Source organism: Cyprinodon tularosa, unplaced genomic scaffold (genome assembly GCF_016077235.1).
Source record: "Cyprinodon tularosa strain WSP-4 unplaced genomic scaffold, ASM1607723v1 ctg40, whole genome shotgun sequence".
NCBI classification, from domain to species: Eukaryota; Metazoa; Chordata; class Actinopteri; order Cyprinodontiformes; family Cyprinodontidae; genus Cyprinodon; species Cyprinodon tularosa.
The window spans coordinates 3,581,138-3,652,597 of record NW_024039119.1 but is presented as its reverse complement, the minus strand read 5'-3'; the positions used below and the strand labels follow the sequence as shown (position 1 = coordinate 3,652,597).

The 71,460-nt window shown below is 38.7% G+C and overlaps 2 protein-coding genes across 5 annotated transcripts; both read left to right on the top strand.

Annotated features, from left to right (window-relative positions):
* The first annotated feature begins 156 nt into the window (after positions 1–156).
* Positions 157–4,989, top strand: LOC119791812 (ADP-ribosylation factor GTPase-activating protein 1-like). Its single transcript, XM_038298132.1, has 3 exons — positions 157–647; positions 1,405–1,460; positions 4,221–4,989. The coding sequence occupies exons 1-3, from the start codon at positions 510–512 to the stop codon at positions 4,558–4,560; spliced, it is 534 nt and encodes a 177-aa protein (XP_038154060.1). The 5' UTR covers positions 157–509; the 3' UTR covers positions 4,561–4,989.
* Positions 4,990–13,978: 8,989 nt separating this feature from the next.
* elmo2 (engulfment and cell motility 2) lies at positions 13,979–63,381 on the top strand. 4 transcript variants are annotated; one of them, XM_038298122.1, is made up of 22 exons: positions 13,979–14,128; positions 20,751–20,879; positions 22,371–22,411; positions 25,035–25,107; positions 25,193–25,243; positions 26,619–26,788; positions 26,891–26,990; positions 28,251–28,396; positions 35,819–35,897; positions 40,102–40,137; positions 40,485–40,535; positions 43,667–43,789; positions 44,203–44,322; positions 44,440–44,544; positions 44,623–44,731; positions 50,002–50,138; positions 55,655–55,818; positions 58,718–58,830; positions 61,978–62,085; positions 62,174–62,256; positions 62,337–62,414; positions 62,675–63,381. In XM_038298122.1, the coding sequence occupies exons 2-22, from the start codon at positions 20,802–20,804 to the stop codon at positions 62,873–62,875; spliced, it is 2,166 nt and encodes a 721-aa protein (XP_038154050.1). In that variant the 5' UTR covers positions 13,979–14,128; positions 20,751–20,801; the 3' UTR covers positions 62,876–63,381. The 4 variants fall into 4 exon arrangements, with proteins under 4 accessions (XP_038154050.1, XP_038154049.1, XP_038154052.1 ...); XM_038298121.1 differs by having other exon boundaries at positions 28,251–28,402; XM_038298124.1 differs by lacking the exon at positions 40,102–40,137.
* The last annotated feature ends 8,079 nt before the right edge of the window (positions 63,382–71,460 follow it).

Genomic DNA, 71,460 nt, shown 5'->3' with positions numbered 1-71,460 from the left:
CACATTAAATTTATAAAAAAAATGATTAAAAAGACGACATATAATCTGTTAAAACAAACTATACATTAAATTTGAAACTATAAAATGTAGCAAAATACAAATATTGAAAAAACAGGAAAAAAATTGCTCTCAAAACCTTTTTTCTTTTATTTATTAAAACATTAAAAAAATGTAATTTCTTCATTGCTATTTATTTAAATTTCCATTTACAAATCAATTGATTTGTACCATCCGATGACGACGGTTCATATGCTTAGCTTTTATTTCATAAGGCTTCATATTTAATGCCATCATTTGATGAAGATTTTCTAGAAAAGTGTTAACTGTTGGGTTTAATTCTTCCCATTAGGTGGCTGAGAGCCACTTTACTAATATGCTTTTGTTTTCTAATGTAGAGCTGGCATTGCTGATATAAGCTCTCTGTAGTTCTGCCTTTTTTAAACAGTTTCTTGCTTTTGCCTTCTTCCTTGGTGGCGCTATTAACCAAACCAATCACTTCTCTCTTCCAAATGTCACTGATTAATGTGCGTTTCATTGAACAGTGCTTCTGTTTTTCAAAGTGTTTAATTCTAATTTGGCTCATCCAGGTCAAAGATGGCAAATTGATAGATGAGATGGCAGTCAGCATCACTGGGCTGGCAAACAAGGTAGGATGGGCAGACATCTGCCTCGCTGTATGGCTGTAAAACCCGCCTCCTGATGGCCCACGCCCAGCAAGTCTTTGTAGTGATGTTAGAGACAGGAGGCCGGTTTTACAGTCACCATATAAGCCTGAACAATTCTAATTAAATGTGGTATTTTTTTTTATTGCTGCCATGTATATTCTGGTGGTGAGTACACTGTAGAAAATAACTTGATCCTGTTATGTTTGAAAATATTTGAAAAAATTAAATATAAAAAACTTTAAATGCTAAACTACAGAAGAGGATTTGGGCCACTGGAAAAAAAAAAGTTACCTGATTTAAAATATTATTTCAGTTTAATATGGGAAAAAAGTCAGAATTCTGACTTTAATGTCAAAATTCTTTTTTCTCAGAATTCTGAGTGAATTCTGACAGCTAACAAACATGTTAGCATCAAGCCATAGCCATGTCTGTTTTAGAGACTAAACTGGCTCTCTTGTTTTTTATCACCTTTGCTCTTCCATTAATGAATAGCATCACCGGGGACCCGCTGAAAAGTCCGAATTCTGAGATTGAAGCCAGAATTCGGAATTTTTCCCCATATTAAACTGAAATAATATTTAGAAATCAATTAACTTTTTTATTTTTTAGGTGGCCCTAATCCTCTTCCATAATAAACAGTTTTAATAATAACTTGAATGTTTTTTTTTATTCCATTAATATTAATTTTCTTTAACATCCTTGTCGTGTTGTTTAAAAAGTTGTTCTTTCATTCTTTCAGGTTCAGGGAGCCGGCGCAAAACTGACAAACCTGTTTACTGGAAAACCGCAAGATGGGTAATTAACTGCAGTTTTCTTTACTCTTTATAAAGGTCAATATTAATCAGTTAAAATATATCAAAGAAGTACATTTATTTTAAATGACAAAAGTATAACTGATTAATTACAGTGATGTGTTCATGTTGAAGTGAGTTCAGTATAATGCTGAGTGAAGAACATGAAGAAATGCTCTTTAGGAGCAACAGAAGCGACAGATCTGCGCCGTCGCTCCTCCTCTGTGTTGGAGGCTCGCTGACACTCCGCCCATATTGCGGCCCCTCAGCCAATCAGAGCTTAATTCTCTGTTGTAAAAATTAGGGCCACCACACAGAAGGGAAGAGACAGTTGCCAGAAGTAGGAACTTTTTCACACAAAGTTTACAGTAGAGTCCTGCAACAAGGTCATGAAAAAACTGAATCCCTCAAGGGTAGAGGTAGTGAAACATCTACATATTTAATAATAAAGATGAGATAATTGAACTTTATTGATCTCACATTGGAGAAATTTACCTCTACTTTTACCCCATCCCATTGGGGAGCAGTCTGTCATTGTGGGGCACTCAGGGAGCAATCAGGGTTTAAGGGTCTTGCTCAGAGAGCCAGAGTGACAGTCTGTGGGAATGGGGCTCGAACTCAGAACCTCAGGATTCTAAGCTCTATGCCCTAACCACTAGGCTGCCACTCCAGCGAAGTGGAATCACAATAAAATCACAATATTTTATTGTGATTCCAATAGGGATGGAACGGTTTATGAAAACTGTCCGAACCGTTCGGTTCGGGTGTGTTGCGTTCGGTTCATGCGTTGCTCCATTTCCTCATAGGGGAAGCGTTTACACTCCAGAGCAGAAGGTGGCGGTACTGCGACCAAAGCCAACCACCAGTAGTAAACAAGAAGAAGAAGAAGAAGCAAGCAGCATAGCCGGGTGTAGCAGAAAAAATTCAGTTGTTGTGGAGAATTGTGTGGGTATGGCGAGTGGGAAAGAACAGGAGTTGGAAGACGCGCCAGCAGCACTTTATAGGTCTGCTGTATGGGACCACTTTGCATTTAGAGTGACCTACGATGACGGCGGAAAGAAAGTTGTGGATAAAAGTGCAACAGTGTGCAAGCATTGTGTAACATGTTTTGTTTATGCTAACAGCAACACGGCCAACATGTCATGCTAACCCTGAAATCCCACATACTCCGTCAGCAACCCCCGCTCCACCCCGCTGCGCTCCAGACGGCTGCACAAAGCAAAGCCTACAGCCTCCGCTGTGGCTCCCGTCCGCTCCGCTCTGAGTTCCTTGGAGATCGTAGAGGGCATGCGCCAGATGATTAAATTCAAAGCAGCAAAACATGCGGAAATGATCCATGGTTTCCGCGAATCATTAAAAATAATTACAATTCATACATTTTTGGGGATTTTTTCATTAATTTCATGAATTTTTATGGGATTTCGTTGTAACAATCAACATATACCGAACCGAACCGAAAACCGTGACCACGAAACCGTGAACCGAACCGTGAATTTTGTAAACCGTTCCACCACTAGATTCTAAAGTAGTCACAATTTAGATTTTTGCTAAAATAGTTCAGCCTTAGTAAAAATCTTTCTCTGACCCAGAAGGATTTGGCTCATAAAAAGTTTCCTTGATTGAGTCGTAGTAATTTTGGATGGAAAGTAGGGCTGAAATAATTAATCTATTACTGAAATAATCGTCTTTCTATCTCCCATATTTCTAATCTGACGGTTACACTGAGCTGCTTAGACTCAGTCGAGTTGTTTGTCCTTATCGCAGTTCGGTTCAGTTCAATATTTTTTTTTGACTGACTGTTATCCTTTTAACGTTTTAAAGTATTGCAATACTAAGCCTATACTTTAATCATAAAGTATGTGTAGCTGTGATAAGGCTGAAAAATTAATCAGATTAATCGATTATTGACATAATTGTCAACTAATTTAGTAATCGATTAATCGTTAACTGGAGTGTAGACTCTAAAACATGCTTTTTGCTGAATGAGCAACCTACCTTGAGCAGCAATTGTACCAAATTTGTAAAAAAAAAAAAAAAAATGTAAAAATTTTGCATTAAAATAAAAATAAAAAAAACATTTTTTCTTCTGTGAATCTGCTCTATCCAGAGTTCCTCAAGTGGAAAAGTTTTAGTTTCACCTGGTTTAATTTAGGAAAAAAATGTTTTCTTTAAGGAACCTTTTCCTATCCGATTCTTAATCGATTTACAAAATCGTTGCAGAGACTCTAAAACCTTCCTTTAGCTGACAGTAATTCTAATTATATATATAATTATACCAAGATTGTAAAAAGAAATATATGAACATTATGTCTGTCAAGATGCTCTATCCAGAACTCCAGTGGAAAAGTTTTAGTTTTAGCTGGTTTAACTTTGCATAATGTCTTCTTTAAGGAACCTTTTGTTATCTGATAACTCATCGAAAAAATAATTGACAGATTAATCCATCTGCTAAATAATCATTAGTGCAGCCCTAACGGAGAGTAACCAATTACTCCTCACATACCAATATCACCTTATATTAGATTACTTTTTAATGAAAAATGGGTACTAACACCGTTACTCCCAACGCTGACAGTAATGATAGTTTCTATCACTTTTATGTTATATTTTTACTAAATTTCATTTTCCTCATCTGTAATTATCAATTTTAAGACTGCGTTGTGCAACAGAGGCAACATCTTTCCTGATTTATAAAATGACCAACTTTACTCCTCAAAACGGGAATTTTAAACATAATTTAAAGTTAGTTTCTTTCTGTGCTCAGCTCTGGAGGAGAGAGCTACCAGAACATGGACGCCACTGAGGGCTATCAGGGCAGCTCCAGCCAACCTGTGTCGAGGGATTTCTGGGAAACCTTTGGCAGCAACAGCTCCCTAAAAGAGAAGAAATCTCCCAGCAGTGACAGCTGGACCATGGCAGATAACTCTGCCAAAAAGAGCTCTGACAGTTGGGACAATTGGGGCTCCGAAGGAGCCTCCAACAACAAGCACAGCACAGAGGAGAGCTGGGAGGCCTGGGACAACAACTGGGAGAATCCGGATGGTAAGACGAAGAAGAGTCCTTCGAAGCCTGCAGAGGAAGCCTGGGATAACGCAGGCTGGTGAAACAAACATCACCTTAACTTTTGTTTTTTTGTTTTTTTTTTCCATCCTCTCCATCTTCTCCGGTTGCTCATCTCATTTTGCTCTTTCTGGAAGAGAGTTGGTTTCACTTAATGTCTATTTATGCATTCTGTATTAATTATAATTTACCCAGGAAAGAAATTATGAAAATTCAGAGATGAATAAATGAACACCTAAAGGAACTGTTTACTTCCAGAGCTCTATTTTAGTAGAAACTGGCCCCATCACAACCTCATCTGTTCATTGTAGATAAAATCATCACCCCCTGTAAGAATTACCCTCAGAATATAGATGTAAAGTAAAATAAAGTGCTGTGCCAACAACCATAGTTTGGCAAGGATGTTGTTATTCAACTCTGAAATTAATGCATGGAAGAAAAAATATGTTACTGTAAATATATCATAAAACTAACATTATTTTTCTTCTGTTTTGTAAACTTTAAACCAACTGATGCCCAATTAGACCTACAGTCATGCTGAGTGACGGCGAAGAGGCCACCATTTAAAGCCTTTGTTTCTCCAGCAGGAAACGATAAAAAAGGATTATTTTAAAATGAAGATGATCCAAACTAGTGTTGCTAGGTCACAAGAAAGATCTGAATCACACAGGTTTTAATATTTAAAATGGTTTCAAATGGGTGAATATTTTTTTTTTTTATTTCCTCGTTTATATCTCCCGATTCAACATAGCCTTTAGCTTGGTGAATCCATCGTTTCACAGCAGACAAATTATTCCTATTCTTATTTTTATAGTAACTGCGACTACACTTCAGTTAAAATTCTGATTTGGATCATTTATTTTTCTCGTCTTTTAAAGCTATGAAGTTGGGATTGGCATTTTAGTTTCGCCGGCACACACTCAGCTTTGCATTTTCCTATTTGTTCCAGATGGTTGACATTATATGGCAGCATCTTCTCATCTCTACCGCTGCTCTACACAAACCTTCACTATCTAGTAATCAAGTCTCATTGTTCATAATAACTTTTTTAAAATGAAGATTTTTGCATTGCAGGGAATCACTCTCAGTACTTTACATGTTGTGTTTCAATAACTGGAATAAATGTAGACTTCATTTTCCCTACAGTGGTGTCAAAGAAGCCAATCTGTGAGCCTTAGAGGGATCCACGATTAGTTATAAGACTTTAATATTAATTTTTTTTTAAATACAATACAGCAAAAACACTGTGAGCTCTTTAATTTGAATTAATTAAAAAAAAAATATTGTCACATGAACGTCGCCTTGTGGTTTATGCATTTAGCATTAGCTCCTTTTAGCCAAAACAGGCGTTACTAATCCAGATGGAGAGCTATATCACAAAGCGCTCCGGTTTCTTAAGGGCAGATTAGACTTCTGCAATGCACACATCAAATGTCACTTAGGTCTGGTTGCAAACTAGTTTTACTGGTATGCTTCTGCACCGTCAGTCTGGAATTTCTAGGGACGCACAGCAGTTTCCTGCCAAAGCGCAATTATTACCGATAATCGAGAACTTCGGCGGATTTGTTTCGGTAAAGACCGTAGCATCATTCTATAATTTGTCTGAGGCATCGTACCAGTGGTGATATTCTGAACCTCCTCGATGAACTTTTTGTCGTAGTTGTACATTGTGGTTTTTAAAAATGGCGCGCCCCAGCACCAAATCGACAAGGATGACTACACAGACAGCCGGAAAGGCATACCAAGGACCAATCACAGCTGCTTTCTGTCTGAGCACTTCCGCTTGAGGTCTGCGTGGGTTTGCAACCGTCCGACTCCTAGTCAGGATTTTTTTAAGGTGTGCTACTACAAAGCAGAACCTTTGCATGGGGGGCGTGGTCGCGCACAGAGACAGATTTGACGAGCGCAGAGGCTATTCGTCAGAAGCATAAATTGGCCTTAACTGAGCCTTCTATCTTTAACAGCGGTTAGCATCAGTACCAAACCACGTTCTCAGACTTATTAGATTAGATTTTGATTTCATGTTAGCCTCTGCTAATGGTGTTTGCTTTAACTAACATAGTAAACGGTTACAAATAGTGTAGCACCGATGCCGATTCCCGATACCTGGCTGTGCAGTATCGGCCGATACCGATACCATCTGTTTGAAATTGATGTGTGTGTATATATGAAGAACTGCAGACTACTTGGATGTAAAATAATTGCCATCATGGCTTTGTCAAGCTGCTGCCTACCTTTGTGAAGCAGGAAAAATACTAATACAAAGTGAATCCAGTAGAACTTTTTATTGCCTACCTGGAATGGGTAACAATAGTTGAATAAACTTTTGGCTCTCAAAATGGTATCAGTGCCCTATTTGTTGGTACTCGCCGATACCGATGCCACCATTTTAGTGCTGGATCGGGGCCCCGCCAGATACTGGTATCGGTATCAGTGCAACTGCATTGGATTGTTTCACCAGATATCTCGTGTATGACGGCTTGTGGAAACTTTGAGGCAGCAATGCAGCGTTTCATTGTCCAATTTGGCCTAAAACTTTATATGATCAAAAACAATGTTAGCCTTCCTGTGTTTACGCTTTAGGTTCCAGTCCATTAAGAACCAACGGCGTCATTTACCCAACATGCATTGCACAGGTGAAAAAATGGCGACCTCTGTGGGTGAAAATATTAGAGGATATATAATTTTTGAAGTAACTGTGAAATTTTCTTTATCACAAACGGCAATTTTCAACTTAATAGGAAAACTATTGTATATTTAGGCCAACATGTTCAACTAGTCATGGATCCCTTTATATCTGCTGTAACAACTCAGGAGGCATTCCTTTATTTCATCTCACATACAGAAATTAAATCCAGGTCATGTTTGAAGTATTATTATTAATACTAATTAATGATTCAATTCAGTTGATTTCATTGACTCAAAGGCAATCCCTCACATTAAGCATGCTTGTAGTGACAGTGGAGAGGAAAAACTCCCTTTTAACAGGAAGAAACCTCCAGCAGAACCAGGCTCAATGTGAGCGGCCATCTGCTGAGGCCGACTGGGGGTTTTCATAATTTCCTTATTATTACTTATATCCTTGGATTATCATTAGTCTTCAATACTTGTGAGTTACTTCTATGGCGTTTTTCGTTAATTCACGTGGCACCAGGACTCACCTATCATAGCTGTACCTGCATCATAAAAATAATTTCCAATGTGGGGAAAGAACTTTTTATTCCCTCCTGATGGTTTGCATCAGTTAAAACTCCCACTGGGGAAATCTCCTTGGAGACCGCATCAATGGGCCCAAAGATTTGCTTTTAATATTAAAAGAAAAATATTCATTCCTACCTCTAAGAAGTCCTTTGTTTACCGTTTAATTTTGTTTTTTGGAAGAAATTTTTCTTCTAGTCACTCGGCTTTGTTTTGATGGTGGATTTTTAGCCGTTTATTTTTTTGTTGTTGTGTTTTAAGAGTTGACAGTATGACGGCTAACCCCAGTCTCAAGTATTCATGTGTTTTCGGTGTCAGCTCTACGCTGTTTTAAATGGTAACGTCCGTCTCGCTGAAACGTCGCAGTGGTGTTTACGTACAGTCAAGTGTGAAAGCCTTAAACAGCCTTGGCAACTTTCTGCTGATAATGACGAGTGTTTGCTTGTGTGTGTCTGTCTCTGATGCCTTGAGTTGTACATTTTACTTTATTACTGACACATTCTGAAGATTCGAATACTTCTGTTTGGATTCCCCCCCTTTATTTTTATGCTGGATTAAGGCAACAAAAAAATGTGAGGATCTAACTTGGTGCAGAAACATGTCTTCTTTCTTTTTTTTGAGCAGTTAAACCAGCAAATGTCGTCTTTAGCTCATTTCTTTTCCTATAAACAATGCAGAAGGTTTCAAAATAACATGTATTTAACTACTTTTTGTATAAACTAAGGATTTTTATTTTAAATTTATTTCCACCTTAAGGTAATTTTTTATTTATAGAGTTTCTGTAAACTTTATTTGATCTGTTTCTGTGCAGCATTTGAGATCGGGTATGTCTGTTTAGCTGTGAAAACTGATCATGTAAAAAAAAAAAAAAAAAAACTATTTTTGATGTCATGCATGATACTTAAAGTGGATATGTAAACATGAAGTTGTTTCCTCAGTGAGTTAAGTGCAGTTGTCTGCTTGTTCCACCAGCAGCATTCCTCTAAGGTGAGCCTCTGTTTCCCATCATTGTAGGACTGTGGATATTTTTCTGTACACATGGTTCAGTATAAAATAAAACCGTGTTGTGATGAACGGTCATTCCTTTTCTTTTGATTGGCTGTAGCTAATTACAGCTATATAAATGCTACATCAGTCTGTCGATATACATCTCTAACTTTCAAGAGTAAAGAGCTACTTAATATGTGCAGCGTTATGGTTAATAATTTAATCAAAACCTGAGGTTCTTAAAGTGGACGTCACGAGGCAAACCCAGTTGTGATCCCTGGGGTATATGGCTAAAACATATAAAATAAGAATTTCCCATAAAATTCATAGAATGAATATTTAGCTAATTTAGAAAAATGTAAAATGCACAATATAATAAAGTGTCCAAGGATTAAATTAAAGGCATTTAAAATGATGAATATTTAAAAATAAGTTCAACTACTTTATAGGAAAAAAAATGAATATAGAGTGGATTAATTACATGTATTTTTTTTAAGGCTTTCTCTAAAGGATTTGCTTTATTTTTATGGTCACATGAGATATACGAGAAACCTCTGGCCTAATCCTGCTTTACTTATGCTTGCTGTTTTTGTTTATTTTCCTTAACAAACCCATAGCATTTGGAGAACAGCTAGATTTATACTGAGATTAAAAAAACACTGGTGGAATGCTTTAGGTTGTGCTAGAGACTGAATCCAATGGATTTTATTAGGAGGATCAGATTAAGAAGGACAAAGTAATGTGTATGTGCCACACTTTTCAGATTCTACTAGGCAAAACAAAAAAAATTTATAGAAAAAATATTTTCTTTTATTTATGGGATACAATTACAACTTCAAAGGTTCCTATTTACATCTTTTTCCTTAAATAGCTTATTGGTTGTTGGTCAAAATGTGCTTTAAAGGAGAACACCAGTTTTTTTTTTTTTTTTTTTTAAACCATGTGCTGTATGTTCAGAAAAGAAGCTAAAGGCGGAGAAAAAGCTAAAGAATGGGAAAATGTAAATTTCAACCAAAGTGGCTGGAAAACGAGGAATTTAGGACATGGCTGCAGCCTGTCGACGGTAAAGATGAAGGATTTTGCCTTGTACATATGAGAGTCATGGGTATTTGTTTGTGGCATTAAAATTCTTTGTAAGAGCATTAAATTTGAGTTCCTCATTCCTGTATAAACCCTGAGATACTTGCAGCAAAGAATTTAAATTCTGTAAGACAATAAATATATTGTTGGTAAAATTTTACTCAAAAGTAAAATTGAAAGTGCAAAAATGTTACCGAAAAATTCAAATTACTTGAGCACAGTTTAACTGTAAATAAAAGTTCATTTTTATTAATTGCAGGAAGAAAAAAGAAAAGAAACTTCTGGCCCTACTACAAAGAAAATTGGGAGATATTGGCTTTAAATTGTTATTAATTAGCAGTTGTTTTAAAAAGGAAAGAAAATAAATTCCTTAAAGAAAAATTGTTTTGCAATGGCAATAGTTATATGGTAAATGGAATGTACTTAAGAAATTCTATCTTCCATTAATAAACACATTCACGTGCCAAGTTGTACTTTAGGTCTTTATATCTGCTCCTTGGTTTAATGCAGAGCTGCGTACTTTGAAGCAAAATGCTAGGAAACTGGAGAGAAAATATCGCTCCACAGGCCTGCGAGAGTCCTTCCTAGTCTGGAAAAATGGTTTACTGCTGTATAAGAGGACCCTTTGTAAAGCAAGAGCAGCATACTTCTCCTCATTAATAGAGGAGAATAAGAATAATCCTAGATTTCTTTTTAATACAGTTGCCAAACTCACCCAGAGCCATAGCTCTGTTGAACCGTCCATTCCACCTGCTCTTAGCAGCAATGATTTTATGGGATTCTTTATAAATAAGATTGATCTTATTAAAAATAAGATCATAAGCACTCCTCTATCCGCGATTGTACCTGAGGTAGTCATGGAATCTGAACCGGGTTTAGACTGCTTTGATCCAGTTGAACTCTCTGAATTAGCAAAATTATTGTCTTCATCTAAGCCTTCAACTTGTATGTTAGATCCAGTTCCAACCAGGTTATTTAAGGAGGTATTCCCTTTGATCTCCTCCTCCATTTTAGATGTGATTAATCTATCTCTGTTACAGGGATATGTACCTAAAGCTTTTAAGATTGCTGTAATTAAACCTCTGCTTAAGAAACCGTCTCTTGACCCAGATGACTTGGTCAATTATAGACCTATATCCAATCTTCCTTTCTTATCCAAAATTCTTGAGAAAGTAGTTGCCAAACAAGTTTGCGATCACTTCCACCATAATGAACTTTTTGAAGAGTTTCAGTCTGGCTTTAGAGCTCATCATAGCACTGAAACAGCTCTGGTGAAAGTCACTAATGATATTCTCATGGCCTCAGATAATGGACTTGTATCTGTGCTCGTCCTGTTGGATCTTAGTGCTGCATTTGATACAGTTGACCATAATATTCTTTTAGAAAGACTTGAATATTTTGTTGGAATTAAAGGAACAGCACTAGACTGGTTTAAATCTTATCTATCTGATCGAATTCAGTTTGTTCATGTTAATGATAGATCTTCAACACGCTCAAAGGTTACCTGTGGAGTACCACAGGGATCCGTGCTAGGACCAATTCTCTTTACTTTATACATGCTCCCAATTGGTAGAATTATTAGACAGCATGGGATTAATTTCCACTGTTATGCTGATGATACCCAGCTATATCTGTCTATAAATCCAGATGAAGCTAACCCATTACATAGATTACAGGCATGTCTTGAAGACATAAAAACCTGGATGACTCTTAACTTTCTGCTTCTGAATGCAGACAAAACAGAAGTTATAGTCTTTGGACCAGAGTCTCTGAAAAAGAAACTGATTAGCCAGTCACTTCATTTGGATGGGATTAAACTGATTTCAGATAATAAAGTAAAAAATCTTGGTGTTATTTTTGATCAGGACCTGTCATTTAAATCCCATATCAAAGAGGTTTCTAGAATTTCCTTCTTTCATCTGAGGAACATTGCAAAAATTAGAAATATCCTGTCCAGGGGTGATGCTGAGAAACTAGTCCATGCATTTGTTACTTCAAGGCTGGACTATTGTAATTCTTTACTATCAGGAAGTCCACAAACTGTAGTTAAAAGCCTTCAGCTGATCCAAAATGCTGCAGCCAGAGTTCTAATGAAAATAAAAAAGAGAGATCATATCTCTCCTATCCTGGCTTCTCTTCATTGGCTTCCTGTTAAATCAAGAATAGAATTTAAAATCCTCCTTCTCACATATAAAGCCTTAAATGGCCAAGCTCCATCTTATATCAGAGATCTGATTGTTCCTTATGTTCCTAACAGAGCACTTCGCTCTCAATCTGCAGGTTTACTAGTGGTTCCTAGAATTTCTAAAAGTAGAATGGGAGGCAGATCTTTTAGTTATCAGGCTCCTCTCCTGTGGAACCAACTACCAGTTTTAGTCCGTGAGGCAGACACCCTGTCTACTTTTAAGGCTAGGCTTAAAACTTTCATTTTTGATAAAGCTTATAGTTAGGGTGGCTCAGGTTATCCTGAGCTATCTCTATAGTTATGCTGCTATAGGCTTAGACTTTTGGAGGACATAGGGACCCCCATTTCATCATTCTGCTTCATTCTCTCTCTGTTCTCCTATTCTGCAGAATCTGTTAGTTCAATCTCTAACCTTCTGCTCTCTCTGCTTTTCCTCAGAGTAGCTTTGCCTCGTCTGTTCCTGTTTGGCTGTGACGTCATCCTGGAAAAAAAACATCAGCTGTGCTGCTTCTATCAACACCCTTGTTAATAGATGTTGGAGATCGGCCTGTTTTCCAGTGTGGTCCTGTTTCTCTGACCGTGACTGAGTGGATGTGCTCTCTTCGTCCTCTGGCATGGGAGCTGCCTTGGAGCTCGTCTGCCTGGCTGTGTGTTTCCTGGACGGGGCCGCCTTTTACAGCTGCTTTTTGTATCTCTGCTTCTGTCTCCTTGAACCCCAGTCGGCCTCAGCAGATGGCCGCTCACACTGAGCCTGGTTCTGCTGGAGGTTTCTTCCTGTTAAAAGGGAGTTTTTCCTCTCCACTGTCGCTACAAGCATGCTTAGTGTGGGGGATTGTATTTGAGTCAATGAGTCAATGCAATCAACTGGTTTTCCTTAGATAGAAAACTTTGTATCAATTTGACTGTATGATCTGGTTGAACTGTAAAGTGCCTTGAGATGACATGTGTTGTGAATTTGGCGCTATATAAATAAACTGAATTGAATTGAATTGAATTTATATCTGACATTTTGAATTGAAAAAGCTTCCCGGATGGGAAGCGAATCATCTTCACTCGGAAACAAAGTCCAGTGGATTTTTTATTTTCTTTTTTTAGAATGACTATGACCTGTATGACTGAGAACCTTCCCCAGCATAATGCAATTTGAAAATAATTAAAATTAAAAATTTAGAAACTGAATTTGAAACAGATAAAATGATAAAATCTGTAAAATTTCAATTTAAAAATTTAAAACCTGTAAAACAACTTTTTGAATAAATAAAATGTGAAAACTAATCAATCTGTATAAATAAAGGTTACTTACAAAATGTTTTTTTGAATAAAACTTTTTTGAAATCCTATAATTACTGAATGTATTTTTTAAGGTTTAATGTGCACAATTTTTTTTTTTCCCTTAAGCTTGTGCTCTTTGCTTGCAACAATAAATCCCATTCTGAAGCCCCTCAGCTCTATGGAAGAGGATTAGGGCCACTGAAAGAAACAAACCAAAAGTTAACCGATTTTTACATTTTATTTCATTTTGATATGGGAAAAAAGTCAGAAATCTGACTTTAATCTTAGAATTCTGACTTTTTCTCAGAATCTCAGAATTCTGACTAGACATGTCTATTTTAGAGATTAGTTCTCTTGTTTTAATCCCCCTCTGCTCTTCCATTAATGAAATAGCATCACTGGGGACCCCTCAGGCATGTAAAAAATGTCGTCTAATGACGTCATTTTCTCAGAATTCTGAGATTAAAGTCAGAATCCTGAGAAAAAAGTCAGCATTCTGAGATTATAGTCATAATTCTGAGATTAAAATCAGAATTCTAAGAAAAAAGTCATAATTCTGAGAAAAAAGTCATAATTCTGAGATATTATTCAGAATTCTGACTTATATCTCAGAATTATGACTTTTTTGTCCCACGTTAAACTGAAATACTATTTAAAAATCAGTTAACTTTTTTATTTCCGCAGTGGCCCTAATCCTCTTCCTTACAGCTGTGTGACTAGGAGCCTCTCTTCGAAGGGAAAGATGTAGACCTGAGAGGGTCTGCCTCATTTCCAGACGGTGACATTCTCATCGTGTCCCGCCCACAAGGCTTGGAATCGTGTCTCCTTTTCACAAGTCTCGCTGGGGACGGAGGGAATAACAGCGGGACCATAGATGGCCCGGACACGGGGTGAGTAGCACGGATGAATGAAATTAGCCCGTTTGTTCGGTTTGATTAAACCCAGAGGGAGAGAGAGGGATGATCTGCATCCGTGACAGAGCTGCATCTTGTCAGCAATGGAGGAGCCGACAGGCTAAAATGGATGACTGTAGAAACACGAGCCTCCTTTTCAGGAATAATGATGATCGGCAGCATCAGTTTCCCACAGATAGAGCCAGTATCTGAGTCTGAATCCTCCACAGCGAAGAGAAATGTAATTAATTTCACTATAGAGCACAAGTAAAGCTGTGCTTCACCAGGCTGTGGCTCTTAGCGGCTCATCGATCCAGTCCGTCCGGTTAGATCACCTGTAATCAGCGCCAGATAGGCTATTCCCAGAACTTTGTCACAGCAGGATTTCTAAGCAAAGCTAAAATATTTCCTTTGAATGCCACTTTCAATTGAGGGAGTTTGGAGATTTAGGACGAGGAATTTGTTGACTACAGCAGCTTTCGATTCACCATTATTATAGTAAGTGGATAATAAACTCAATCTACCTCTTAAGAGTAGTGATCTTGTAGAAAACATTTTGGCCAGAGGGGGCGCAGCTGCTACGCGTTTAACTTCTCTAAGTTTACAAATTCACCCCCGCAGATTGACCTGAAGCTCTGAGGGGACCCTCTGCTCCCCTCAACCACATTTCTTGTTAAAGGACTGCTAAAATGGCGACAGAAACATCCGGGCCGCCGTGAAAAGCAGCTGGTGGGGGACAGAGAGCGGGTCCTCTGAGTTGAGGCCGCACTGTTCAGATTTCCTCCTTAGTCCGGAGCTCCTGGGCGACTGTTGCTAAGATACCGAGACGGCGCGTGCTGCCAAATTAGCAGGGAAAAGAAAACAAACATGGCGGCGGTTCTGAATTATTAGTTGTGACTGATCAGGGATTGGAAAGCAGATTCCTTACTTAATTTAAAAAAGAATAATTTAATGAATTTTTTAAATTTTATTTTAATTTTTTTTTTCATATTTATTTATAATTTTGTAGCTTTTTCAATAATAAATAATAAAAAATGTCTTGACTTTGTGGATTTTTATCTTCATGGCAGTAAACAATAACATAGCTGTTGTATTTACTCGCCTATAAATTCACCCAGTTTTTCTCTGTAGATTCTAAGAAATTTCAGATCATCAAACAAAACTCAATATGAGCTACAATTCAAATAAAAAGGTTGTTTTGAAATTATAATTGTGTTTATTAGAAAATAAATCAATCCCAATTATTCTCTCTATGAAAAGATGACTGAAACTAAAGGAATTAACTGTGATCAGCCATATTTACTTGTTTAACCAGCCATGCTTATAGTTTCATTACTGCATAAGCCTTATAAAGCCACTAATTAGGTTATTATAATCTGTCTGACATCATGACATCAATCTGAAAAAATATCAACAAAAGGATAAAAATGAAGAAATCTGTGTTTCTCAAAGCATCAAAGTGTATTTTCCAATATAACATACATACAGAACGGAGTTAACACTCCTGAAGACTCTTTACTCTGGTGGCTTCAGCCCCCATTTATGGCGTGGCATGTTGGAGCAGCTTATTTGCAGCAGAGAGGAAGCAGTTGGATAAGCTCATTAGGAAGCCATGCTCTGTCCCCTGAAAGTGTGCAGGTGGTGGGAGACAGACCCACTGTAAGGTAAATGACATCAGTGTTGGATGATATCTCCCACCCCATGCATCAAGCTCTTGCAGAGCTGGAGAACTTATTCAGCAAAAACTATTGGATCCTAGATGCACCAAAGAACGCTTCTGCAGATCCCCCTGTCACTACCCGATCCGTCTTGGGAGCACGCTCTGTTCCGCACATGCCTGAACAGCTTCCAGGGTAGCCAGTACTTCATTTTTCATCGTTTTTTATTCTTTTTCAGGGGCGGGGGGTTCCTTTTGAAATATATTTTATTTGTGTAAATATTGCATATTGTAAAAACGAAAAAAAAAGAAGCAATACATCAAAAAACGCATAAATAGCCTTTCGAATGTTACTGTGACTGCTTTCAGAGTATCAATTTCTTCCAGAAAAGTCTTCAACATTTTCTATATGATGTAGTTTAGCCTTCTTTAGTGTTTTAAGTATATAAATAAGTATTTTCAAAACCGTTATTACATCATTTTCAGTGACTAGGATCTTATTATTCTGTTCGAGCATGAGCAGTATGGATCGGGGAGTGACGCCCCCTCCATCTGTTGTTTGATGCTCATCTTTTGGTCACTTGAGTTTTCTTTTAAAAACAGACATAAAAAAATAGAAAAAAGAAAAAACATGGTTTTAAAATAGAAAAAAATACATTTAAAGAAAGAGTGCTTCTCGTCTTCAGTGTCAAAAATGATCAGCAGCATTTTGAAAATTATTTATTTTCGATTTGTTAAAGCAATTAGTATGCACACCCCCCCACCCCCAGAGCCAGTGAAGGCATATTATGTCATAAAGTGGAAGCAAATGTGTAAAAAGTGGTTAAAGCTGAAACATAGGATCCCATCCATATTTTGTTGCTGAAGGTCAACTCATATGTCTGTACAAAAAAGAATAAAAAACATTTGATCTTGATGAAATAAGGTTATGTGCACCAAGTGACTTAACTAAAACTGTGTTTTTATTGTCCTTTTTTGAGCCTAATTAGAATCCCAGCACCAGGTGCAATGAGCCGACAGATGTGGCGCCATCCGGTGGTACAACCAAAAACTAGGAAAAAGCTAGATGTTGACAATGGAGGCAGCTGCTTAATAGAGCCCAACTGTCCTGCAATGCCTTGTGGTAAAACAACAGTTCAGCATGACTGAAAACCAACTGATATAAATTAAATAAACTGGCAATAAAAAGCAACTGTAAGTTCCAGTGAATCCTCCACAGAGCCTCCTCTTGAAATTAGACTGTAGAGACTAGAAAAACCTTTGCTTTGGGTTTAGTATAGTAATGAGTGTCAAGGGAATGTTTTCAGGATGACTTGGATAATAGCGCGTTGTGACAAACACCAGATGCAGCACTGGGACTTGATCAACAGCCGATACCGCACCGTGACGTCACAAACCAGTAGGTGCCAGTAGTGTTTCTTTGACAAACATTGATGCCTCCAGTAAAGAACATTCAAATGAAAACTACTGTTAAAGGAAAATTCCGGTTTTTAACACTTTTAGCCCATTTTCTGTAGTGTCCAGGATGAAATCGAATGATCGACACCAAAATTTTGACAATTGGTCCTGTCTCTGCTATTTGGCTCATGCAGAATCCCCCCCTGGCTGCTTCAGAATGGCTTCCATAGTGCATGTCCGATAATGTCCTTAAAACAACCTTAAACGTTCTTTTTTTAAAATATGCTACTCACCTGGTCGTCAGCGCTGTTCAATGACGTTCCAAAAAAAGTTTTGTGAAGAAAAACCGTTCCTGTCTTGTTTTATTTAGCATTTTGTAAATCCCAGAACTATTTTTTCCGATACATCACAACCGCTTATAAACTTCCGCTTCCCGTTCGAATCTGAAGCGTTGCACACTCCAGACCACTAGTTGGCGACGGTATCCTCTACCGCCAAACTCAAAGTCCAATATGTCCTCCTCAAGAATCCACCTTTCGTATTCCATTTTCAGAGTTTTTTAAAGTGTTTAACAGAGACGTTAGCACCTCGACGTCAGAGTACACAGAGTGAAGCGAAAAGACTACAACTAAGCGTAAACAGGCCCCATTTCCGTTTCCGGTGGCGGAGGGATATTGACTATTCCAACAGAACTCAATGGGATTTACAAAATGCTAAATAAAACACTACAGGAACGTTTTTTCTTTACGAAACTTTTTTTGGAACGTCATTGAACAGCGCTGACGACCCGGTGAGTAGCATATTTTAAAAAAAGAACGTTTAAGGTTGTTTTAAGGACATTATCGGACATGCACTATGGAAGCCATTCTGAAGCAGCCAGGGGGGGATTCTGCATGAGCCAAATAGCAGAGACAGGACCAATTGTCAAAATTTTGGGTGTCGATCATTCGATTTCATCCTGGACACTACAGAAAATGGGCTAAAAGTGTTAAAAACCGGAATTTTCCTTTAATTAAAAACACTTTTATTGAACAGTATGTAATAATTTCATATTTAAAATACTTTCAGAAGTTTGAATTCTGAATATGACCGGACTTTTCCTTTAAGTTACTAATTCAGACATATGTTTCTATGCCGCATTATCAGATCCTATATTGTACTAAAGGCTGTTAGATTCACTGTGTTATAGAATAATCCTAAAGCCTTGCTAAAATCGCTCAGTTTAAAAAGGCCAAACTGGGAAGTTTTAGTTCATATGTGGGTTTTTTTCACAGATTTCTTGAGTCCCCAGACTAGTAAGCTGCATCTGTCACCAAGGTTATATTTAGGCTTAGAGATTTTATGTAATTTTCAAAGTACAGTAAATGTCATCTTGCACTTGTATTTTGACATTAATGAATATTTGGTGTTTTAGAATACGAAATTGATGCCATTGATGCAGTTGAATGTGGGATTGTAATCTGAATTTAAGTGAGATTTTTGAATCTGCTGCTATGATTTAAAGCAGTTGTGCTGCATATCACCCTGTGTTCATTTGTTAAGCTTTGTTGTGACAGAAAACACTTCAGCAGTCCCATGGCTCGGAGATATGCAGATCAAAGCATTCAAGCGTTCTTATTATTCACATCTTGACGGCTTGCATTTATTATCCCAACTTCCCAGGATGTTTTTCATTATGCTGGTAATAACGCTGGATTCACAAAAGAGTAAAGTCATTTTTTTCTTTATTTCCAAATGAATCATAAGAGAAACTCCTCAGTCAGTTCATTCAGTGGAAACCATCAGGTAAGGATATTTATAGCACAGACCAGGCTGGTGGTGCAGTGCTCAGTCATACTGCATCACTGAGAAATATCTGGAGAAGGGAATTATCTTTTTTTTGTTTGTTTTAATCCAGCAGCGATGACATTTCTCATCAAACGAGGAGCTGAAAGCCACGAAAATAGTTTTCTATTAAATCAGCAGAGCTGGTTTAGGGAACAGATGTTTTCTTCTCTCTTTTCATAGTTTTCAAATCATCCAACGAGCCTGTCATCTTCCATTTTCTGTGCTGACCTTCTCTCTCAGTACGTCAGGATAGATAGAAGCTTCGTATTTGTGGCCTGATGTGCTTTTTTCTCTTTTGTCACAAAAGTGTGTGGCAGATTGGAAAACAGTTTTTAGTTAGCTGTAATTAAATTTTACAGCTGGAAACGGTTTACTTCTATTTAGTGATGAAACAATTAATCGTGATTAATTGATTATTGAAATAATCATCAACTGATTTAGTAATCGATTCATCTTTAACTGGACTCTAAAACGTGGTTTTAGCTGACATGGCAAGCCACCTTGAGCAGTAATTATACCAAGATTGTGAAAAAAAATATTAATATTTTTCATTTAAAATAACAAAAACATTTTCATCTGTCAATATCCTCTATCCAGAACGTCTGAAGTGGAAAAGTTTTAGTTTCACCTGGTTTAATTTCATAAAAAGTCTTCTTTAAAGAAATAGTACACCCAAAACATGATTAGCCTTCATTTTCTACTCACCCCCATGCTGAACAACACTCTGGAGCACTTTTTTGATATCTCAAATGCATCTGGAGATCTGGGAGGCTTCTTGCTGTCTGCTGACATTCAAATAATGGAGGTCTATGGCGCCCGAGGCAGAAAGGTCCATAAAAGTCCACAAAAAACGTGTCAATATTCCTCCATACTGCTCGTCCAATGTATTCCAAGTGTCCTGAGTGGGTAGCGTCCATAATTTACTCGAAACGAAGTCATTTAGAATGTTTTTAGAGCATAAACAGTAGTGTATAGGTAGTGTATAGGTTCAGCATAAAAAAAAAATCCTGTCTTAAAATCTGTGTTTTTTTTCCCGTTATCTTCTGCAGGCCAGTTAGTTATACGTCAGCCTGAACACCTAAATTAAGCCAATCATATATCAACGGTCATCTGTCAATTAAATTTTTTCTGGTCATAGCAGCTTGATTCATAAGATGCAGCTAATATACGCAACGGCTGAAATAAGAATAATATCCTTTCCCATTGAGTTCCGTCCCAGTGTTCACGGGGATGGACGTCTGTGTCTTCAGCAGGCGTAGAGCTAACAGAACTGGCAGCGTTGCGAGGCAAGGGCTCAAACATGTACGGCTGGAAGCCTTCTACACCAAACCAAGCTTCTGCCGCCCTGGTGTCCTCTTCCACAACATCTTCGTCCCCGCTTTCCTTTTCTAAATAATAAAATGGACGAAGGAGGAGACTCACCCATGACCTGCCATGATGGCAATTATTTTACATCAAAGTAGTTTGCAGTTCTTCATATATACACACATCTATTTGAAACAGATGGTATCGGTATCGGCCAATACTGCGCAGCCAAGTATCGGGGCCAAAAAAATGGCATCGGCGCAACACTAGTTTCTATATATCCAGTATTTAGGCTAAAATGAATAGTTAGTATATTATTGGGTGAATAGAAGATATTAATCAGTGAGAACTTTATCTGCATGTCTCTGTTTACTGAGTCATTTATAAACTGCTGCTAATTATCTTCAAATCTCTGTTGGTTCCGATCAACAGAGGTTCTTTTTTCTTTTTTCCTGTAGGGTGGAATGACCAGAGCAGACAGCTATGCCGCCACCAGCAGACATCGTGAAGGTTGCGATTGAGTGGCCCGGTGCTAATGCTCAGCTAATAGAGATGGACCAGGTCGGTATTAGAGAGAAACATCTGCATATGGAGTTTTATTTTAGGTATTTAAAGGGGATAAATCATAAAAAAAAAATGTTTTGGCCCTCAATTGCATTTTGTTGCGTCGTTTGTGTCGGATTAGATTTCTCTCTGTGTTCAGTTTGACTCATATTTCCATCTGTTCTTGAACCTAAAATTATAAAGTTACGATATTTGCTGCGGAACTGCTAAACTTCTTAGTAAGAAAAAAGGTTATGAAAGTAACTTGCCATTTTTTTTTACTGATTTTATTAAAACTATTTTTATTATTTTTTGTTATTTAGAAATTTTTTTAGTTATATGAAGGTAGATTTTTTCTTTATTATTCAATTTAAAGCTACAGTGTGTAATAATTACAGGGATATACAGTCAGAAATGTAATATATTATACATAACTATGTTATTTATCATCATCTACGAGCTCAGCCTCTTAACCTTAATATTTGCGTTGCCTTAGAATTCGTTATTTATAATTACATAGGAGCGGGTCTCGCAGCCATGGAGGCAGACATCTTTGCGCTACGGCAGCGCAGAGCCAACAAACTAGCGGTTGCGAGATCGCCCATTACGCTCGAAAGTAAAATTATCTATGTAAACAAACCTCATCACTTGAGAAGGTAGGTGATGCGGACGTCGTGGAAGACATTTTGTCCTGTAACGCTCGCCGTACTGTTGGGGGGGAGAAGCGGTGGGGGGGAGATGTTCATATTGCTGCAGTCTGACCGCTAGATGTCGCTAAAAGTTACACACTGTAGCTTTAAAAAAAGGTTGCTTCAATCAAAAATGATATTTTAATTAAAATACCTTCACTTCAATTAAAAAAAACGTTTCAATCAAAGAAAAGCAGTGTTCAAATGTATTTGTTGATTCTCGACTATATCTTTGCATTCAAATACCTTTTTTCATTGAAGTAAAGGTGTTTCTAATTGAAAATATATTTCTTGACTGAAGCAACCTTTTTTTTATTGAATAATAAAGAAACAACTCTACCTTAATATAGTTCTGTTTTTCAGATTCAGTTTTACAAATTGCATTCCCTAATTTTGTTTTTAACAGGTTGATTGGGGGGAGGGGGGGTAGAGAATGGGATCAGTGAAACGTAATTTGAAGAGAATGCAAATGCTAAAATTCAGTCTGAAATAATACAATTTCAGAAAATGAAAAACAAACAAACAAACAAAAAATATCAACTAACAATATTCCCTACATAATAAAAGGCCTCGTTCTATTATTTTAAAGGCCAGTTCTATTATTTTAATAGCAAAAAGGAAGAATCCAAATGCAAATTACACATTTAAGTTACCAAAAGATTTATGGAGCAAATTTGACTGCAAAAACACAGTTTCTAAATGTGAAAAAAATGTGTCTCTGTTTCACATTTAATTGGAAGAAGTTTTTGGGTCTCGGACAGATTCTTCTGTTTCAGGCATTTGCTGTCTGGATTTTGATATTCTTGTCTTGTTTTTGCAGAAGAGGCCCCTATCCTCCATAATACGGGAAGTATGTGATGGGTAAGGAGTATATCCTGTTGTTTCTTTTATTGTACATTACTTTAGATTAAATTCCTCTGTAACTTTAAGATAAACAAAAAAAAATGGATCAGTGCTGACATTTTCCCAATTAGATCGGGGAAACCAACAAATTGTTGGGTTTTCTTTTACTTTGTACAATCTACTGTAGCTTTTTGCTAAAGCTGTTTTCGTCATGCTAACTAAAAATGATGGTCAATGTAATGCTAAAAGTGGCTTGAGATCCACTTTTCTTTGCAGGGAAAAAAAGGCCAAAAGCCCTGACTATTAGTTTGGGCAAACTTCTCTTCTAAATAACAACAGTTAGTTTGAATGTGTGTTTTTTTTGTATTTGAAACATTTATTGTTGAAGAAAAAAAATCTCTCTGATTTACACAGATTTTTTATTTTTTTTTAAGATTATATATCAATTATATCTCAGATCAACATAAAGTCGATCATAATTATCAATTCAGAGAAAAATGATACTTTGATTATTCTTGTATTTTCATCAAATGCATCATCAGTCTACCCATCAGGGCTGACAGTCTTCCTGTCCAAGCTGATGAAATAAATCTCCAGAGCATGATGCTGCCACCGCCATGCTTCCCTGTGGAGATGGTGTGTTCAGGGTGACGTGTAAACGATGGCTTTTTTCAAGCATAAATAACATTTTTGGTCAGAGAAGATTCTTTTAGCTATTTTTTTCTAAAACCCCAGCGTGTATTTTGGCAAACCTTGTCAGGACTTTTTGTTTTTGTGCACTAGTGGCCTTTATTTTGAAGGTCATCTTGATGGGAAATTTGGGGGAGGGAGAGGGGGTCGCTTTCTCTGCCCTTTCTCTCCTCTGCAACCCAAAACAGGATTTGTTTTATAGCTTTCTTTTAAAATAGCATTTTTATGTGTATTTTTTGCTATTATCATGCAAAGTTTACACTGTTATGCTACGTTCACACCTAAAGCAGCAGAGGCAGCAGAAGCAGCTAGTTTATAAGCGAAGTCAATGGTTGACGCGCATCTTGGTGCAGCAAAAGGTCCCGCAGCGTATTTTGAGCAGCAGGAGCAGCACGTCATGAGCTTCTTAGCATCCGAGCTGCTATTGCAGCTTCTGCTGGAGTTGCAAAAATAGAATTTTACTGCTCGACGGACTACATCAACCAATCAGAGAAGCTGATCTGGGAGCTGGCTGGGAGACGGACACAGCACTGCTGATGCAGATCGCTATGATCACTCCTCTGTAACAGTTTATTAACACCTAAGTTAACTTAAAACGTCAAAATCTGCTGGCAAAACATGTTTGCTTCTATTATTCTGGTGCCCGCAGTTTGGATTACGTACGTGAAAAACACTAACACCTACTTCTAGCCGCCGTGAACAGTAGTCAAAATGCGAAGAGGCGACTGGGCCAGAGGCTGCTGTTAAACTGGATTACTAGTGACAGCGCCCTGCCGGTGTACTGGAGTCTGAGCGGCTCCGACAGCGAAATAATATTTGAAGGCAGGATGGTAATCTGGATGAACTGACTGCACAGATGAAGTTTTCAGGTGGACTTTCTCACTTAAAAACATATTAAAACTACTTTTTACACACTGATTCCAGCAAATATAGCTGCCATTGTTACAGGCAAAGAAAGGATAGGGTAGCTTCGCCCAATGCGCATCGGACCCACTTTTCAACCACGCAGCTAGAGCAGCAAAGATGCTTCAGAACTAAATTTGTACAAACATCAAAATTGAAGCAGCAGCGCATTTTTGGTTCTCCTGCTGCTCGCGGTGTGAACGTAGCATCAGTCTTAGGGTCAGATTAGCCCACTTGGGGCCTCCCACCTGCTTCTCATCTCATTACAGATGATAGATTGAGTAGCTCGTATGAGATGGATCATGGTTTCCTAGCCTAATCCTGCCTTCAACTTCCCAAAAGAAGTCATTTATGGAAATCCGACTAAAGCTTGGTTTATGCTGAAAGCGTACTTTATCTCAGCATGGCCGAATGACATCATTTTAGCTTCCACGTAGTGACCAGTTTTAAACCTGAGGACGGCGCCAATCAGACGATTTTAGAGACAAAAGCAGGTTTTCAACTGACATGAAGAAAACTTTCATGTAGAAAGCACTATGAGACATTTGTTTACAGTTTGTCAGCAAAAAAAAAGTGGATTTAGGGGTCAGTCGTTCTTTAAAGACTCTCTTTATCTGCATATTCAGAGGTAAAAAGCATCCAAACAGGAAAACGATGCCTCTTTATCTAGTTAGATTTAGATTTGACTGGCTGTTCTGTTGACTACATTATAAGCTTATTTTTTGATCCATCATTCTTAGTTTCAGAGTTTTTGCTCTGATAGTGATAATTGGACGTTTCACACCACTAGCCTCTCTGAAAAATGCCTGTTTCTACCCACAGTGTCAGCTTCTGCTGCGGACTCCCACTGAAAACCTCCTCTTCATATTTGCTGTGTGCCTCTTGTGTAAATACATTTGTTGGAGGGAAAGACCTGACTTAGGCAACCTTTTGTTCTTACTCGCTGGCGCTCTGTATCATTCCCACGTTTTTTTACTTGTAAATGTTTTTTATTTTTGAGAATCAATATCTCTTTGTTTAAACATGTCCTCCCTGTTTTGGCCCTCAGGTGGTCTCTGTCGGGCTCCGAGCAGTTCGCTCTGCGTTATGCTGATGGTCCTCAGCTGTATATCACGGAGCAGGTTTGATTCTGTTTTATTTCCCAGGCTCTGCCAAAGACATAGCGAAGCGATGCTGACCCTAAGCTGCCCTTTATTCTTTTTTCAGAGCCGCGGTGACATTAAGAACGGGACAATCCTTCGATTAGCAATTTCCCCAGTAAGTTATCCGGTATCGGTATCCGTGCCAAAAAATGGCATCTACGCAACACTTAGAATAACACAATCAGTGCAGACCTAGGAACCTTTGGAAAGCATTTGTTTGCCACATAACAAAATGTTATTTACTTTTTTGTATTTGGCAGCAGTTGATGTAATTATCTCAATTTGGTAAGTACTTAAAGGAATAGTACACCCAAAACATGATTAGCCTTCATTTTCTACTCACCCCCATGCTGAACAACACTCTGGAGTACTTTTTTGATATCTCAAATGCATCTGGAGATCCGGGAGGCTTCTTGCTGTCTGCTGACATTCAAATAATGGAGGTCTATGGTGCCCGAGACAGAAAGGTCCATAAAAGTCCACAAAAAATGTGTCAATATTCCTCCATACTGCTCGTCCAATGTATTCCAAGTGTCCTGAGTGGGTAGCATCCAGGATTTACTCGAAACGAAGTCATTTACAATGTTTTTAGAGCATAAACAGTAGTGTATAGGATTTCCTGAAAGCGCGCGTCTGCAAGTTCACGACGCTACGGAAACCGCGGCAGACCAAACCGGATGAAAGTGCGCATTCAGCTCGGCAAAGAACTCATGCTCTTCCTCAACACTGAAGTCCTCAGACATTTTTCTTTCGTTGTTTCTTTCTTTGCACAGGTAAACAGCACATTTCTTCTTCTACGCTTGCATTATCGGCAGAGCAGACGCTGAATGCGCACTTTCATCTGGTTTGGTCTGCCGGCTTCCGTAGCGTCGTGAACGCGCAGGCGCACACTTTCAGGAAATCCTATATACTACTGTTTATGCTCTAAAAACATTCTAAATGACTTCGTTTCGAGTAAATTCTGGACGCTACCCACTCAGGACACTTGGAATACATTGGACGAGCAGTATGGAGGAATATTGACACGTTTTTTGTGGACTTTTATGGACCTTTCTGCCTCGGGCGCCATAGACCTCCATTATTTGAATGTCAGCAGACAGCAAGAAGCCTCCCAGATCTCCAGATGCATTTGAGATATCAAAAAAGTACTCCAGAGTGTTGTTCAGCATGGGGGTGAGTAGAAAATGAAGGCTAATCACGTTTTGGGTGTACTATTCCTTTAAGTGTTTAATAAAGGGGTTAAAACAACTGTCATTTTAAGAGGAACATGTTTTTTTTAAACTTATCGTATCAAGTTGGGTTATTGTTTTCACAGAATTTCCATAACAAGTAGTTATTGTAATGCTATTAAAAATATCTGCAACTAGATGCGCCAATAATTATGGATATCGCAATATAGTCATCAGTCTCTGTCTGCCTCAGGATTCCCAATTGAGCGTTTACTGAACATTTTCATGTTAACAGTGATGTTAACTCCTTGGCTTTAACAGGCTCGTGCTGCCAGACAACTCTTGGAGAGGATTCAGTCACATGGTATAGACGCTCGCCTCGAGGCTTTAAAGGAGCTCGCAAAGCTGTCTGCAGATCCCACTTTCGCAGCAGAGTTCATCAATATGGAGGGCATAGGAACGCTGGCTCGGCTGGTAGAGAGTGGCACTCAGTAAGCAATAAGGCATAATTTGTTGATTCTTTTGCGTATTGGATTTTTTTTAAAGTCAGACCTTTTAAAAATGTCCAGGCTAACTCTTTTTTCTCCTTTAAGTTTCGGGGAGATGTTGGCCTTCACTCTCACCGCTTTCCTGGAGTTGATGGATCACGGCATCGTGTCCTGGGATCTTATCTCGCTGTCCTTCATCAAACAGGTGCTTCCCCCATTAAAAGCTCGTGATCATTTTACACAAACTTTATGTACCATTTACAGGTTTACAGTTGCCTCAGCAGATGCCTCAGTGCCTCAGTGTGAGCGGCCTCAGCAGATGGCCGCTCACACTGAGCCTGGTTCTGCTGGAGGTTTCTTCCTGTTCAAAGGGAGTTTTTCCTCTCCACTGTCACTACAAGCATGCTTAGTGTGAGGGATTGCATTCGAGTCAATGAGTCGGTGGAATCAACTGGTTTTCCTTAGATAGAAAACTTTGAATCAATGATCCGGATGAATTGTACAGTAAAGTGCCTTAAAATGATGTGTTGTGAATTGGCGCTATATGAATAAACTTAATTGAATTTAAAGTCGTAGGGAAATCATATTTGAATGTCAAATCATTCTGGCTTAAACATGCATATAAATGTACTTTTTATCAGACAATATTATCCCAAAATGTAGAAATGATCTATTCTAAAAAGAATCCTGTCTTAAAATCTGTGTTTTTATTATTCCTTATCTTCTGCAGGCCAGTTAGTTATTTGTCAGCCTGAACTCCTAAATTCGGCCAATTATATATCAACGGTCATCTGTCAATCAAATATTTTAGGTCATAGCGTCTTGATTCAGATATTGCAGCTAATATACGCAACAGTTGAAATAAGAATCATTTCCTTTCGTGTGACGGAGGAGACTCATCCACGACCTCCGACACTAAACTCTCCTCCTCTTGCATGTTTCCTCTGTCCATAGCGTTCCTTGACAGTGTCGTTTCTAAGTCACCAATTTAGTGCTACTTGGTCCCAATGGAATTACACATTGAAAACGTACTAGCAATAAGTTGCTAACTGGTTAGCAAGATGTTTCCGACAAACCGGCCACAACCAAACTTGCTTGCGAACCTTTCGCCACAACAATCCCGCCCCCTTTGATAAACAACCAATCACATTGACTTTATTTACTCGTGTAAAGTCGTGCACCATTCGGGAGAATTCAGAAATGCAACGGTTGGAACAGCCGTTTCCCTACGACTTTACTTCAATTAAATAATCTGGAACTTCAGGGTCAGTTATTCCTGTTGTTTCGTTGAATTCTTTGACCTTCCTTTTTGGCTCGCAGACTGGAAACCTGTGGGAGACGTTGCCTAGTAACTGTAATTGGTATAGCTGCTTGAGTGTGTACCTTAAAAGTTTTCCTCCCTGCAGGGTGAGTCTTGAGACTTACTTAAATGATTTCTTAATAAAGTTTTCCTTTCTCTCATCAGATCGCAGGCTATGTGAACCAGCCCATGGTAGATGTGTCCATCCTGCAGCGCTCCTTGGCAATCCTGGAGAGCATGGTCCTGAACAGCCACAGTCTGTACCACCGGGTGGCCCAAGAGATCACCGTGGGACAGCTCATCGGGCACCTGCAAGTGTGAGCACACACACATGCACAGGGGCTTCATGCACTCTGCTGTCGGGGGGGAAGAAGGGAAAATGTTGTGTGAAAAGTTTCTGTGATAAAACCAATGTAGGATTAGCCATGCGCAGACAGCTCCAAACAATAAGTGGAGAAAGAGATGAAGAACTGTAAAGTCAACTTTAGGTTTGGTCAACGCTGGGAGTGGAATGGCACGTCATCTTTTGGCACACTATTAGCAGAGAACAGAGATGTCTCCCATGAAATCTACATCAGTGACAGGTGGTCACTGCTGGAAAAAACATGTTTAACACCTCAACATGTATTCAGAAGTAAGATGCTCTGGATGATCTGCAATCTGTTGTTGATTTGCTCTCATCTTTCCCTTTAAAAAGGGGTTTGGCTTTATTTGCTCTAATAAGTTGAAAAAAATTTTTTTTAACATGATGTTGAACAAGAAAGTCCACCTTAAATCTGTGCCGTCAGGTCATCAGGATTCTGGGACTGCCCCGTGAAAGCTCTCTGAAGCCGCCAGGCTGTCTAGGATTTGCTGCTGAATATCAAATAGCAAATTGGACATTTAATTTTTGATAAAATGCAAACTAAGGCCGTTTCTCAATTCACAAGAACGCAATACTCGTGTCCTCGCCAAGGATGTTTTTGAGAAGTACACAGGAAAGTGTGGACTTGGGGAGAACGGGAGCATTCAGCATAAATATGGTGATAATTATGTTATTAATAGTCTCTAAATAATAATAAATTCCTATTTTTTTCATTTGGTGGAAGAATAATAATTAACACAGTCAGATAAACACAAATCAAATTAACGTTTTGCCGAATAAAACCCCAAAATCTCCATCATAGCCAGCGGTCCTTCACACACGGCTATGCAGAGAGCGGGCTGCTGCAGACGGGCTAATGTTAGCCACGGTTGCTGTAACCATTGGGGTTCCACCGGTTGCCGCGCTCCTCTCAACGTTGTAAATAAAAAAAAAAAAAATTACACATTAAATTCGGTAAATGGGCCATATTGTGACACTCAAAAGTATAATGTTCTCACCTTGAATGATCTTAAAGGCATACTATGCAACATTTTTCAGTTAATTAATGTGTTCCATAACGTTTTGGATGATTAAATGAGTCATTTCAGGTTGAACAAAGGTTTTCTCGGCCGCCCTGGTGGTCTGTGGGGGAAATACCGCACTTGCAATTGCAGGAGCACCGACCCGCACCCACAGGCTCAGAAGTCTCGTGAGAGTCAGTCTTGCTTTACGGCGAGAACTGCTACACGCCCCCAGTTAAAAGCATGCTCGTTGCTAGCACAGTGGCAATCTTTGTGCAGTTATGCTACGTTCACATCGGACGCAGCAAAATCGTGTCTGCTGCTTCATTTTTGCTGCTTGTACCAGTTAGTTCTGACGCGCGGCTGAAGCAGCTTTGCTGCTCTGGCTGCGCGGTGCAAAAGTGTGTCTGATGCACGTTGGGCGGAGCTTCACTATCCTTTCTCTGCCTTGCAGCTATATTTGTTGTGATCAGTGGGAATAAAGTAGTTTTAATATGTTTTTAAGTGAGAAAATACACCTGAAAACGTAATCAGTGCAATCAGTTCATTCAGATTATTATCCTGCCTTCCAATATTTTTTCTGTCGGAGCCGCTAAGACCCCCACATACCAGCGGTGCACCGAAGGTAGGAATCCCTTCACCAGCAGCCTCTGGCCGGGTCGCCTCCTCGCGGTTCACCGCGGCAGCTGGTAGGTGTTTTTCATCTAAATAATCCAAACTGCAGGCAGCAGGATAATAAAAGCGAACGTAGCATTAAACGCGCCCGACGCGCTGCTTCAGCTGCTCAGACGCGCTGCGGGACCTTTTGCTGCGCCTTGACGCGCTGCTTCAGCTGCTCAGACGCGCTGCGCCTGCTGCTCAAAACGCGCCGTTGGACCTTTTGCTGCGCCTTGACGCGCGTCAACCATTGACTTTGCATGTAAACTCGCTGCTTCTGTCGCGCCAGCTGCGTCCAGTGTGTGCATTCGTTGCGTTCGCCTGTCTGCTAAGCTCAAAACAACCGCGCCTGGCTTGACAAAGAAACCAGGAGAACAGCTGTGCATATTTACGACAGTGCACTTTTACTTTCGCCCTCTGGGGGGAGCCTTGCTGGAAAATCAAAACCGGTTGCATAGTGTACCTTTAAAATGTACTTTTTTAGAACGACGGCAACAGAAAAGAGAACTTTTAACTTAATACTCTGAGCTCTGTTAGCACTCCATTGGAATGCTGGGACAGCTGTCAACCTCAAGAACGGACAACTCTGCTCTGATGCATCCTGGGTAAAGATGGAGGTGCAGGAAACACATCTGGAGACTTTGACCTACCTCAGTCTTTTGTTCTTGTGAATTGAAACAGTACTAGGGCTGAGGCTTATGACGTTATACACAAGCACATGAGAACGCACATGAATGCCTCCCTCATTCAAAAGTATTGCTGAATGGAACTTAAAATAACTAATTATAAAATAAAAACTATTTCACAAATTTGAGCATTTATTTCTTAGGCATTTTATGCTTTCCATCTCTAATAAAAAAAATGAAAAAAATAAGTATGATCGAAGTTAGTGAGGAATCAAGCTAAATAAAAAATAAAATCATATAAACCTGTGTTTTTTATTTATTTATTATTATTTTTTTTAGAAAATAATAAATAGATTTTAAAAGATAAATAATCACATTTAAACTTATATTATTATATTTATATATTACTTATTGTAGTCTCACTGACTTAATTAGTTTTACTTTGTTTTCATCAAGACTGCTGAGCTTCTTTGAGTAGCTCTTATAGCTCAGTGTGAAACCAGCTGATCACAGACTGTTCTCTACATCCAGTCTGTTCCTCTGCTTGGTTTGCATGTGTGTCACAGCTGCAGGTGAACTCAAAGAAAAACGTACTTTTTGGTTGCTAAAAGCTTGTTTAACAGATCCCAGCCCTATTTTATTTTACTACCTAAGAGATCAAATATTTTTAATGCACCCCTTGCAATGCTTTCGCACACCACTAGGGGTATGAGTAGGGTACAAGAATCACTGCTCTAATGGATCATATTTAAAAACTTTATCTAGGATTTAAAGTGTTTTGGTCACCATAACGAGGTTAATTTATCAATAAAACTGACTTCTTCATTTCTTGGCTGTGTCTCTAAAAACAGCTTTTTTAAACAAGTTGTGTGATTTGACGTGATGTAGGGGAGTCAAACACTGAATTACTCCGCACTTTGTGTGGAGAGTAGGGAGTTACCAGGTTGAGTGGACTTGTTATTAGATTTATTGATCGTAAACATCTTTAAGCAGAGTGTCTGCTAAAAGATGCTGAAACGAATGAAACTTGTTTCCTTAGAGGGACTGAGACACCGCCGCTGCTCCAGTCCCGATGCAAATCTAACAGTAAACAGGAGATTCCATTGGCACTTGTTTGGGATCAACAGGAACGCTGGAGAAACTTTAAACAAAGGGAAGATGGCTGATTTTTCTCACTGATTACCACCAGAGATTTGAATTGTGATCTGTTGTCAAGCTCTAAACAGATCGCTGCTCAAAACCTCTCAGAATGACGTCTGTGGTCCAGAAAAACAGCAGGAGGCTGCTGGACTGAACTAAAGCAGAGTTCATAAATACTCCACTGATTGCTCTCACACCACAACACAAGCTGTCTCCTTTGGCCATTACCCCCCCACTTTGCAGCAAGCTCATAATTATAGGGTTGTGCTCCATCATAAGTTTAGTTGCACACCTTTAATGTCTCTTCGTCATCTGAATTAGCATTGCTATCCATCATTTATTGCTGTAAAGCTAAGTTTTCCATATCTAAGTTTCCATATCTAAGTTTTAGTATGGAAGTAACATTTTTTCACAAAAACGACCCAGAAAGCTGAAACTGTTCATTTATAAATACATTTTGGTTCTAAAACCAATGCCTCGCATATTTTCCACTGTGAGGAATCCTTGATAAAAGTGAGGCTCCAACCTGCAATCTGCTCTTTCAGCATTTTAGTGGTAAAAAGAGCAAGTATTAGAATATAAAACTGATATTTGTTTTTCATTTTTAGTTAATTTAGGTGTTTATAAAGCATTTCTCTATGGTTAAGTCAGAATATACTAACTTACTCATTCCAATAAAGAGTTACTTGATCTGCAGAAATCTGACATTTAACTATGCACAAGCAGATGCACAATTCAGGTCCATATGGAGCAGGAGCAGGGCCGGACTGGGAGATTTTTCAGGCCAGGAGTCAGTCATGTAACCAGGCCACTCTGGTTACATGACTGACTGACATAAAATAAAATAGGACTGGGATTTGTTTTGCTTTCTGATGACCCAACTGAAAAATTAAAAAAAGCTTTTATCAACCAAAAAGTAAGTTTTTATTATAAGTTTGAGTTCACTTTCAGCTAATTATAGTCAGTCTGACTATAATTTCTGTTCTGCATTTTGTTCCCAATTCACCAAGTTTAAAAATGGTTATAAGGGAGCAACTCAGATGAACTCCAGTTTTATAAATACTGGTTTATAATATGATTTTATTTTGTATTTATTTCGATTCCTTATTAACTTCTAGGCAACATACTAATGTTGTTTTTTTTTATTAGAGATGGAAATTTATAAAAATTTAATGTTCAAATTAAAACATTAAGTAAAATCTTTTTTATTTCAGTTATTGTACATTCCCCTTTTGGATCATCATCAGAACTTATGACTGAGAGGGGTTCTCATGGTACGAAAAATTGCTGCTGTCTGTGTCCCTCCTCAAATTCTACTGGCCAAAGTGGCCTGGTCTGTCTCTCTCTCTGACAGGCGCACCACTGCTGCACCGGCAGACTTAAAAAAAAATAAAATAAAAGAGACGCAGGCCAGCAGGCCAATCCCAGGCCGGCGCTTCGGGAATATTAACATAATTATTGTTATCGTTAGTATTATTTTTTATTAAACAACAGGGTAAATTTAGTTTGACCTTTTCAATCAAAATGGCAGACAGTGGAAAAGTTCCCTGTCTGTTTTGTTGCCTAAGCACTACTTATTTTCAGGTTAGCGCAGACTGCCATAAAGCGGTGCTCTGGGTTACATGACTTTCTTGAGTTAAAAGGAGAGGCTCACACAGAGCATCACTGACTCGATAAATTGCTTAACATATTCAAAATCCAGCTAATAGCCGGGTAAAAGATACAGCGTTGCTTTAACCGAGAATAAAAACTGCTGTACACGCCACGCCTTTCAACAGTAAAATGAAAGTAATGACCACCTGCTTTGAGCTATTGAATCAGATCTTTTTCTTTTCAGTCTGCTGTTTGCTAACTGGTTTTTGAGGGATCACTGTTTGCAAGTTTGGAGAGAGAGAAACATGGCAACCTGGGTCAACATGTTAGATCATCTAAGCCATTTTCACCCACTAATTCCCACATTACCATGCATGCTTTGCAACGTCCAGTTAGAGACTTGTCATTACATTACAGTAGGTATTATCTAAGGCCCAAAGGAAACACCACTGGGGTCTGAACAAATCTGCATCATTCAGTTCTGTGTTTTTTGCATGAATTCAAGCTTAAATTATCTTTAACACACTTTTATTAATTTTGTTTTTGATTCATAGCTTTCAGGGCAAGACTTATTTTAATTTAAATAAACCCAATTAATTTTATTTACAATTTCTTTCTTTTATAAGGAAATAAATGGTTCCAATTTTTATTCAACTATAAAAAAATGCTTCATCAAATCAACTAAATCAACACAATCCAGTAAAATCATCAGGCTGTGACCAAATAGTCTGGTCCAAATAAAAAAAACAAACACTAAGGGTTTATTTCACAATACAGTCAGAATCTAATCTGATCCTGATTAAGAATTTTAAAGTAAATATAGAAATAACCAAATCCTGGTTTGCTGTGCATAACCTTCTAACTACAGTGCTCCTAGGGTATTGTTGTGAATTTATGTTCCACTTCCATCCAGGTTGGATGCCATATTAACGCCCCAACATATTTTGTAAATTTAAATTTGAAAAATATGCAATCAAAAGATGAAACTTTGAAAAGTAAAATATGAATTAAAATAATAACTTGATTGTAACTTTCTTAATACCTTTTTTTTTTATTGTGTTTATTAAAATTTCAGTTTTTTTAGATTTTATTTCTACCAATATTATATTTTAGTTTTGTACTTAAACTTTCCTTTCTTCAGAATAAGTTTTACAATATTGTATTGTTTTTAAATAGATATTCAGAGATGACATTCTCTTCACTTTAAGCTCAATACAAATAAACGCTCTCTGTGCACATTGACCAATATAATGACGTAACGACCAAACGAACTGCATCTTCCCCCTCCTTCCTAAACCAAACAGAGGAGAGACAAATATGATCTGCAAAACGCAGTTCGAAAAACATGTAGTTCCCAAAACTCATTTTGAAAATAAGGGAACATATATATATATATATATATATATAAAATCTAAAAAAAAAACAAATATCAATCCTTAAACATTTTATATATATATATATATATATATATATATATATATATATATATATATATATATATATATATATATATAATATAAAAAAAAAATAAACAAATATCAATCCTCAAACATTTTTCTTCTTTTTTTAAATTTCCATTTACAAAACATGTTCTTATCTTGTATCAATAATAGAATAAAATTTCCTCCATACTAGGTCTGAGCGATTCACCAAATATGTTGTTATATGGAATTTGCTGTTCTTAAAGTTTTAACTTTTAGGACCATCTTAGGCTTCCGTAGTTCAAATTGACATCCCCTTTTGTTTTTCATGTAAACTCAGTGCTGATTAAGTAGCTCATTGTCTCACACTGTTAGCTTCAAACTTTTTATTTGATATATTTCCCATGTTTACAAGCCTGTCCTACAGCTTTTATTTAGTTTAACTTGAAATTCAAGTTGTTTCCCAGAAGCTTTTTTGTAATTCGTCATTGTTTTCATGAACTAAAGGGAGAAAAAACTCTGTTAATCGGATTTTTTATATGAAATCCACAGTATTGTCTAGATCTGGATCCTTCCTTCCAAACCATTATTTTGTATTTGTCTCCCTACCACTTAATGATTCATACTGCGCTGTAGTAGTTGTACCGTTACGCTCCTAGCGAACACTAAAAACCTTTTCCACCTGTCTGTCTAATTGTGTGGCTTCATGTCACAATTGCGGTGATGCTTATAGCGCCTTTCACTGCTGTTTATTTTGCATGCTTTGGTTTTAATTGCTATTTAAACAAACTCTTTGCTTTAAAGGGCTTCCATCGGTCTCTAATTATTGTTTTGTAGACAGCGTAGATGCTAGCCTATACTTTGAAGATCCTGTATGCTTGTGGAGCTCGATGCTTCTAACTGGTTGTTGCGCTCCTGGACATTTCCTCAGGTCAAATCAGGAAATACAGACCTACGCCATCGCGCTCATCAACGCCCTTTTCCTGAAAGCACCAGAGGACAGACGGCAGGCAAGTGAACTACTGGGCCCTTTAGAAAAAAAATGGCCGACTCTAACTGCACACCATAGTTATGTCATCATTCTTCATCCCAAAACAGTCGCCTACACGTACATCACTTTCACTGATTTCAGATCATCAAACCAACAGACTTTTAGTTTGGTAGTAGCTCCTTCATTAGGTAGTACCAACACCTACATCTAAATTAAAGTATATATTTAAATAAGTTGCCCAAATATAGAGCGAAACATTAAAAATTCCAAATAATCTGAAAGGAATAAAATTATATTTATATTTACTTCACCATATATTTTATAAGTCATATAGATGCATAAGTAAAGGAAGCAAATCTGTTTCATATATACTAACTGATTTTGGTTAAAGAAAGACAATTGAAATGTTTTGCTTAATTTTTATATTGGTAATTTATGAAGGTTAAATCTGTCTCCATGGAGTTTGCAAGCTATCCCTGTTCATTGGTGGGTTCCCTCCGGGTACTCCAGCTTTCTCCAACAATGCAAAAATATGTCTACTTGGATACCTCGCTTAAATTATTCATAGGTATGGCTATGTTCACACTGCAGGAAATTGTCACCCAAATCCAAAGTGTTTTTACCCATAAGCGACTCATATCCGACTTTGCCGTGGTAGTAAGAACGACCCAATAATGATCTTTCACTTCACAAAAAAATCTGAATTGTGCCACTTCCATAAGTGGTGCTAAATCGGATATGTATCAGTATCGCTCTCACCTGCGTGTATCAGCGCAGTGGCCACCAGAGCATGTGAACGGAGGGATTCCCGCTCCCCACTCAGGAGGATGTTCGCTCGTTTGCTCCGCCACTCAAAGTTGCGCTGAGTTGCTCCCGAGTGGTGCACGACTTTACACGAGTGAATAAAGTGAATGTGATTGGTCGTTTATCAAGAGGGCGTGATTTTTGTGGGAAAGGTTCGCAAGCAAGTTTGGTTGTGGCCAGTTTCTTGGAAGCATCTTGCTAACCAGTTAGCAACTTAGTGCTAGTAGGTTCCCAATGGGAAATTCCATTGGGACCAAGTAGCACTAAATTGGTGACTTAGAAACGACACTGTCAAGGAACGCTATGGACAGAGGAAACATGCAAGAGAAGGAGAGTTTAGTGTTGGAGGTCGTGGATGAGTCTCCTCCGTCATCCATTTTTTATTTAGAGGAGGAAAGCTGGACGAAGATGTTGTGGAAGAGGACGCCAGGGCGGCAGAAGCTTGGTTTGGTGTAGAAGGCTTCCAGCCGTACATGTTTGAGCCCTTGCATCGCAACGCTGCCAGTTCTGTTAGCTCTACGCCTGCTGAAGACACAGACGTCCATCCCCGTGAACACTGGGACGGAACTCAATGGGAGAGTTGGGCTACATTCACACTGCAGGACTTGATGCTCAATTCCGATTTTTTTGTGAAATCCCTTTTTTTTTGCGTTGCCGTTCATATTTCCAAATATATGCGACTTGTATGTGATCTCCTGTGTGAACTGCATTCACACAGGAGGTGTCCCGCATGCACAGTAGAGGATGCAACGACGTCACACGCCAGCGTGCTCTGTGTTTACGGAAGTAAGCATGGATGGTAGTGGATGGTTAGATGGTTAAACATAAATACTGCTCTCCGCATCATCATCTGTCATGGTTGTTGTTTTTCTTGCTGCTTCTTTGACCTTTGTCGGGTATAAATGGCGTTCAGGTTGGATGAATACGATCTGGCCGTTCAGACACAGGTCGCATTTGAAAAGATCAGATTCGTATCGGATTCTGGACCACATAGCAAAATGGCCTGGGTTGCATTGTAAAAAATCGGATCTGTGTTGTTAAGACAACCATGAAAAGATCAGATACAGGTCGCATATGGGCCAAAAAATCAGATTTGGGTCACTTCAGGCTACAGTTTGAACATAGCCTAAATGATTCGTATTTCTGTTCAACCGTTGCGTATATTAGCTGCGAAAAATTTGATTGACAGATGACCGTTTATATATGATTGGCAGAATTTAGGCGTTCAGGCTGACGTATAACTAACTGGCCTGCATAAGATAATAAAAAAACAACAACACAGATTTTAAGACAGGATTTTTTTTTTATTTTAAAAAAATTTTCAAAATTGACATGGTCTGATAAAGAGTACAATTATATGCATGTTTAAGCCAGAATGATTTGACATTTAGTTATGACTTTAATATTTGCATGAATACTTTATGAAAAGGACCCTGCTGTGTAGCCCCCTCACTGTGGCTACTGCTGGTGGATCAGAGCAACGTCTCTCTGGGTTATTCTAAAAGTTGGTATTATAAGGAAAGAGAGGGACGTCCCCCTCCCCACATGGAGGCAAGTTAAAAAAAAAAAGTAGGTGGTGGTTTATTTAGCAAAGAGGCAAATATATGAATAGATATAAGAATATATTAAATATATCTATATATCTCTATACCACAAAATCACATTATAAATATCTGTGCTCTTTTTTTCTTACCTTTGTTGATAATGTCGGCTTCCATCGTTCAACAGCTTTTAATATCAAAGATGCTTTATTTTAGTTAAAAAAAAATCACAATTGAGCATCCAGACCTGCAGTGTGAACATAGCCTTAGAGTGTGTCTGCATGCTTGTTTGTTCCGTGTGTCTCTATGTTACCCTGAGATGGACTCGGGGACCTGTCCAGGGTTCGCTGCTTGGCATAGGTCTGCAATCTCTGACTGCTTTTCTAGTTTCAGTTCTGCTTTCTATTTTGTAAATAAAAAAGGACATTTCTTTATAACAGACAGAAAAATCCATTCAGAGTTTTTCATTATCCGAGTCTGGACGTGGTCACTAATTTCACAAGAGCACCAAATCTGACAGGCTGCAGAAATCACCAGTAAGCCGGGGAGGCAGAGGATGTTGAGGAGATGTTGTTTTTGAGTAAGAAACTTCACCACCTTCCCTGTTGTTGATAAAAGGGCACCAATTATAAGAAAGCTCGCCTTCTGTCAGTCTGCCCTACGGCAGCTGGGGCTAAGATGTAGCTCATCAAGGTGTGTGTGGATGGGTGAAGGCATTTTGGAGTCCATGGTCTTAGAACTATAAGCATCATTGACTCCATTTTCATCAAAAAAACTCCTTTTTTTGCAGAATATTTATATCTGATTTCTGTGGATAAAAAAACCAAGACATTTTATTCTGGGCTAAAGCTTAAACGGTAGCCTGTTAAATTTGTTATTCTTGTGATTTAAATAACCACATTCAGACTTGGAAAAGAAAAAAAAAATTAATATCTGTTTTAAAGTGTAAAAAAAAAAAAAAAGTCTAACATTTTTATTTAATTTATCCCTGTCTAGCAGAGGAAAAGTAAACTCCTTGTATTTTAAAATCATTTGATTCTAAAACAAAGATAAAATAGCCACTCATTTTTTGTTTTTTTGCTAAAGTGTAGTTTCTAAAAAGAACATTTAAGACTGAAAGATCCTTGTATAATTCGATTATTTGTATTTCAGTTTGATATCAAAAATGAAAACGAAATCCAAAAAACTATTTGTTTTTTGGATTTCGTTTTATAAAATAGTAGTTTTAGATAACCTTTCCCCACTACTTTAGATATGATTAGAATGATGGAAATCACGTCAGTTTATTTTATAAACTTCGAGGTAACGATATCTTTTTGAGCCACAAGCGGCTAGAAAATAAGAAAGGAAAATCACAGGAAAGAACATTCAAGAGCAGGTTAGAAAGTTTTTACAGACATAAACCTGTCAATTTAGAAATCATAACAGTAACAGTTAATAGCATCAGCTTTTTCCGTTTCCATCTGTATTGTTGCATTTAAAAAAAAAAAATTAATAGCCACTTGTTATTTTTATCACCAAAAGATGCTGTCTTTGTTGCACAAACCCAAATACCAACCTTTACATCAGCTTTAAATTCTTCCTTAAACATTTTTTAAACCTGTGTGTGCAAAAAGAACAGAAACTCTTAAGGCTTGAATATTTATACATTTTAATTATGGTGAAATTCCTATAAAAAAAAAAAAAAAAACAAGTCATAGGATGAATGCCATGTCTGCAGGATGCTCCAGCAGCAATATCAGCTTCCTTCTTTCTAATACACCTGATTCATCTTCTTATGTCACTGCATGCTTGTGAAGTTCGGATCTCACTGTCTGTGTGTTTGCACCTTTTGTTTCCATTGCCTTCATACCCCACCTCCCTGCACCCCACTCATAGGTGGAGTATACTAACCCTCTGGAGCAGCACCTCACTGTGAGTAAACGTCCTCTCTGCAGCTCACTCTGCTCCCACATCCCTCCTCCTCCTTCTTCCTCTTCACTTCCTAGCTTTTTCTGTGTCACAGCCAGCCTCTGCATAATCTTTTCGCATGGAAATGGAACCACAGCTTGTTGCTGCAGCATGCAGAACCATTTTATACTTCCTTTATGCTAATTCTGCAGACCCACCTCATTCAAACCCCTTTATAGAAACTCAGCTGTCGGTTATTTTAATATTGTTTGGCTACATTTCTGGGAGGTTAATTCTCAGCTGCTTTGCTTTGTTGTAAATTGTTTATTTTTCTTCTGATTAATTTGTTGTTATCTTGTGTGTTTCCTCAGGAAATGGCGAGCAGTTTGGCTCAGAAACACCTGCGGTCCATCATTCTTAACGTAAGTATCAACCTCAGTTAGAATAAACACAAATCAAGCCGTTTTACAGCTATCCATTTGTCTCAAGATCCTCTCTGTGACTAAAAGTTAGTTAGTTACTGGAAACTTTTAAGCTCCACTCACTCAGAAAGAAGAGAGTCCTAACCAGTAAATGTGATATGGCACCGAGTCCATGAAGCGAAACAGGATTGGCTCTGAAAATGATTTTTATTTGCACTTGTCAGAAAAGATCCGCTTGAACTGGCTGCAAATGTCTTCGAGAAGAACACGCTTCATTTTCCTCGAGCAGCTCAAACTTTCCTTCCTACAGAAATCTGCCCACATCTTTATAATGAGCATTACTTACCTGAAAAGTTGCGCTGTTTCCCTCCAAACCCTGTACCACTCCATGTTTGAATAGAATGAACACAAAAATACCTCCTTTTTTTTTTTTAGAAAATATTAATATTTCCTTGGCAACATTTTTCACACTACATGAAATGTTTCACTTTAATTAGCCCCTCCAATATTTAATGTACTTTGTAAATTCTCAATTGGATATAGGTGTGTACTTGGACTAGGACAATTTGTGTAAGAACGACCAACAAGAACTTAAATTAGGTGAAATAAGATAAAATGTCTGTCCATTATCAACATTAGCTAAGTAGTTTAGCCTAAAAAGCAAAGAAGACTCTAAAATACCAAATTAAATGTTTTACCTTCATTTATTTCATGCTTTTCTTTCCTGTTATATCTTTTTTTTTTTAAATGTCAATAGCTAGAAATAATGTACGGATCTTGTTTATTTTGAAGGCCTGCTGAGGTGATCTGCAAGGCTATAACTTTATAAATTTTATATATAAATTGTAGGGTTTTTTTTGTCAACTCTCAGTCCTTTTCTAACTTTAATTTAGAGATTTCTGTATTAATTGATTTGTTCTGTGTAGAAAGATTTGTTGTTGTGACATTAAAATCATAATTATGAGATTAAAAGAGAAAAAATAAAAAATAATATATATATATATATATATATATATATATATATATATATTTATTTATTTTTTTATTTATTAATTTTTTTTTCCTCGTGGCCTTAATCCTCATCTGCACACGCTTCTTTTGTAACATTTATATTTTCTTGGAGCTTATTATCTTTCCCTTTTCTGGCTGCTCGCTCTGTGTGAGAAGAAGTCCAAAGCTGCTGCTGTTTTTCTGCTGAGTCTAGAAAAGTTTTGCCCTGTAAAAGTTATCATCATTATGTTTCGATCATCATGTGGTAAAGGATTAAAAGTAAATTAATCACAGTTAATGCCTCTATTGGATCAGGGTTCAGTATGTGCTCCACCGCTGGGGAGCTTCTGATATAAATTGTTGTCTTGCTGGAAGGATAAACTCTGCTATAATCTTCAATCAGTTTCACTCTGTAACAGGTTTTCCTCCATGATTGCTCTATATTTAGCTCCATCCTTCTCCCCATCGACTCTCATCACCTTCCTTTCCCTGCTCAGGAAAAGCTCCAGGCTTGCTGAAGCCTTCAGGTTTCATGATGGGGATGTTGTACCCTGGAGAATTTCTACAACCTCTGCAGTGTTTTGCATGTTGGTTAAAAAACAAACATTTCCCTGCCTTTCAACCAGAGCTCCTTGTTCCACATGTTTGATGTGTTTCCTAAAGGATATAATCAAATTGAGATCTAATTATGCAGCACTATACTTTATTAGCTAATTTGGCCGCATGAAAACAATAAGTTACAGTTGATTCTATTTAGGAGTTTTAAAGAGAACAATGAAATAGGGCTGCAACTTATGATTATTTTGCAAATTAATTTATCTGTCGATAATATTTTTTTTAATTTATTGATTAATAATCGTATAGCCAAAGATTCTTTAAAGGAGACTTTTTTTTACAAAATTAAACCACTTGAGTTCTGGGTAGAGCTTATTGACAGATGCAAAATGTTTCTGTATTTTTTTACAATCTTGATATAAGCGGGTAACTCTGTCAGCTGCAGGCATGTTTTAGAGTCTCTATACTCCAGTTAAGGATTAATCGATTACTGAATTAGTTGACCATTGAAAAAAAAAGCACCATTAATCTGAATAAATGTTTCTGTCCAATAATCAAACAAAGTGATCTGTAAAGATTTCCACTTTAAATGTAGATCATACTTTATCCTTGTTTATGTCATTAAACCCAATAAAACATAAATACATTTAATAATGTGTAACAAAAACTTTTTGTCTTTATTCATTTAACACAGCAGGCACAATAAATCCTTAAAATATAATTATTTACTTTTTTGAAAAAAAAAAAAAACTATAATGCGGTTTCGTGTAAAATTATATTGAGCCTTTTTTTCTTATGGAAATATCATTTTGATATGAGGGAAAAGTGAGTTTTTTTAGAAAATGGCCACTTATTAATGAATCCCTATAGTCGATCAATAAAATCGGACAACTTTGATCAATTAGAATTAAAATAACTTTCATCTGTATTCAGCATACTCTATATATATTTATATGTATATCTATCTATCCATACACGTATATTTATATAAAAGGTTCTAGATAATCCTTTTAAAAATATTAATTGCTCACCCTTAAGAGTCTTGCCTTTGCTACAATGCTGCCTCTCCCAATGTGCCACCCTTTCATGATGTCACTGGGTTAGGCTCCTCTTTAGAAAACCTAACTGCATAAACTGCGACACACATGCAGACGACCTGGTTTTGTGAACATAAAACAGCCTTAACACCTTTCGGTCCCTAAGAAACACGTTTTTGCGACTTAAAGATTAATAAAAAAACAGTTGCTGTCACCGTGCAGATTAGATGCTAAAAAAGTAACTCTGTGTGACCATGCTCTGCCTCACATCACCCCTCATTGATCTTAGAAAGAGGGCTTCATTTTTACTGGGCAGTTGCGATGCAGTCAAGGTAGTTGCTTCCTAGAGGGAGTGAGTAATGAGAGCTGTACATAGGATGATGGTGGCCATTAATTTTCCAAAACGATTCATGGGGATCAAGCAAAATACGACTTTGGGCCTGATTTGGGCAAAGCAATAGAATTAAACATAGTTAAAAGCTCAAAGGGTTAATATCTGAATGATGTATTCCAATGACTAAAGAACAGTATTTCGATTTTGTTTTTCAGCACATCATCAGAGGAAATCGACCGATCAAAGCAGAGATGGCACATCAGCTGTACGTGCTGCAGGTGTTGACCTTCAACCTCTTAGAAGAAAGAATGATGACCAAAATGGATCCCAATGACCAGGTGAGATTTTAAAACGAAATATTTATGCTTCATATCCGTCACATCATTTATAGTCTTCCTGAAATCAAAGCAGGAATGAATGAATGTTTTTCTAAAAGAAAAGATAGCATGTAGGCTATCTGCCTTTAAATGTTAAATTAGAAACCACGGTTAACGAAATGGGAGCATGCTGTGAAGGTTTAATAGAGATAAGCTATTATGAGGGTAGAGCACACTTTGATAAATCTGCTTTAAGTGTAATCAGCAGAGCAGAAAATGAAGCCTTTCCTGTTTTTGCCAGTACTTGCTGCAACCCATCTGCTCATCGCTGATTGACCCATCTACTCTCTGGCTTCTCTCTTGGCTCTATCATGGTAAACGTTCCCCTCTTTATGCTGATAAGCTATTAACAGTGTTGTATTTTGCCTTCCCAGGCTCAGAGGGACATCATTTTTGAGTTGCGTAGAATCGCCTTTGACGGAGACACTGATCCCACCGGTACAGAGAAGAGGAAAGCATTATACACCAAGGACTACAAGATGCTAGGATTCACTGTGAGCTTATATAGCACATTGTATTGTTTTAAATCAAAGAATAAAAAAGGAGATGATTAATCAGATTTAAACTTAATAATAAAAGTGTTTTGTTTTTTTCCCTTACCTGAAACGCAGAACCACTTGAACCCGGCTATGGATTTTACCCAGACTCCCCCTGGGATGCTAGCTCTTGATAACATGCTGTATCTGGCCAGGGTTCATCAGGATACTTACATCAGGGTAAGTGCCGGTATCAGGCATGACTAAAGGAGCTAAAAGGGCTGGACGTACCTTAACTCACCTTCCTGCTTGCGACAGATCGTCCTGGAGAACAGCAGTCGGGAGGACAAGCATGAGTGTCCCTTCGGCCGCTGTGCGATTGAACTCACTCGAATACTGTGTGAAATACTCCAGGTTGGAGAGCTGCGTGAGTAACTTTGTTTATCTACCACTGTGTGGTGAAAGTAAGAACACAAGCTTTAAAGTTGTAGGGAAATCATATTTAAATGTCAAATCATTCTGGCTAAAACATGTATTTAAATCTACGATATTGTCCCAAAATTTAGAAAATTTCTTTAAAAAAAAAATCCTGTCTTAAAATCTGTGTTTTTTTTTCCATTATCTTCTGCAGGTCAGTTATTTATACGTCAGCCTGAACACCTTAATATGGCCAATCATATATCAACGGTCATCTGTCTATCAATTTTTTTCGGTCATAGCATCTTGATTCATATGTTGCAGCTGATATACGCAACGGTTGAAATAAGAAATAAGAATCATTTCCTTTCCCATTGAGTTCCGTCCCAGTGTTCGCAGGGATGGAGGTCTGTGTCTTCAGCAGGTGTAGAGCTAACAGAACTGGCAGCGTTGCGAGGCGTCCTCTTCCACAACATCGTCATCTTCACTTTCCTCCTCTAAATAAAAAATGTCTGATGGAGGAGACTCATCCACGACCTCCGACACTAAACTCTCCTCCTCTTGCATGTTTCCTCTGTCCATAGCGTTCCTTGACAGTGTCGTTTCTAAGTCACCAATTTAGTTCTACTTGGTCCCAATGTGATTTCCCATTGGGAACCTACTAGCAATAAGTTGCTAACTGGTTAGCAAGATGCTTCCAACAAACTGGCCACAACCAAAAATGCTTGCAAACCTTCCGCCACAACAATCCCGCCCACTTGATAAACGACCAATCACATTCACTTTATTCAGTCGTGTAAAGTCGTGCACCACTCGGGAGAATTCGGAAATGCAACAGTTGGAACGGCCGCTTCCCTACGACTTTAAAGGTCCCGCTCTAACTTTTAAAATATGGGCCGGCCTGCGTCCAAACTGAGCCGTAACCTGATCCCTAACAGTGAAGTCGGGGTTGGATCCATAGCACCAGAGTCACACAGCTGTCACTCTATGTGCCACCAAATATTAAAGGAAAATTCCGGTTTTTAACACTTTTAGCCCATTTTCTGTAATGTCCAGGATGAAATCGAATGATCGACACCAACATTTTGACAATTGGTCCTGTCTCTGCTATTTGGCTCATGCAGAATCCCCCCCTGGCTGCTTCAGAATGGCTTCCATAGTGCATGTCCGATAATGTCCTTAAAACAACCTTAAACGTTCTTTTTTTAAAATATGCTACTCACCGGGTCGTCAGCGCTGTTCAATGACGTTCCAAAAAAGGTTTCGTAAAGAAAAAACGTTCCTGTAGTGTTTTATTTAGCATTTTGTAAATCCCATTGAGTTCTGTTGGAATAGTCAATATCCCTCCGCCACCGGAAACGGAAATGGGGCCTGTTTACGCTTAGTTGTAGTCTTTTCGCAAGGCCCAAGTGTTTCTGCTTCACTCTGTGTACTCCGACGTCGAGGTGCTAACGTCTCTGTTAAACACTTTAAAAAACTCTGAAAATGGAATACGAAAGGTGGATTCTTGAGGAGGACATATTGGACTTTGAGTTTGACGGTAGAGGATACCGTCGCCAACTAGTGGTCTGGAGTGTGCAACGCTTCAGATTCGAACGGGAAGCGGAAGTTTATAAGCGGTTGTGATGTATCGGAAAAAATAGTTCTGGGATTTACAAAATGCTAAATAAAACACTACAGGAACGGTTTTTCTTCACGAAACTTTTTTTGGAACGTCATTGAACAGCGCTGACGACCCGGTGAGTAGCATATTTTAAAAAAAGAATGTTTAAGGTTGTTTTAAGGACATTATCGGACATGCACTATGGAAGCCATTCTGAAGCAGCCAGGGGGGGATTCTGCATGAGCCAAATAGCAGAGACAGGACCAATTGTCAAAATTTTGGTGTCGATCATTCGATTTCATCCTGGACACTACAGAAAATGGGCTAAAAGTGTTAAAAACCGGAATTTTCCTTTAATCCTAAAAGAACGTAAGAAATACAAGCATTTTTATTTAAAACAGGTAAACCACTAAATCACACATTTGAAACGGTCTTAAGAACTAATCAATGGATGGATCATTATCTATACTTAAAACCAATACATTAATACATTTGCTGTGATTTAATGAATGTAGCGTTGATCAGGAAAAAAATAAAAACAATAATTTTGGTCACGAACACTGAGTCTGGGAGCAGCCATTTTTTCCCAAATATAATAACAACTCCCTCCTGACATCTCCCGGCAGTGACGTCACGGTGCGGTAAGCCTAGCGCCATTCTCCCCGCTTTACAAGCAAAATCAATGGGAGCTACTAGACACATCTGCAATCAACAACAATTATTGAAGATTTCCAGAGGACTTCACCATTGAAATTCCCCAGAGCTATAGTGAAACTGACAATGCCCACGTGCATGGCAGCTGGATGTTGGAATATGGTAAAAGGGGAAAAAAATAAAAATAGTTATTCCACCTTTCCGATTCCTGATCCTCCACGGACGGGTTCGTCGTTGGATCGCCAACTTGAAGAGGGAGGATTTGCCATCGAACTTCTGACAAGAGAAAAAACACGTAATATGTAGCCAAAGCCAGTTCTTTGACAAACATGGATGCTTCCAGTAAAGCACATTCAAATGAAATTGACTCTTTATTAAAAACACTTATCATTTATTTAACAGTAATGTTATTTTTAAAGTATGTTCAGAAGTGTGAAAAAATTAAGACAATACATGGGCACATTTACATCCTAATTGCACGGTTAGAAATAAAGGAACAATGAGAGAGCCATATAACAGAAAGTTTGTATGCTTTTTCCTTTGGGTTTAATCCAAAAATCTATTGTAAACTAGTTATTTAAATATTTTCCTAAAAGTTAGACAAAGCCATTTTTCACACTTTGCTGATGGTGCCGTTCAATTACATAAATTAAATCAGAGACACCCGAGCACAAGGATGATGTAGAAAGAGCAAGGAGCTGCTGTGTGCAACCAGAGCTGGTGGAGAAAAGTCTGTCAGAGTTTAGCGCACAGCAGACATGTACTGAGCATGCACGAGATTTAAAAGCTGCAGACCCGTCTCACTGCGAACCACCTCCTAAATCTTCTACTAGTTCATAGTACTGGACCGTTCCAGCTTCCTTTCACTCCTAGGAATAGCGCTATAAATTAGATAACAGTTCATAAAGTTGAATAAAATTCTATTATTCTTTCGAAAAGAATAATTTCCTTACATTTCTTTGTGCCAAATTCAACACTGACTATTTTTCCAATGGATTGCAATAGTTTGTTTTTGTTTTTTGCTTCTTTTTTGGTGTGTATAAGGTCACAAATCCATCATATATGGTTTATCCATTAGGTTTCCAAAAGGTCACCAATGTTTTCAAATCCAGCGTCTTTCATGACAGACAGAGATCGAAACTCAAAAGAACAAAATTCTGCAGCTTGGCTGTACTGTTCTGGAACTCTCTACCACTCTTACTTAGAAAAAAGGAATCAGTTCTCCATTTCAAAACATACCTCAAAACTCATCTGTTTAAAATTGCCTATTCTCTCTAATATTAATCTCCCTGTCCCAGCCTTTGTATGTTTTATTGATTTTATTCTGTGTTTTGACTTTGTTTCTCTCCTTGTGTTTTTATCTTTTGTACGGTGACCTTGAGGGTCCAGAAAGGTGCCTTTGAAAGAAAATATATTATTATTATTATTATTACCATCTTCAGCCCTCCTGTTTTCTCCTGAAAGTCCTGCTCTCTCTCGCTGTCTCTGAGCCTGGGGGAACCAGACACGTGCCTTTCAGAAAATATTTCCTAACACATTGATAGGATGAAAAGCGGATGCCTCTTAGGCTACGTTCACACTGCAGCCTGAAGTGACCCAATTCCGATTTTTTTGCCCATATGTGACCTGTATCTGATCTTTTTATGACACTCTGAACGACACAGATCGGATTTTTTCAAATGCGACCCAGGCCACTTGGATATGTGGTCCTGAATCCGATACGTATCTGATCTTTTCAAATGCGACCTGTGTCTGTACGGCCAGGTAGCATTCATCCGACCTACACGTCATTGATACTTGACAAATGTTACTAAACGTTACTAATCTGCGTCCTACTAAGAGGAGGCGGGAAAAACGAACAACCATGGCGGAAGATAACACGGAGAGCAGTCAATGGAGAGAAAGTGAGGTTGCTGACTTAATTCATATTTGGAAAGATAGCTCGATTCAGACCAAACTCGAAGGGTCTTACCGGAACCGGGGGATATTTGAAAACATTTCCCGAGAAATGGCCGACCGGGGATACAAACACTCCTGGATCTAATGCCAACGGAAAATCAAGAGCCTCCGGGCCAAACTTAAAGAACGCAATATACGCTGCGGTATTACGAGTCATGTTTACTTCCGCAAACACTGAGGACGCTTGCTACATGTGACGTCATCGCGTCCTCGAGTGCGCATGTGGGACACTTCGGTTGAACGCTTTCAGTTCACACAGTAGATCACATACAAGTCGCATATACTTGGAAGTGTGAACGGACACGCAAAAAAATCCGATTTCACAAAAAAATCGGAATTGAGCATTAAAGCTGCAGTCTGTAACATTGAGGAGAGAGCAGACTTCGACTGAAAATTTGAAGAAAAACAGGTTTCACGCCACTCCCCCACCCTCTCTGCTTCACTTATGCCCTACCTCCAAGCTCCACCCCTCTCACAGCATCTGCGCGGCTACCGCATGCGACCAGAAGGTGGGGGGGGCGGGATTCAGCGCGTGTGAGCTGTGATTGACACTCCATCAGACGCTCCTCTGGCTGTGATTGGTTGTTTTTACTCGTCCCGAATTATTCTTTCCAGATTGAAATACAGGCAGTAGGCGGGACCAATTGAAGCAGTTTTTTTCACAGGTTACATATCACATGTACTGCTGTCTGGGCATAGGGACAGTTTTAGCCAATATGACAAAAAAGTGATTTTAAAAAACTTACAGACTTCAGCTTTAAGGCCTGCAGTGTGAACGTAGCCTTAGAAACAACTCATTTTAGCCTGACCTTTTTAGTGCTTTCACCGACAAAAAAAGATGCATCTTTGTTTTTCCTACAGATAAGGACTCTCTTTTGCTTATTACAAATAATTTCTAATTAATTAATTAACTTCACTGCTGACCTAAAATGTTGTCCGTTTCACTGCAGGGGTTCGTGCACCAGAGTGAGAATACTGTATGATAATAGACTGCTGATAATGTATGTACTGATTATCAGGGGTTATTGATGGGTACTTATTTGGAAACATTTTTCTTTGCTTAGCTAACGAGGGCTGCAACGATTATCACCCCATGTTCTTCACGCATGACCGAGCGTGGGAGGAGTTCTTCTGCGTCTGCATCCAGCTGCTTAATAAAACATGGAAGGAGATGAGAGCCACAGCTGAGGACTTCAACAAGGTCTGATATTGCATAACCCTTACATTCATGTTCAGATGCTCATGTTACCACGTGGTTTTTCTTTCGTGCCATCATTCTCTTTTTTACATAAGCCTTTCAAAGCCAACCTCAAAACATAGAGGAACATAAATGGACTCAAAAAGCAGATGGAAACTTTTCCAAACAAACAAATTTGTGGTATTCTTCCGTTTATGTTAATTGTCTGCTAATTTTGGAGGGTGGGAAAAATGACCACCTTTGGCTGGCATTTACTTCGAACGGTTGAGTGGAGGTTTGAAGAGGACCCAAATGCAGAGATGGAAGCTGAAGTGGTTTGCAGATTTATTGTTGATCCAAATGAGACAGAGGCAAATTCCAAAACAAATTCCAGAAAAAAGAAAAATCCAGGAGATGTTAGGGAAAACAAACACGAGGGGCAAAGAAATGACAACGAGGAACCAGCAAACAGTGACTGAACAGGAGGTGTATATATGGGATGCAGATACAAAGACCAGGCTAATCAGCGGACTGGGAGCAGGTGCGGACAGAGGAGTCTAGAAGGGAGCTAGGGGACAGGAGACTGAACCAAGAGGGCAACAGAGGGCAGACAAGAGATGCATCCAGAAAACGCCACAAAATGGGAGTTAAATCAATAAAACTAAAAAACACAGAAAAACACGTATCAAAGTGAAACTGAAAACTCAAAAAGAAAACTCAAAAAGAATCAAAAAGTGCAGAATCCTGACACCTTTGAATTGTCTATTTAGTGAATTTTGTTTTGTTATTGTAGCAAGCAAGAAACACATTTTATCAATTAAAATAGGAAAAAATACAGTTCCAATACTGAAACTTTCAAAAGGTTTTTAATCAGAAAGTAAGTTTGCTGTTTTCTCTGATTTTATTTACATTTTTTTCCCAATTTATTTTTCATACTATTGTATGTTCTTTCTTTGAAATTTTTTTTTTTTCTCAGAATGAATTTTGCAAATTGCATTTTCTTCTAATTTAATTTGCTGGTGCCACCTCTGGGGGCGGGGCATCTTTTGGTAATTAGGAGCAAAGACTCATTTCTATTGGTCTGCATAAAGTTTAGACATACAAAACATAAACCAGTCTGAAAACTCTGATAAGCAGAAACTTGGAAAGAAAATAAAATCTGTAATGATTTTATTAATAAAATGTAAAAAGATAACATCTGTAAAAAAAAACAACAACAACAAAAAAAAAACTTTAAAGTAAATGTGATTTTTTTTCTCAAAAGTAAAGTCTGAAAAAAAACCCAGCATATTTACTCTTAACCTTTTTTTGTTTTATTTAATTTTTTTAAATAAGTGTTTTTCAAAGTTTCATATCCAGACAGTTACAGTTTTCTCGAATAATAATGTACGAAATATGTTCTTTGCTTGCAACAATAATGGAACAAAATTTACTCCATAAATATCCACCTCTGCTTTTTTGTTTGGCTGCAATTCCAAAAAGTGTTCACGCCTCATGCTTTTCATAAAGCTGTAACATAAATATTTGTATGTTAAACCAAAGCAGAGGCAAATAAATCTACAAGCAGATCAAATTCAGCTTGTCTCTGGCTGTGCTGTAAGAGTCTAAAATCCTGTACTTCTGCAGCAGCTGCAGTTGTCTCAGCGTCCTCTAATTGCTGGAGCTCAGTATGACCAAAGGGGACCGTTCTGGACGACTTCAACCTCAGGATGGTCACCTTTGCGTAGCTGTTTCCAACCCAGGCCAACTTTGACATCTGTGCACGGCTCACGCTGAGCAATTACATGATAACACTGCTGGATCTCATGCCGGCCAGCAATGTGACCCCTATCAAACCCAATCAAGTGCTGATAAAGCGGTCTAATTCGTCTGTGAGGGATCCTCAGAGCCCAGTGACCTTCACTCACAGTTTTTAATGACTGTTGACTCTGAAACTGGGCTCATAACGGTATGCATTCACGCATAAACCATCCACTTATACCTATTTTATTTTCACTGCAAAGAGAATCATTTACATTGCTGGTCTCTGTTTATAAAAGACTACAACTAAACTAGGCTGTTGCTTCTGTGGGATTCATTTTTGGGCAGTAGGTGATTAATGAATCTTTTCTTTTTGTCGCATCATCAAAATTTGGAAGCTTTAGAAAAATTTAGGCAATGTTTTGAGAACAAATATTAAATTTAGATTAAAGTACTGATTAAACACTCTTTAAGGCAGTGGTCTTCAATGTTTTCCAGGCAAGGGACCCCCACACCGATGGCTAGATGAAAAGGGGAACCCCCTAATTATTTATATTGTATGAAATTGTGTTACATCAAACTGGTCCTACAGTCACTCTATTACAGATGGAGTAATTTAATGAAAGTAATTTCTCCCTGGGATTATTAAAGTATTTCTGATTCTGGTTCTTGGTTGATGGGACAGGTGTTGTAAATGAAACGGTGCCCAGCTTGAAAGAGCTCCTGTGTTTTTCTGAATGTGTGCATTGATCTTCTGCCTCCATTTCTCTGTTTACTACAGTGTGTTGAATTCATGTTAATGTTTATTTAAGGACATTTCAATAAGTGGAAAAAATTGCAGGGGGGAAAGTAAAATAATTCTAATTAATCAAAACTTTCGTGACCCCCATGCAGTACCTCTGTGGACCCCCTAGGGGTCGCGGACCCCCTGTTGAAGACCTCCGCTTTAAGGCATTCCTTAAAAGATAAGGAAGAAGCAAGTTTTCATATGGCTCCTTTTGAAGATGAAGATCATAAAGTGTCTTAACAGTAAAATAAACAATAAAGCAATAAAATCACTCTATGAAACTAATGCTTAGATAAATTATTGATTGGTGTTTCTATATACTTTTAACAATATAATTTTTTTTCCTTGGGTATGAATATGCTCTGTTAACCCGTCTTCATACTGTCTCAGACACGAGAACCTGTGTCCAAACCTGGACAGAACAATGGTTCCTACAGTGGGGTGTGCTCCCCCTAGGGGTGCGTAGTGTTATTGCAGGCGGGGCATGGTAGAACGAAACTGATTAAATAACTTATTTTTTTTAAATACAGATGTCTATGTTAAATTTGTTACAAAGCTAAATAAATGGTTAATAACTTTATTTTAAAAGAGGTAGTTTTTGTGTTTTAGAGGAGATTGTCATTTATTTTAATGAAATACAGTTTAGTGCAATTTACTTTTTTTTTTTTAAAAGATTAGTAGAGAGGGGGAGTGAAAACTTTCTTTAAAATCAAAGGGGGAGCCCACCAAGAAACCACTTATTCAAAGTAAAACTTTAAAAAATCCAAAACATTAGAGGACATAGCTGGGGGGGAGGGGGGGTGTCAATTAATTAATTTATCTAAAGTTAATTGATTCCATCAAACGACTAAGGATTCATTGATTAGCATCAATTTGTTTCACCCTATCAAGAAGAACTTTCCATAACATAAAGGCAAAAACTTTTCTCACTATATATTTTAATACTTTATTTTGGCAACTGTATTAAATATTGACTGGATTAACAAAAATTTTTTTTTTTCAACATTATTAAACTTATTTATAAGGTAAGACAGAACAGGAACAAAATTGGTTAATAAATAAAGATGAAATGTACACTAACAGAGATCATTTAAAGACAGGGTGTGTCTCTCTGACATACTGCTAGGCTATGTGTAACTTTTTTCTTGGTGGGGTTGGGGTTTTAAAGCCCAAATGCAGAGGCCAGGAGGCAGAGGAGAGTTCTTGAAGATTTAATTGAATAACTGAGGCAAAAATCCAAAAACTATTGATGTTATAAGATGAGCCGAGGCTTTGAGGAGTGTGTTGAGTAACGGAGGGGGCGTTTCCCCGAACCGCATGTCGAGGCGTGATTTACTGCCCAGGCGAGTTTTGGTCCCCTGTAATGGGATGGGGGTTTTGATGATAGCGGGAAGGAATCAACTCTGTTGCTGCATTCTAGGTTTTTGAGAACTGAAACCTGAGTCCATCCCCTCTGTTTAAGGTTGGTTCTCCTCTCTTAACATAAGTGGCTTCTTCACACCCTTTTTAAACTGAAATGTGAACATTATGGTCCTCAAAAGAATGTCCTTTGTCCATAAGGTTTCGATGTACCACTAAATCTTGTCCGGAGGAGGTCACTCTTCTGAGTTGGTCCATGCATTTGTGGAGAGGTTGTTTTATTTCTCCAATATAAAGATCAGAGCATTCCTCACTGCATTGAACTGCAGACACAACTCCGCTCATCTTAGGTCTGGGGATTTTGTCTTTAGGATGCACCAGTCTCTGTTTAAGGGTCTTGTTTGGTTTGAAATCTACTGGGATTTTGTGTTTGCAGAAAATCCTCTAGAGTTTTTCAGAGATTCCAGCAACATATGGAATGGCTGGGATGGCCTTAATCTGGTAGTTAAAGGAGAATTCCGGTTTTTAACACTTTTAGCCCATTTTCTGTAGTGTCCAGGATGAAATCGAATGATCGACACCAAAATTTTGACAATTGGTCCTGTCTCTGCTATTTGGCTCATGCAGAATCCCCCCCTGGCTGCTTCAGAATGGCTTCCATAGTGCATGTCCGATAATGTCCTTAAAACAACCTTAAACGTTCTTTTTTTAAAATATGCTACTCACCGGGTCGTCAGCGCTGTTCAATGACGTTCCAAAAAAAGTTTCGTAAAGAAAAAAAACGTTCCTGTAGTGTTTTATTTAGCATTTTGTAAATCCCATTGAGTTCTGTTGGAATAGTCAATATCCCTCCGCCACCGGAAACGGAAATGGGGCCTGTTTACACTTAGTTGTAGTCTTTTCGCTTCACTCTGTGTACTCCGACGTCGAGGTGCTAACGTCTCTGTTAAACACTTTAAAAAACTCTGAAAATGGAATACGAAAGGTGGATTCTTGATTCTCGACGTCGGAGTACACAGAGTGAAGCGAAAAGACTACAACTGTGTAAACAGGCCCCATTTCCGTTTCCGGTGGCAGCGGAATATTGACTATTCCAACAGAACTCAATGGGATTTACAAAATGCTAAATAAAACACTACAGGAACGTTTTTTCTTTACGAAACGTTTTTTGGAACGTCATTGAACAGCGCTGACGACCCGGTGAGTAGCATATTTTAAAAAAAGAACGTTTAAGGTTGTTTTAAGGACATTATCGGACATGCACTATGGAAGCCATTCTGAAGCAGCCAGGGGGGGATTCTAAATGAGCCAAAAAGCAGAGACAGGACCAATTGTCAAAATTTTGGTGTCGATCATTCGATTTCATCCTGGACACTACAGAAAATGGGCTAAAAGTGTTAAAAACCGGAATTCTCCTTTAACTCTTTCATGCATGTGTTCCATGTGTTTCATACAGAAACATATGGAACCACCAGTTTCAGTATGATCATGTTTTATTCAAGTTAAAGTTATTCAAATTGACTAAATTAGTTTAACAGAATCCAACATATAAAAAAACTAGAGTTCAATAAATTGGCATTTGAACAAGTCTTAGGTTTTTATTGCATTAGCCCTCATCTTTAATTATGTGTGCTTATGTGTTAACCTTCCACAGGTGATGCAGGTGGTCCGGGAACAGATCACCAGGGCTCTAGCGATGAAGCCGTCCTCTATAGACCAGCTGAAGAACAAGCTGCGATGCCTCAACTATTCTGAGATACTGCGTCTGCGGCAGTCAGAGAGAATGAGCCAGGATGACTTCCAGTCTCCTCCCATCATGTGCGTCACAACTTTTATCTCGTTATATATTGGTGTTTGAAATTTTGCCAAATTCTTTATCTAATAGTTTGACTTAGGGCTGGGCGATATGACCTCAACTCAATATCACAATAAATTGGGCAGTTTTACCTCGACAATGATAAATGCACGATCAGAAATAAAGGGATGTGCAGGAAATGCACCTCTCTTGTAAACATTTCTGTGCAAAGTTAACAGAGGCATTTGCACATCTTTGAACACAACAGCGTGGTTGGGCTGTAGGTGGTGGAGGTTAGATTTGTTACTTTGGGTAGTCCCAACAGCTTTCAACTTTGCATATCGTGTTCTTTTGCTTAAAGGAAAATTCCGGTTTTTAACACTTTTAGCCCATTTTCTGTAGTGTCCAGGATGAAATCGAATGATCGACACCAAAATTTTGACAATTGGTCCTGTCTCTGCTATTTGGCTCATGCAGAATCCCCCCCGGCTGCTTCAGAATGGCTTCCATAGAGCATGTCCGATAATGTCCTTAAAACAACCTTAAACGTTCTTTTTTTAAAATATGCTACTCACCGGGTCGTCAGCGCTGTTCAATGACGTTCCAAAAAAAGTTTCGTAAAGAAAAAACGTTCCTGTAGTGTTTTATTTAGCATTTTGTAAATCCCATTGAGTTCTGTTGGAATAGTCAATATCCCTCCGCCACCGGAAACGGAAATGGGGCCTGTTTACGCTTAGTTGTAGTCTTTTCGCAAGGCCCAAGTGTTTCTGCTTCACTCTGTGTACTCCGACGTCGAGGTGCTAACGTCTCTGTTAAACACTTTAAAAAACTCTGAAAATGGAATACGAAAGGTGGATTCTTGAGGAGGACATATTGGACTTTGAGTTTGGCGGTAGAGGATACCGTCGCCAACTAGTGGTCTGGAGTGTGCAACGCTTCAGATTCGAACGGGAAGTGGAAGTTTATAAGCGGTTGTGATGTATCGGAAAAAATAGTTCTGGGATTTACAAAATGCTAAATAAAACAAGACAGGAACGGTTTTTCTTCACGAAACTTTTTTTGGAACGTCATTGAACAGCGCTGACGACCCGGTGAGTAGCATATTTTAAAAAAAGAATGTTTAAGGTTGTTTTAAGGACATTATCGGACATGCACTATGGAAGCCATTCTGAAGCAGCCAGGGGGGGATTCTGCATGAGCCAAAAAGCAGAGACAGGACCAATTGTCAAAATTTTGGTGTCGATCATTCGATTTCATCCTGGACACTACAGAAAATGGGCTAAAAGTGTTAAAAACCGGAATTTTCCTTTAACATCTACGGCATAATTTTGGTGCCTCTGATCTGACCATGCAGCGAGAACAATGTGCATCGTTTAAACACGCACACCCCCGCTCAAAACCGGTCTGCCGAGCACTCAACTCCAATGCGCTCTTTACTTCTTCTCTGCGCGCTCAGCGTCATCTCTGCTCTCACTCGGCTCTTCAGGATTAATTAATGTAATTTTGTTTACAGCTGTGTTAGACACTTCTTCACTGGGCTCATCCGCCTTTCTATTTGTTTACGCTTCTGACTGTATCAGTGGAGGGAGGTGATTCCCCGTATCTTGTGTGTTAAAAAGAAAAGAAAATACCAGCGACCAGCGTATAGAGCTAGATCGGTCTCAGTTTTCAAAAATTTGCATATGTGATCCATAAATTCACAGGACAAGATACACACACACATGTTGTGTCACAATATCCTTGTGGGGACCTTCCATTGACTTCCATTCATTTCCCACTAATTTATATGGCCTAACCGTGACCTTTGCCCTAACCCTAACCATTACCGACACATACCTATCCCTAAACCTAACCTAAACTCAATTCACACCTTAGTCCTACACCTAACCCCCACCCCAAGAAGAGAAACTTTCCTTATGGGGACCAGTTGTTGGTCCCCACAAGTACCTATGAGTCCCCAAAATGTAGCATATTCCTAGGAAATTGTCCCCACCAGGTATTAAAGACATGGCCACACAGCACACTTCACTCAAGCACACAAGATCCACACATGCACAGAACAAGAGTCACTAAAGTATTTCTGGTCCATAAACAATTATAAAATAAATAAACAGTCCCACTGGTCTTTAAACTTCATTGGATTTTTGTGTGGATTTTTGAGACTCCCCTGACGTGCCTCGATACACAAATGCATTTTTTTTAACCAGGGGATGGTTTCCCACCAATCAAAAGAAACTACTCCATGTGGGATGACACCACCAGATCCCAGGACTTATTTAGTAGATACATTCATTCCAAAAAAGTTTAAAAACAAACCACTGGACATTGTTTCCAAGTTTGAAAACGTTTCGCTTCCCATCCAGGAAGCTTTTTTTAATTAAAAATGTCAGAATTAGTGTTGAGTCAGAAGCTTTAATGAGTGGCTCAAAACAGATCCCACATCCTCGGTATCAGGCAGATACGGAGGATGTGGGATCTGGTATCATCTTGTGTGTTTGTGTCAATTGTTCTGTGCGTGTTTGAATCTTGTCCTCTGCGTGTTGGATTTTTTTGTGCTTGCATGAATCCTACTGTGCATGTGTGGATCTTGTCGTCCTGTGCATGTATGAATCACATATGTGTATCACATATTGTGAAAATTGAGACCGATCTAGTTCCATACCAGCGCACCCAGGCAGAACAGCAGAATTTTTTACAGAATTTACCGACATGGAAAAATTTGCTCTGTTTATCGTAGTGAGTGATAGTAATGGTAAAAATCTGGTTTAACGCCCAGCCCCACAGTATGTAGTTGGGGCTTCACATCAAATCGACGTGTTTTTATTCATGTCTTTTATGTTTTTTATTCCTGTGTTGTATTTGCACTTTGTTTCCTCATGTATAAGTTTATTCCCCTGTTCCTTCTTCTGTGTTGGGCTGCAGAGAGCTACGGGAGAGAATTCAACCCGAAATCTTAGAGCTCATCAAGCAGCAGCGGCTCAACCGGTTGTGTGAGGGAAGCTGCTTCCGTAAACTGGGGAACCGTCGAAGGCAAGGTGAATACAGGACAAACTGCTGCAACCTGCTAGCATTAAAGGAGAAGCCCGGTCAGCAAGAAAGAATCAATGGATCATTATCAATACCTAAAACTAATAAATTTGCGGTGATAAAATGAATTTAGCGTTATTCAGTAAATAAAATAATAACAATCGTTATCATCGTGATCACTGAGTCTGGGAGCGCCCATTCTATATATAGTCTATATATAGAAGAATGTTTTCAAGATGACTTGGATAATAGCGCGTTGTGACAAACACCAGATACAGCACTGGGACTTGATCAACAGCCGATACCGCACCGTGACGTCACAAACCTGTAGGTGGCAGTAGTGTTCTTTGACAAACATGGATGCCTCCAGTAAAGCACATTTAAATGAAAATTACTCCTAATTAAAAACACATAATTTATTGAACAGTATGTAATATTTTTTTTTTTTGTGTTTACAGAAGTTTGAATTCTGAATATAACCGGACTTCTCTTTTAAGGACCTTCATCACAGATCTGCTCACCAGCTCTTCTATTTTGTAATCTTCAATGCAATACGTCTTAAAGGAATAGTACACCCAAAACATGATTAGCCTTCATTTTCTACTCACCCCCATGCTGAACAACACTCTGGAGTACTTTTTTGATATCTCAAATGCATCTGGAGATCTGGGAGGCTTCTTGCTGTCTGCTGACATTCAAATAATGGAGGTCTATGGCGCCCGAGGCAGAAAGGTCCATAAAAGTCCACAAAAAACGTGTCAATATTCCTCCATACTGCTCGTCCAATGTATTCCAAGTGTCCTGAGTGGGTAGCATCCAGAATTTACTCAAAACGAAGTCATTTAGAATGTTTTTAGAGCATAAACAGTAGTGTATACGATTTCCTAAAAGCGCGTTCACGAGTCTACGGAAACCGCGGCAGACCAAACCAGATGAAAGTGCGCATTCAGCTCGGCAAAGAACTCATGCTCTTCCTCAACACTGAAGTCCTCAGACATTTTTCTTTCATTGTTTCTTTCTTTGCACAGGTAAACAGCACATTTCTTCTTCTACGCTTGCATTATCGGCAGAGCAGACGCTGAATGCGCACTTTCATCTGGTTTGGTCTGCCGCGGTTTCCGTAGCGTCGTTAACGCGCTTTTAGGAAATCCTATACACTACTGTTTATGCTCTAAAAACATTCTAAATCACTTCGTTTCGAGTAAATTATGGATGCTACCCACTCAGGACACTTGGAATACATTGGACGAGCAGTATGGAGGAATATTGACACGTTTTTTGTGGACTTTTATGGACCTTTCTGTCTCGGGCACCATAGACCTCCATTATTTGAATGTCAGCAGACAGCAAGAAGCCTCCCAGATCTCAAGATGCATTTGAGATATCAAAAAAGTACTCCAGAGTTTTGTTCAGCATGGGGGTGAGTAGAAAATGAAGGCTAATCATGTTTTGGGTGTACTATTCCTTCAACATCTCTGATATTGATTTCCCAGGTTATTTAATTTCTCAACACACATTTTTTTAAATTAATCAATTCTGTTGCACATATCAATTAAAAGGAGTAATAACATGCTATTTTATTCAATCAATCATTTTTAAATTAATTGCAAATTCATTTTCTATCACTTTTTGGAGAAACAAAAATCAACATTTATTTAGACCCCTTTTAATAAGCGCTTTATTTCTTACAACGTTCCTTACAAGAACTTGACTAGTGTCCTTTTTTGTCACAATACCAGAGCCAGGTTGTAACAGTCCTCCAACCAATTCAATTCATTTTAATTAAGTTTATTTCTATAGTGCCAACACATGTCATCTCAAAGCACTTTACAGTTCACCAGATCATCCAATCAAATTGATTCAAAGTTTTCTATCTAAGGAAAACACACTAAACATGCTTGTAGCGACAGTGGAGAGGAAAAACTCCCTTTTAACATGAAGAAGCCTCCAGCAGAACCAGGCTCAGTGTGAGACAGAAGCAGATAGCAGCCAAAAAATAGTCCTAACTGACATCAAGGTCTGACAATAGCACTGGGATGTTTTACAATTGTTGAAATGGTCTAACCAAACACATGGATAATTTTTCTAGCTTAAAAATCTTTGACCCCCATACCATACTGTAACTGGTCGGTTACCGACCGTCACTCAGGGCAGGAGGCTTGGTGACGTAGGGAAACTGTTGCAGCACAGCAGCTGCAGAGGGTGAACATTTCACACAACTTCATGTCAAAAAACCTGAACTATCCCTTTAAGACTGCCATCAGCTCACAGAGGCAGGTGAGCCAACTAAGCAACTTTTCCCCTATATTTAGATACCTTTTCAGACCCGTCACAACATTTTTTCAGAACAGTAACTAGGGATAAATCTAGTGACCATTTCCTGTCTTGTTGTGGACTTTGGTGACAACGTGCAAGCAAGTGGGTTTAGTTTCTTCAGCGAGAAGCGGGAGAGTTAGCCCCTCCCTCCTGCAAACCACAGTCAGACGCTGAAGCTGCGACTCTCCTCCGTTTCCCAACTGAAAATGAGCCACATGTACACAAAGCTTCTCTGTCAGGAGGTGCCTGGCTGTTTGTTTCCTGGAAGGGGCCGCCTTTTACAGTTGCCTTTTGTATCTCTGCCTTCTGTCTCCTTTGCTGGTCCTTGGCTGGCCCTTCGATGGTCCCCTACAATTCCTTTTGAAATGTTAATATTTGTAAAATATTCTTTCTTTCATGATTTGTGGAAATTAAGATCTAAAGAGAAGCACCATCTCCTGGTCAGACCTTGTAATTCAGTGAAAAGGTGGAGTCAGAGTAAATAAACACTCCATTGGCTGTAAGTTGGAGGAGATTTCACTGGGAGTTGCAGAGAAGTGGGCTGCAATTAGGCTGGTGTTTGACTGGGAAGGGCCATTTTGAATGGCTGCTACTGTACCTGTGACATATTTGGGGCCTCATGTATGTTAGAAATGTTCAGAATGAGCTTGGAGAGAAGTTTACATGTTTGTATTTTAAAAGAAACTGGTCACAGGAACATTTATTACACATTTAGCAGAATTGTAACTTCAACACGTTTTAGCAACACAATATATTCTTCACTTGCTGCTAAAAACCCCTGAACTGTTCCACTGTGACAAAACATTTACAATTATTCTGTTGTGTTGTTTTTTTTGTAGAGAAGTTCTGGTTCTGCCGATTATCTCTTAACCACAAAGTTCTGCACTATGGGGATTTGGAGGAGTCACCTCAGGGTGAAGTGCCTTTTGAGCTGCTAAGTGACAAGAGTAAGATGCACTATGTTGTGGTGATTCTCTTACATCCGGATCAAAGAACAAACCTCTCTACTTATTATTTTCTTTCCTCTTTCTTTAGTTCCTGTCTCAGACATCAAGTCTGTGTTAACAGGAAAGGACTGCCCTCATATGAAAGAGAAAAGTGCTCTGAAACAAAACAAGGTGCATTTCTGTCTGTTCTCTCATGTCTTTTGCTCACTGCTGCTGCTGTTGTTGTGGCTGAATTTGTTCGGTTGTTTCAGGAGGTGCTGGAGTTGGCCTTCTCTGTCCTCTACGATCCGGATGAGACCCTTAATTTTGTTGCACCAAACAAATACGAGGTAAGTCGATATTTCTAAGCTCTGACTTTTTGCTGAAGTGTTTTCAGTCTCAGTGGTAAAAAGAGTGAATTCAGCTCTAGCCTGTTTTCATAGTCTGCCTTTATCTAATGGCCTTGGCTGGATGCAGTAATGTTTGGAATTGGACCCTTTACCTGATCCCCTGGGTGTAATCCCCTTTAGAGCCACTGGGGTCATTGAATTTGGCTGTCACTCACCAAAGCTCCTCTGTGTGTGTTATATGTGTGTGTCCATATGTGCAGTATTGCATCTGGACCGACGGGCTGTGTGCGCTGCTGGGCAGAGAGATGGGCAGTGACCTGACACGCAGCGACCTAGATACCCTCATCAGCATGGAGATGAAGCTCCGCCTCCTCGACCTTGAGAACATCACCATCCCAGAAGCCCCGCCTCCAGTGCCAAAGGAGCCTAGCTCTTATAACTTCACCTACAACTACAGCTGAGTCATATGTATACTTCAGAGTGTGCTCGAAAGCCATGCATGTATATGTTGATTTAAGAATATATATGTTTACTCATCTTTTGATGAATTTAGCTGCTTATATTTATAACAGCTGATTTCTTTATCTTCTATCAAGAACTTAACACACGTTTATGAAGCAGAGTCAGATTTGAACAAAATGGGATCATAGATTAATGGTGAGGTCAAAGATTAAACTGCTAAACAGACGGGAACCCTGGTAGCATCTTCATATCATGTAATTAACATGTAGAAAATGGAACTTGCAGTAAAATAATGAAAGTGAAGCTAAATCAGACAGTGTGTAGTAGCCATGGAAACTGGAGATGAAAGGCCTTCTGTTGGAGCTTCAACCATGCTGCTTATCTATGGAGTGAATTTTGTTTAATTATTGCTGCATGCAAAGAACATGTTTATAAATGGAAACTAAAAAGAATAAATAAATACAGAAATAGATCTTAAAAAAAAAGTTTTATTTCTGCATTAAATAATAATTTCTCCCAAATGTTTTTTTTAACTTTCTTTAGAAAATTTTATGTTTTCAGTTTTTTCCATATTAAATATCAAATTAATTAAATAATTAAATAAAATTAATTAAAATCTCTTCAGTCCCTATTTGAAGCTTTCTATGGAGAGAGGAACAAAGATGCGTATGTTACACGTTTCAGCTTGGTTGAAACGATTGTAACGACTGATGTTTATTGATGCTTCTCCTTTCTTCTGAGTGGAAAACCTGTAAACAGGAAAAGCTTCAGTGAAGGAAGGAACAACCGCCATCTTCTTCCCCAAACTGTCTAGCCACATCTGGCGTTTCCTGCTCTTGGAGCTCCTTGTTAGCCTTCAACATGAACTTATTTTCTTCATCTAACTTATCCTCTGCTTCAGGAGGAGGTGGAACTAGAGGCGATGATTTACTGGTCAGTGCCGTACTCTAAGGGCTCCATAGGAGAGGGCCACCTCTCCTCATCCTCTTCCACATGGCCTGGCTTTTGGCCCCCGTTTGCATTTCTTTCCGCTATTTCTGCTTTCTCGTGTTTCTCCTTCTTTTTGTCTTTTTTTGCATCATATTCAGAGCTCAATTTTATTAAGTTTTCTTTTTATTGACTGTATAAATAAGTAATTCTAATCTCCTTCTTTATGGCTCATCACACACTCGCAACAACAAAGGTAGCTCCTGGCCATTTCATGCTTCTGACGCATAGCCTCTGCAACCGTCAACTCTGTCTCTGTGCGCGACCACAACCCCCGCGCACAGGTTCTGCAAAGCGCACCTCAAAAAAATCCTGACTACGCGTCAGACGGTCGCAAACCCGCACAGACCTCAAGCAGAAGTGTGCAGACAAAAAGCAGCTGTGATTGGTCCTTGCTATGCCTTTCCGGCTGTCTGTGGGGTCGTCCTTCTTGATTCGGTGCCGGGGTGCGCCATTTTTAAAATCTACAATGGAAAACTACGACAAAAGGTTCATCGAGGAGGTTTGGAAGTACAACCACTTGTACGATGCCTCAGACAAATTATATAAAGATGCCAAAGTCTTTGCCAAAACAAAGTTCTCGTGACAATCCGCCGAAATTCTCCCGAGTTCTCCAATATGCTCCGCCTTGCCCTTTAGCAGGAAACTGCTGTGCGTCCCTAGAAATTCAAGACTGATGGTGCAGAAGCATACCAGCAAAACTGGTTCGCGACCAGACCCAAGCGACATTTACCCCAGGCTCACACCGACTCCGGTCTTACCGTTGCGGTGCGGTGGGTGCGGCGCCGCAGTGATTCCAAGTCATTAAAAAGACGTAAACCTCTCTCACCGGCTGCTGAGCTGTCCGGCTGCGGTTACCGAGACACTCCGGCGCTGCAGAAAATTCCGCAAGAAAGCTATCCTTGCGGCGTGCCGGAGCCCTCCGCAACAAGCTCTCGCAAATCTCCTTATTTGGGCCGTGTTATCGTGTGAAGTTACGTGAACTCAAGTGAACTTCTGTTAAATCTCCGGACCTGTTGCCGGAGCCGCAGAGCCGCACCGCACCGTAGTCAAAAGGGCGGTGTGAGAGGGGGTGTGTGGGAGTTGCGGTCTCCGTCGGCTCGGTAACCGCACCGGAGCCAGTGTGAGCAAGGGGTTAATGTGTGCGGTTGCAGAAGTCTAATCTGCCCTTTAGTATCCAAAATAACCTGACTGAACAAACATTTTTTTTAAACACTGACTGCAAAATTTAAAGAATTAAAACAGAAGAGGGAAGAAAAAAAATCTTAACACCAAAACCCCAAAAGTTACTTAAAAATTGAGGGATTGCAAACATCGAGAGGTTGCAATTTTTTAATTACTGTATATATTAGTAATTAAAATCTCCCCCTTTATGGTGCATCACACCCTCCCCAACAAACAAAGGTGGCTCCTGATACTTAGTATCCAAAATATCCTGACTGAACAAACATTTTTTTTTTTCAAAACACTGACTGCAAAATGCAAGAATTGAAACAGAAGAGGGAAGAAAAAAAATCAAAAGCACAAAACTTAATAAATTGAGGACTTGCAAAGTTTTTAAAGTTTTCTGGGTATTCTGCACCACACAAGTTGTTCTGTCAGGGGGGACAATAGTGTGGTTTCTACCCACTCTTATTGTGACTGGATCATCATATGTCCTGGGAGGCACCTGGATGAAAATCACAATGGCCTCAACCTGCTACTCCTCTATTCTAAAAGCATCACGGAGGAGACTGATCACTGTGGTAACCGCCTCACCTGAGGACTCCTTCCTTTTGATGATCTTCTCAAGTACATTGGCTCCTAGAAGGGGCTGGGGCACACAGGCTCCTTTCTCTGACTGACAAGGAAAGGAGCCTGTATGATCAGGTTGGGGTCATTGTTTCCTGCTAAGTTGACAGTGAGCGCCACTCATCCACTGTACGGTATTGCATGGCCTTTAACTACATGGACACTGACTTCCTCCTCTAATAGTTCAGAAAGGGGTCTCACTGTATATTTTGAAATGAGTGGCAGTCCATTCTTGGTCGATTATACTCACTTGCAACCCTGAATCACATAAGGCTGTAATTGGGTAGCCACCAAGCAGGCATTTCAGCAGGCTTTTCTTTCCAACCAGGGGTGCTGTACAGGTGACTGTTCCCTGGCTGAGGGGTGTATGAGGCCGCTGATGTTGTCTTTGTTTGAGGCTTCTTGCTATCTGACTTGAAGGTTGATCTGCTTGGGACTGGAATTGCTCGCCGATCTCTAAGTGTCCCTCAACAGAGACCGAGTCCACTCACCCTACGGCTTGACTCACTTCAAACACCCAATCACTCTGTGCCCTCCTTCTCCTCATCTAAAGCAGTGGTTACACTCCTGTGAGTTCTCCTCAGTGAACCTAGGGAAGGGGTGGGCAATTCCAGTTCCTGGGGGCCGGTGTCCTGCAACTTTTAGATCCATCCTTGGTCCAACACACCTGAATCAAATGGCTGGGTGATCTCCTCAGTATGCAGTCAGTTCCTCCAGAGTCTTCTCAATCATCTAATTCAGAGGTCTTTAACAGGGGGTCCGCGACCCCTAGGGGGTCCACAGAGGTACTGCATGGGGTGCTGAACGTTTTGGTTGATTACTTTTTTTTATATTCTCCCTGCAATTTTTTCCACTAATTAAAATGTCTTTAAATCCACATTAACATGAATTCAACACACTGCAGTAAACAGATAAATGGAGGCAGAAGATGTCTTTCAGTCATCAATGGACACATTCAGCGACACACAGGAGCTCTTTCAAGCTGGGCACCGTTTCATTCACAACACCTGTCCCATCAACCAGGAATCACAATCAGAAATACTTTATTAATCCCAGGGATACATTACTTTGGTTAAATGACTCCATCTGTAATAGAGGGACTATAGGACCAGTTTGATAGAACACAATTTCAATTGTCATGATTTGTGGATGTTAAGATCTAAAGAGAAGCATCGTCTCCATGTCTGTAATTCAGTGAAAAGGTGGAGTCAGAAAAATATGCAAGAGGGGGTCACTCCAGTGGCTGGAAGGGGATTTCGCTGGGAGTTGTAGGGAAGTATTTCTGCCATTCGGCTGGCATTTGACTGGGAAGGGTCATTTTGAATGGCTGCTACTGTATGAAAAATTTCTGGAAAAAATTATTTTTCTATTTCCATTTAATTTAATCTAAAAAAAAATAACCTAAAATTTAGCCACAAAACCCAAAACCTTTTGATTAATTAAAAAGCTTATTTTTTCAAGTTTTATTCCTGGATTGCATTATTTTTCTTATTTCCATTTAGAAATGTTTTTTATCCTTCCAGCAATAACGGAACAAAATTCACTCCATGCTGATCCCTCCGGATCTACAGTACAATAAATCTCTGCACCTTCTCTACATTAAAGGAATAGTACACCCAAAACATGATTAGCCTTCATTTTCTACTCACCCCCATGCTGAACAACACTCTGGAGTACTTTTTTGATATCTCAAATGCATCTGGAGATCTGGGAGGCTTCTTGCTGTCTGCTGACATTCAAATAATGGAGGTCTATGGCGCCCGAGGCAGAAAGGTCCATAAAAGTCCACAAAAAACGTGTCAATATTCAGCGTCTGCTCTGCCGATAATGCAAGCGTAGAAGAAGAAATGTGCTGTTTACCTGTGCAAAGAAAGAAACAACGAAAGAAAAATGTCTGAGGACTTCAGTGTTGAGGAAGAGCATGAGTTCTTTGCCGAGCTGAATGCGCTGGTTTGGTCTGCCGCGGTTTCCGTAGACTCGTGAACTCGCATGCGCGCGCGTTTAGGAAGTCCTATACACTACTGTTTATGCTCTAAAAACATTCTAAATGACTTCGTTTCGAGTAAATTCTGGACGCTACCCACTCAGGACACTTGGAATACATTGGACGAGCAGTATGGAGGAATATTGACACGTTTTTTGTGGACTTTTATGGACCTTTCTGCCTCGGACACCATAGACCTCCATTATTTGAATGTCAGCAGACAGCAAGAAGCCTCCCAGATCTCCAGATGCATTTGAGATATCAAAAAAGTACTCCAGAGTGTTGTTCAGCATGGGGGTGAGTAGAAAATGAAGGCTAATCATGTTTTGGGTGTGCTATTCCTTTAACAGCCAAACCTGTCAACATTTAGCAGCTGTTCTTGGATCAGAGCTATGGAAGCGTAATGCATTCACCAAAGAAAAAAAAAACCTGACAGCTTATCTCATAATTACGAGATCAGTATCTCATAATTATGAGAAAAGATCTCATAATTACGAGATAATATCTCATAATTACGAGATCATTATCTCGTAATTATGAGATTTTTTCTCGTAATTATGAGATAAGCTGCCAGATTTTTTCTTTGGTGAATGCAATACGCTTCCGTACAGAGCTGGCTGTAAGCAGATACCAGAAATACCAGAACCCAGCTAAGCGTCCTCATCTGGCCTTACCTCTGATGTTACCCTATAACAGCCCTCCCTCTCACCTTGTTCTTGGCTGCTCTTCAGTGTCCACTCTATGTCACTTTAATCCACCAGATTGCATATTTCAGTTTTTAGTTGTTAATGTATAAATGTCGGATTTTGTTTGTGATGATGTCGTGTTTGCAGAGCCCTGGTAAAATGGCAGATGATTGTAACGTAGCAAACTGGAACTTCTTTCTGTTTTTCTTGCAGCATTTATTCTGTACATTTAAACTGAAAATAAATGTCAAAACCGATACAGGTGCAATAACCAGATTGGATGAAGGGTGCACTTCCATAATCTAATAATATGTAAAAGAGCAGATTTAAATTCAAAAGCAGTACTTGTAGAATTCAAACATTTAACCATCAGAGAGATTTATTTGGTAGGACTTGCCCAGTCTGAAAAAGTTGGTTAAATTGTAAAGACATCTCTGGTCTACGGGCTTTTAGGTGCATTACAAGTGTTACATAAAGCTTCCTTCAACACTCTGGCTTGTCAGCTTCAGATTTCCTTGTGGTTAAGTTTGTCCTTTGTTGACTTGGATGTATGGTCAGGCATTATGTGATGCTAAATTATTTAAAGATCCTATATTCAGCTTTTTTAAACATTCCAAAGTCAACTATAAGCTCTGCTAACTGTGAAATATTGCCTTTGGAACTGCAGAGTATTCATTCATCATTATTTTCTGGTGCCATTTTTCAAGTATTCCCACAACATTACTATACAGCAGAGGCTTATTTATCCAAGAAATGTGCATCTCTGTTTAAAAAGTCCAGAATCCAATCTAAATGTTCACAGGAAAGAACAGAAACTGAAAAAGAAAAAAACATTCCAGCTCTACAGAACCTGAACCTGAATGATGCTGCTGTAGGAGCATAAAGAGACACATATTCTGTCAGTAAAATAGAGATCCACAAATCAATCCTCTAAAGATCAGAATCATGCAATTTTACAAATACTAAATAATCCTCCATTTGTAAGGGGATATGCAAGTGTTCAAAAACGGTAACTTGCCCTATAAAGAGTTAATTTATTGCCAACTCAGATATACATGTACCAGTTACCGTAACTACTTTTTAACGATACAAACTTATGTTTACAAATCCTAAATGTACAATTATCAATTTTAAACTTCTATTGAAGCCGTTGATTTGTTTTAATGCAGTTTATTTCTTTGGCACCAATTCACAACACCTGGCATCTCAAGGAACTTTAGAGACAATTCAGTAAGATTATCCAGTCAGATTGGTCAAAAGTTTTATGTAAGGAAAACCAGCTGACTGCTTTCAGTCACTGACTTTGCACGATTCCCTTTTCCATATAGAGACAGCAGACATTTGCTGGCATTGTGTCGTGGACTCTAGAGCAGGGGTTTTCAAAGTATGAAAGGGTGAGCCCCCCTCCAGGTAGCACTATGCCTGGCTGTGTGTTTCCTGGACAGGGGGCACTGTTGCTTTTTGTATCTCTGCTTCTGTCTCCTTGATTCCCAGTCGGCCTCAGCAGATGGCCGCTCACACTGAGCCTGGTTCTGCTGGAGGTTTCTTCCTGTTAAAAGGGAGTTTTCCTCTCCACTGTCGCTACAAGCATGCTTAGTGTGAGGGATTGGATTTGATTCAATGCAATCAACTGGTTTTCCTTAAATAGAAAACTTTGACTCAATTTGACTGCATGATCTGGTGAACTGTAAAGTGCCTTGAGATGATGTGTTGTGAATTTGCGCTATATAAATAAAGTGAATTTGATTTAATATATTAACAATAGGCTTTCACAGCCCTTCATTGCTCAGACCTAATAACTTGCTTAAAGAAGCAGAGTACTTCTATTTTTACTTATGAAAAATGAGCAGTGCCATATTCTCATTTGGGTTTAAGAGTTCAATATAAATACATTTGAAAATAAGCATTATAATGGCAAACAATTTGCAAAAGGCTGCACATAGTAAATTCAGTTTGTTTCCCATGTTACTGTTTGCAATAAAACATAGTTTACAGAAGTGAAACACGTTTTATCAAAGACAAATTTGGTAAATTGATATTAGAAAAAAAATATTCCCTGCAGCAAAAGTTTGAGAAATATTTGAATCCAAAAAAGGATTTGAGAGTAAATAATTTTATTTTGAGATTATTTTTTTTACAGATTATATATATATATATAAAACATAGTTTACAGAAGTGAAACACGTTTTATTAAAGACAAATTTGGTAAATTGATATTAGAAAAAAAATATTCCCTGCAGCAAAAGTTTGAGAAATATTTGAATCCAAAAAAGGATTTGAGAGTAAATAATTTTATTTTGAGATTATTTTTTTTACAGATTATATATATATATATATATATATATATATATATATATTTTTTTTTTTTTTTTATTATTATTTTCCAGATTAAGTTTTTTACAAGTTATTTTCTTTTCCAATTGTGTTTCACTGATTCTGTTCAATTAAAGCCCAATATCAGCTCTTGCTTTTCACGCCCACGTTGACCAGCGTCTTTTCTCCTCACTCCAGAGAAAGCTGCTCCCAGAAATGAAAACCATGTCAGAGAAACAGAAATTTAAAAAATATATAAAATCTCTAAAATAATAAAGTTTAAAAAAATAAGATTTAAAAATATACATTTTGAAAATATAACAAACTGCGAAAAAATACTTAAGAAACAAAATCTGAAAAAACAGCAAAGTTAGTCTCAAAAAATTGTATTTATCAAAACATTTTTAGTCTTTTCTGAATTGTATTTTTTCACATGCATTCAAATGTGCACAACTTTTTCATTAACAAAATATGTTCTATGCTAGCAGCAATAATGGAACAAAATTCACTCCATAACAAGTAAAATAAAAAAAATGGAGATGTGGAGGAACTCCATATGAGTGTTTTTCCTCTGCTTTCAACCTGCTGCTTGTGATGATGATGTAGGCTTGTAATAACAATCTATGTACCTGCTGATCCTAAACAGTGTGAACACCATTTTCTTTTTCCAAGTTAGATTTTTTGAGTTTCTTTAGGTATAACCCAGGAAAACTATGGAAGGAAAAACGGTCTCATTGGAATCTGCCTTTTTTTTAACGTTTCAAACACAGAACTTTTTTACACATTGAATTCCTAACGGTGAATTTATATCTGGTAAAAATTT

What these genes read in the sequence shown, in the direction of transcription:
- elmo2 (XM_038298121.1), top strand. Translation starts at nt 20,802, where the DNA reads ATGCCGCCACCAGCAGACATCGTGAAGGTTGCGATTGAGTGGCCCGGT. An exon ending in AGCTGTATATCACGGAGCAG is followed by an intron (nt 25,108 to 25,192) that starts GTTTGATTCTGT and finishes TTCTTTTTTCAG; the next exon opens with AGCCGCGGTGACATTAAGAA. An exon ending in TTCCAGTCTCCTCCCATCAT is followed by an intron (nt 55,819 to 58,717) that starts GTGCGTCACAAC and finishes GTTGGGCTGCAG; the next exon opens with AGAGCTACGGGAGAGAATTC.
- LOC119791812 (XM_038298132.1), top strand. Translation starts at nt 510, where the DNA reads ATGTCACTGATTAATGTGCGTTTCATTGAACAGTGCTTCTGTTTTTCA. An exon ending in TCACTGGGCTGGCAAACAAG is followed by an intron (nt 648 to 1,404) that starts GTAGGATGGGCA and finishes TCATTCTTTCAG; the next exon opens with GTTCAGGGAGCCGGCGCAAA. An exon ending in ACTGGAAAACCGCAAGATGG is followed by an intron (nt 1,461 to 4,220) that starts GTAATTAACTGC and finishes TTCTGTGCTCAG; the next exon opens with CTCTGGAGGAGAGAGCTACC.